This window comes from Coregonus clupeaformis, unplaced genomic scaffold (assembly GCF_020615455.1).
Source record: "Coregonus clupeaformis isolate EN_2021a unplaced genomic scaffold, ASM2061545v1 scaf1416, whole genome shotgun sequence".
Lineage (NCBI taxonomy): Eukaryota > Metazoa > Chordata > Actinopteri > Salmoniformes > Salmonidae > Coregonus > Coregonus clupeaformis.
The window spans coordinates 4,141-76,229 of NW_025534870.1; the positions used below are offsets into that span (position 1 = coordinate 4,141).

The 72,089-nt window shown below is 43.5% G+C and overlaps 1 protein-coding gene, 1 non-coding gene and 2 pseudogenes across 2 annotated transcripts; all 4 read left to right on the forward strand.

Annotated features, from left to right (window-relative positions):
• Positions 1–698: 698 nt before the first annotated feature.
• On the forward strand, positions 699–33,722 carry LOC123486993 (annotated as a pseudogene).
• A 2,478-nt stretch (positions 33,723–36,200) lies between these two features.
• LOC121572590 lies at positions 36,201–37,024 on the forward strand. Its single transcript, XM_045218174.1, has 2 exons — positions 36,201–36,516; positions 36,666–37,024. The coding sequence occupies exons 1-2, from the start codon at positions 36,201–36,203 to the stop codon at positions 37,022–37,024; spliced, it is 675 nt and encodes a 224-aa protein (XP_045074109.1).
• Positions 37,025–47,326: 10,302 nt separating this feature from the next.
• Positions 47,327–49,722, forward strand: LOC121572146. The gene is made up of 6 exons (XR_006659576.1): positions 47,327–47,384; positions 47,544–47,908; positions 48,062–48,412; positions 48,611–48,742; positions 48,950–48,984; positions 49,341–49,722. It is a non-coding gene; the product is annotated as an uncharacterized LOC121572146 (transcript).
• Positions 49,723–66,249: 16,527 nt separating this feature from the next.
• LOC121572148 overlaps positions 66,250–72,089 on the forward strand; it is a 5,864-nt pseudogene continuing 24 nt past the window's right edge.

Genomic DNA, 72,089 nt, shown 5'->3' on the forward strand with positions numbered 1-72,089 from the left:
TTATAATAATTTCATGTTATTGTCCACTTTCCACTCTGTTCTGACAGCATGCCTGTTGCGTTGCCTGTTTACTACCAATGGTAAAAAGTTCACTTTAAATGCAAATGAAAGGCTTGGGTTTGTGTAATATGTTTTTGTGTAAGAATGCCTCAACTTTTTAATATTGGCATTAAATAATTACTGAATGTTTCACTGAGCACTGCTGTCCTGCAGTTTGTGTTAAAATATATCGCGATGGTTACAGGAAAAAAAAAGTATGGCACAGCCCCACCGAGAATATTTTTCACCAGCCGCCACTGCTTTCAACCCACTTTAATGAAGGACATTCACATATTCTCTTTACACACTGCCTCAGTATTGGACATATTTGATTCAGCTGGTGCCTAAATATCAAACTATACAATGTTAACACAAATTAATTATCATCTAGACACCACAAAGTGTGTATGCTTCACCCACCTTCTACAACATATCCTATACAGTAAGCATTGGGTCACTTTTCATGGATTATATGAGTGATTTTCAGTTACGAAGACCATGGTGGGCTGAATAAGGTGTTAACAAAAATGAAGCGTCCAGGAGCCAAATAGTTGAAGTGTTGTCTACATGGAGGACTGTTTCCACTCAAGACACAGGTTGTGAAGAGGACATCTTCAAAGATGATCACACAGAGTCTGTTACTGGCACTTCTTGTAGAGATGGGTATGTCCAACTTCTATATTTCTCTGCTTAAGGGATGTACTCTAACTTACTATATTGATGCAATTCATAGATTTATATTTTTTGTATATCAAGGACCTGTGTAAGTAATGGATGATGTCTCTGTCTGTATTCTAGCTGCTGCACAATCCTCTGAAATTCATCTTGTTACAGCCAATTTTAGAGATACAGTGACTTTGCACTGCTTCTATAAAGGCAACCTGGCACGGTACTTTATGTGGTACAAGCAAACATTGGGTGACAATCCCCAAATCTTATCAGTATTTTACAAGTATAACAAGAATGCAACATTTTACCATTAATTTAAGAGTAACCCTCGCTTCTCAGTGCAAAGCGGTGAAGGAATGAATCACCTAAAGATCTCAGACGTTCAGCTCTCTGATTCAGCCACATATTACTGTGGGAACTCTTATGCCAACCAGGTGATGTTTGAAGAAGGAGCCATTCTGATTGTGAAAGGTACAACATCTGAATTTAGAATGAAAGGAAATAGTAACTAATGTTCTGCAACTATAATGTTGAGGGCTTTTTCCACATTACGTTTTGGATACAATGGCTTAATTATGCTGTATTTGCATAATCAGAAATGAGAATGATTTCAAAAATGTTAAGTTGGGACACAACATACGGAATAGATTTACTGACTTATAAACCTTCTTGTCAGGATCAGGGTCCAGAAACATGTCTGTGCTCCAGCAGCCTGTATCTGAGTCAGTCCAGCCAGGAGACTCTGTGACTCTGAACTGTACAATACACACTGAGACCTGTGCAGGAGAACACAGTGTCTATTGGTTCAGACATGGCTCAGGAGAATCCCGTCCAGGAATCATTTACACCCATGGAGACAGGCATGATCAGTGTGAGAAGAGCTCTGATGCTGGGTCTCTTATGGCAAGAAGGTGGAGTTTGGAGAAGGAGCCAATATAAACTCTCGTTTGCAACTGTTGGACTAATGATTACACCCTTGATCAGCTAGATGCAGGCAAGAGTGTGCAAGGCGGTATTGAATGTGTCACTGTCTGGCACCTTGATTACTCAAAGTTCTCTTGACCTGTGCACCTACGTTGCAAACTTTCATTCATAGGCTAGGTTGTAGCAACCTCATGATGGGTACAGGGAACATTTTAGTATCATGTATTAACCTAAACCTATCATTGAGCTGGGTGAATGGAATATGAATGACAGTCATCCAATAGAAATAAGGCCATGTTCATTAAAAAACAGCCCCGACTGCCACTGGTGTATACTAGTCGTTCTGTCTGTCAGACCAGGCACTAAATCAGACTGGGGGAAAAATAACATAATCAATGATGATGATCTTTTCTACACAGAATATCGTACACAATTATTGCCCGGTGATCATCTGAAATTCCCAATACCTTTCTGATGCATTTCAGTCACTTCAAACCATACTTCCTTCAGATTGAAAAACAGTCAAAAGTACTGTTAGACTGATTTGTAATAGACTGTCATAGCTCCAATTTATAAATGTAAACATTGGTCTTTGATTACATAACTTTTTGTACATGGTTGGGTCGCAAAAGATGTTTGATATCAAAATATGGTCACGGGCAAAAAAATTTGGGAACCCCTTGGTTAGTATCTCTGACACCCAGACAGATCTGCATGCTATGATCATGAGCTAAAAACAAGTATGGGTAGCTGCAGCCCAATATGGTGACCGGAGTATGGGAGAGTGGGTGTGTCGAAAGGAGTGGGTGTATGGAAAGCGAATCAGCTAATTGGGCAGATTTGTTCCCACTCAAGACCGTTTTGCATGGCTGATTTGGCTGAATGACAAGACGATAAGCCGGTGACCAGTGCACCGCTGTTGTATCGACGTGCCTGCTGACCTGAGGTGCTTCTTACTGGGCAGCTATATCACTGTCGTGTCGCCAGCGGTAGCTAACGTGGCCATGTTTTACCATCACATTGTTTTATTTCAAGTAGGATAGCAGCATACACAATAACTCATATTGATAACCATCTAGATGTCACCTTGATACATACAATCTACTACTCAATGGGGAGACCATGAACAGCAACAACACCGGGACACACTGCCCTTTGCTTTCGTTTGCCAAGCACTAATGTCCGGCAACGGCGTGGGAAGTAGCTACCTACTGTAGTAGCCAATATCAGGGTGACAGTCACAGTAAGCACACACATACAACACATTAAGCAACAGTACACCCATAATCAGTATTTATAATAACAAATAAACAATCGTCAGTTTTATAACTCAAAATGTACAATTATTTGTGTAAAACTAACAGTGAAATACGACTCAGAGTCATGCTCTGGCTTCAAAACAGACGTCCAAACTCTCATGGTATGGAGCTCAATGTATGGTAGTTGCGTGGTAAGAAACTGAAGAAAAAAAAACACAGCTCAATCAAAACACTCTAACCTATAGCAGAGAGATTTCGACACACCAACTCCTTTCCACACACCCACTACTTTCCTTTCGACACACCCACTCGGCCATTTTCCAGATACCATATTGGACTGCAGCTACCCCCCTTCTCGCAAAAACGCCTGTCTCTGAAAAGACTTGTCTACCTTTTGTCAGGGTTTACTAAGCCAGAACCCAGAAGCAGACCAGGACAAGGTGAGTTGAAACGAAGGTGAATATTTATTTAACAGATTCAAAAAAACGATGCAGAATTCTCCAGGGGACAGAGCGGGCGGCGGAGATTAGTTGGTGGAGGTGCAGTGGCAGATCCAATAATGGCTCGGCAGCCGCCGACAACCAGGCAGGGGTTGGGTGAAGGTTCCGGGAGATTGACTGCAGATAGAAACAAACGGAGGTAAGTACACCGGCAAGCCAACAAGGTGCAAAACAACAAAACTAACGCTAGAAACTCCAAGGCTGATACACTGACAAACATACTGTTCATGGCTAACGATCCGGCGGGGAATGGATGTCAGGTCAGAGCTTATGAAGGGTGATGATCAGGACCAGGTGTGCAGATCGCTGATGAGATGCAGGTGCGGTTAATCGGGAGATCTCCCGCCTAGCAACGTCGCCCGGCAACCAGGCAGGGAGCGTTCAAGAACCCTCAGGAAACTGGAGATTTCCGAGCAGAAAAATGGCAACACAGGCAGGAATCGACTCAGGATGCAGGGTTCATGACAGTACCCCCCCTCCGTCGAACGCCACCGGGCGGACTACACGGAGCACCAGGATGGAGGCGGTAGAAGTCACGAAGGAGGTCAGCATCAAGGATCTGATGCCGAGGAATCCAACTCTTCTCTTCAGGACCATACCCCTCCCAGTCCACGAGATACTGGAAACCCCGGCCCCGCCGTCTGGAATCCATAATGCGGCACACCGTGTAGGCAGGACCACCTCCGATCAACCGAGGGGGAGGAGGAGGAGGCGGAGGGGGCAACAGAGGACTGAGGAGAACAGGCTTGAGGCAGGAGACATGAAAGGTGGGATGGACTCTGAGCGTTCTAGGTAACTTGAGTCGAACCGCAACAGGATTGATCACTTTCTCCACCACAAACGGACCAATGAACTTCGGTGACAGTTTCTTAGACTCAGTCCCCAGAGGAAGATCCCGTGTGGCCAACCAGACCCTATCTCCGATGGTATAGGTGGGGGCGGGAATCCGGCGACGAATCGCCTGGAGCTGATACCGGTCAGACACTCTAAGGAGGGCCTTTCTGGCCCGATGCCAGGTCCGGTGGCAACGACGAATGTGGGCCTGAACAGAGGGCACTGAGAGATCCTTCTCCTGAGAAGGAAACAAGGGAGGTTGGTAGCCATACAGGCACTGGAAGGGAGACATCCCAGTGGCAGATGTAGGGAGAGTATTGTGGGCATACTCAACCCAAAGCAACTGAGAGACCCAGGAGGTGGGGTTGGAGGAGACAAGGCAGCGTAGCGTGGATTCCATCTTCTGGTTGGCTCTCTCCGCCTGACCATTAGATTGGGGGGGTGAAAACCAGAGTGAGACTGACTCTAGCTCCAATGGCCAAACAGAAGGACTTCCAGACAGCAGAGGTAAACTGAGGACCACGGTCGGAAACTATGTCACTGGGCAACCCGTGGACCCTGAAAACCTCCCTAACCAGGATCTCGGACGTCTCAGAGGCAGAGGGAAGCTTGGAAATGGGCACAAAGTGGGCGAACTTGCTGAATTTATCCACGATAGTCAGAATGACCGTGTTCCCCTCAGAAGAGGGCAACCCAGTGACAAAGTCCAGGGCCAGATGCGACCATGGTCGCCGGGGAATAGGGAGGGGGTGAAGTAGTCCAACGCTGGGCCGATTGGCACTCTTATTCTGCGCACACACTGGACAGGCAGCAACAAACCTCCGAGTATCTTCTCCCATGGCAGGCCACCAAAATCGTCTGCGTAATGCCATCGTCCGAGCCACGCCAGGGTGACAAGCCATCTTGCTGGCATGGGACCATTGGAGGACAGCAGAACGAACCGACTCAGGCACAAACAACCGACCGGGTGGACGTTACCGGGACCGGGCTGCGTCCGAAGGGCCGCCATAACCTCCTCCTCAATCCTCCACATAACTGCTCCCACGACACAGTTCCGGGGAAGAATCGTCTCGGTCTTGGCCCCACTCTCCTCCGTCTTGGAGAACATCCGGGACAAGGCGTCCGCCTTGCCGTTCTTAGACCCAGGTCGGAACGTCAGGGAAAAATTAAAGCGTCCGAAAAACAAAGTCCACCTGGCCTGACGGGAGTTGAGACGTCTAGCCGATTGCACGTAAGCAAGATTATTATGGTCAGTCCAGACAATAAACGGTTGCTCCGCCCCCTCCAACCAGTGGCGCCACTCCTCCAAGGCAAGCTTCACCGCGAGAAGCTCCCGGTTACCCACATCGTAGTTCCTCTCCGCAGACGAAAGACGACGAGAGTAGTAGGCGCAGGGATGGAGTTTACTGTCAGTGGAGCATCGCTGGGACAGGATGGCGCCAACCCCCACATCAGACGCATCCACTTCAACGACGAACTGACGGGCCGTGTCAGGTTGAGAGAGAATCGGTGCTTTGGTGAATCGTCTCTTCAAATCCAGGAACGCTCGGTCCGCCTCAGGATTCCAACTGAAGGTCCTGGTACTGGAAGTCAGGGCAGTCAAAGGAGCGGCCACACGGCTGTAATCCCGGATGAATCTGCGATAGAAATTCGCAAACCCCAGAAACCTCTGGAGCTGCAATCTCGTACCGGGCTGGGCCCAATCCAGAACCGCCCTAACCTTCTCCTGGTCCATCCTAATCTCTCCCCTGGAGATGATGTACCCGAGGAAGGATGTAGTGTGGGCATGAAATTCGCACTTCTCGGCCTTCACGAACAGGCGATTCTCCAACAATCGCTGCAGAACCTGCCTGACATGCTGGACGTGGCTGGAAGGTTCCTTCGAGAAGATAAGAATGTCATCCAGGTAAACAAACACAAAGAGACCGATCATATCTCTTAGGACGTCATTCACCATACTCTGGAACACTGCTGGAGCATTGGTCAGTCCAAACGGCATCACCTGATACTCGAAGTGACCCATCTGTGTATTGAAACCCGTCAACCACTCGTCCCCCTCTCTGATCCGGACCAGGTGATACGCATTGCGTAGGTCTAGCTTGGTGAACACAGTAGCACCCTGTAAGGAGTCGAAAGCAGAGCTCATTTTTTTTTTGTTGACATTTTTAGTCATTTAGCAGACGCTCTTATCCAGAGCGACTTACAGGAGCAATTAGGGTTAAGTGCCTTGCTCAAGGGCACATCGACAGATTTTTCACCTAGACGGCTCGGGGATTAGAACCAGCGACCTTTCGGTTACTGGCACAACGCTCTTACCCACTAAGCTACCTGCCGCCCTCATCAAGGGCAGGGGATACTTGTTCTTGACCGTGATATCATTCAACCCCCGATAATCAATACACGGTCGAAGAGAGCCATCCTTCTTACCCACAAAGAAGAATCCTGCCCCCAGGGGTGATGACGAGGGACGAATGAGACCAGCAGCTAGGGACTCCTTGATGTAGGTCTCCAAAGCCTCACGTTCAGGTCGGGAGATGCTGTATAACCGTCCCTTGGGATAGACAGCTCCAGGGAACAGGTTTATGGCACAATCATATGGTCGGTGGGGAGGGAGTGACAGAGCCCTCTGCTTACTGAACACTTCTCCCAAATCTCGTGATATGTCTCGGGAACCAGGGACAAATCTGGGGGGTTTAGCCTCAATCACCTGACTGGGGAACAGAATGGGAACAGGCAGTCTTGAGGCAGTTAGCATGACAATCAAGGCTCCAACTAGTTACCTTGCCAGTCACCCAATCGAACGTGGGGATTGTGTTCTTTCAGCCAGGGGTATCCAAGGACCAGAGGAACATAGGAAGAAGGCAGAATGAAGAATGAGATAACCTCAGAATGATTCCCTGACAACAGCATCTTAACCCGGTTCAGTCCTCATCGTGATACGTGCCAGACTACTGCCGTTCAGAGTGGTAGCTTCAATGGCTTCCGGTAATCGCTCCTTGGAAAGCCCCAGCTGTTCCACCATGTCGGCATCAATAAAGCTTCCATCGGCACCTGAATCGACGAAGCTGTTAATCGCTAAACTCTGATTCCTGTTCATGAGGGTAGCCGGGAAACGGGTCTGACAGAGGTACTGAGAGAGTTGAAACTGGCTCGCTAAAAGTCCTCCCAACTTTAGCGAGCCGAGCAGTTTGACGACCGCCGGGAACAAGTGGAGATGTAATGTCCCGAACTACCACAGCAGAGGCAGCAGTTGGTCTTACGTCTATGTTGGCGCTTCTCCTTGGTTAACCCGTGCCGCCCCACTTGCATGGGTTCAGAATCTGGAGGCAGGACCTCTCCACTAATCCTGTGTGGTGGACAATGATCGACGCATTCTGGTCCATCCCCTGACCCGACTGGAAACTGAGAAATTGATTGATTGGACGGGCCCCATTGCTTCTCCCTCCTTCTCTCTCGAACTCTGTTATCCACCCGAATAGACAAGGCTACCAAGCTGTCCAGGTCACTAGGCTCCGGATAGGAGATCAACTCATCCTTGAGTTGCTCCGACAGCCCCTGGTAAAAGGCCGCTTGCAGTGACTCCTCATTCCACCCACTCTCCACAGCCAATGTCCTGAATTCGATAACGAAGTCGGCAACGCTCAAGAGTTCCTTGGCGAAGAGAAAACAGGCGCTTGGCTGCGTCCATACCTCGGACGGGATGGTCAAATAGCCTCCTCTCATCTCGGCCGTGAACTCCTGGTATGAAGCCATGCAGGTGTCCTGCTCGTTCCCATACGGCTGAAGCCCACTCCAGAGCTCTACCACGCAGCAATTCAATGACAAAGGCTATCCTAGCCTTGTCTGTGGCATAAGAGTGGGGCTGTAGATCGAACACTAATCCACACTGCATAAGAAAAGAACGGCATCTTCCCAAATCCCCCTCATATTTATCAGGCGTCGGAACCTTGGGCTCACGGAAGGGCACAGCTCCAGAAGCGGCAGGCGGATGGGTGAAACCCGGTAGTGGATTCTCCACCGGCAAACTGAGCTGAGCCTGGATCCTCGTCAGACTGGTAGAAAAGTTCCGAACTGACAACGCTATCTCCTGTAGTGCCGTGCTATGTTGTCCCAACATCTTCTCCTGATGGGTAATGGCATGGCGAACAGAGTCCAGGTCCGCTGGGTTCATTTCTGGCCGGATCGTTCTGTCAGGGTTTACTAAGCCAGAACCCAGAAGCAGACCAGGACAAGGTGAGTTGAAACGAAGGTGAGTATTTATTTAACAGATTCAAAAAAACGATGCAGAATACTCCAGGGGACAGAGCGGGCGGCGGAGATGAGTTGGTGGAGGTGCAGTGGCAGATCCAATAATGACTCGGCAGCCGCCGACAACCAGGCAGGGGTTGGGTGAAGGTTCCGGGAGATTGACTGCAGATAGAAACAAAACGGAGGTAAGTACACGGCAAGCCAACAAGGTGCAAAACAACAAAACTAACGCTAGAAACTCCAAGGCTGATACACTGACAAACATACTGTTCATGGCTAACGATCCGGCGGGGAATGGATGTCAGGTCAGAGCTTATGAAGGGTGATGATCAGGACCAGGTGTGCAGATCGCTGATGAGATGCAGGTGCGGTTAATCGGGAGATCTCCCGCCTAGCAACGTCGCCCGGCAACCAGGCAGGGAGCGTTCAAGAACCCTCAGGAAACTGGAGATTCCGAGCAGAAAAATGGCAACACAGGCAGGAACCGACTCAGGATGCAGGGTTCATGACACCTTTGAAGCTGTATCTAGTCAGGCTAGAGTTTGGGTTAGGCTAGGGTTACTGTTAGGTTTAGGGCTGAGGTTAGGGATAGGGTTAGAGTTAGGCTAGGGCTGGGGTTAAGGGTTAGGGCTGGGGTTGGGGTTAAGGGTTAGGGTTAAGGCTAGTGGACAGTTATTTTGAACATGTATAATCCATCTGTAGGGGATTATACAAATAAAGCCTTACCAACACTAACCCTGATAGGGTGAAGCCTTGTGGTCACCTATTAACCCCACCTAACCCAAACACCTATATGAACCCCACCAAACCCAAACACCTATATCAGTTGTTCCCAAAATTCTTTGGCCTGCGACCCAATTTTGATATCCAACATTTTTCGAGACCCCACCATATAAAAAGAGTGACGTAATCAATGGCCAATGTTTACTTTCTAATTGGTCTAGTACAAATCAGTCTAACAGTACTTTTGACAGTATTTAAATCTGAAGGAAGTATGGTTTAAAGTGACTGAAAGGCACCAGAAAGGTATTGGGAAGTTCAGAAGATCACCAGGCAATAAAGTTGTATGATCTTCTGTGTAGAAAAGAATATCATAATTGATTACAGTATGTGTTTTTCCTTCCCAATAGTATTTAGTGCCTGGTCTTGTCCACGCTGTTCTAATGAGTCCTGAGTGCTTGTGGGCAGTGTAGAGGGAAACAGAAGACACATAAGTGTTCCTAAGAGTCTTATCTTTCAGGGATGGGGTCAGAATATGCTGTAACTTAAACCGTTCAAAAGATAGAGACACATTTGTAGGAAGAAAACAGAAACAGCTCTGTTTATTACAACCGCAACTCGCGGCTACCGGAGGTTACTAACGTAACCCCGGTTCTATGAACCAAGAGCGATTTTGTACATTTTATTTCAGATTTATTCTTGTGACACCATTTTTTTATCAGAGGACAGACACCACATGGGGTCGCAACCTTTAGTTTGAGAAACACTGACCTATATTTACCCAACCGAACTCAAACACCTATCGCAATTTTGATTGAACACAAATATGCTAAATTTCTGTTTTTACACTCCATATAAAACGTCTGTGTCAATTTTGCTTTCTGTAAATAGACATTGCTGTCCAATACCAACTACCACGCCCACTACCAATCAAATCCCCTTTGATCTCACTGTGATCTCAGAGTGAATAAAGAGGTCTGCTCTGATTCACAACCAGACAGAGCAGAATAGATCTACAAACAGAATGTCCAGAACCTTCCTACCAGCTCTACTGCTCTATGGATTGAGTAAGTAAGCCACTGTTAAATCTAGATTGACTGCATCCGTCAAGTATAACAAGAATGTTCAGTGCAGCACTTTTTCCTGATTTCTAACATGTACATGTGATATCAATGACGATAGTTATTAACTTAGGACTTTGTTCTCTGTGTTTCAGGTTTGGTCTCTATTTTGGTTTCTCAGTCTCAGACTGTGGAGGTCCGTACTGGGGATACCATCTTCTTGCAGTGCTCCAATGTTACAACGGTTGTGGGACACACAGCATGGTTCAAGCAAGTCAACGGATCAGAGCCTGTCTGTATCTCATCTATGTACGGCTTTAATTCAACACCTCATCTCCACAATGGTTTTCAAAGGAGCCATTTGGAAATGTTCAGCAACAACACCACTATCTTTCTCAAAATCACAAATGTGGAAATAGCTGACTGTGGCCTGTATTTCTGTGGATTGTATCCACATAGCCACATGTACTTTGTCAACGCAACAGTTCTAAAAATTCAAGGTACGTTATCAACTATTTATCTGGCTTTTGATACATTTGAAAATGTTTATCAACCTAATCAGGAGTTATCATGAAAGAAAGGCAAACCATTGATGGACATATTTATTTTATTTATTATTATCATTCTAATTTTGAGAAGAAAAAAAAACGTATCTATTCTTACTAATCTCAATGTTATAGGTCACAACGGAGGTGAGGAAATACAGGAGTCATCTATAGAGCGTGAGTTTCTTTTTTCATTGTCATGTAGATTATTATTTTTTAAATTAAGAAACAAAAACGCATTATGTTGAGGTCTGTCAATAAAGGGCGACCAAATGATTTAATAAAATCTAATCTAATAGGACATTGTAATGGAACTATCATTCTAGTAGGAGAGGATGATGATGGAACCATGTACCTCCTTCCCCTGGTTGTGATCCTGGGTGTTGTGACTGCTGTTCTACTGATAGTCATCCTCATCCTGGTCCTCAAGATCATACGAGAGGCAAAAACACACAACACAGGTAGGAGCCCATTTCACGATAATATGGGTCCTGTGAACTACACTTCAAATGTGGATGTTTTTCCCGTGACATACTGTACAATGATGATCAGAAGAGTCAGTGTGTACGCTAGAATGGAATGATCCATTAATCTGTTCTCTCATCTCTCTTTTATATCATATTCAGGACCTAATTCTCAAAGACAACCACAAAATGATCAGGTAAATACTGCATGGTTAAATACTTAATTATAAGCAATTCAGAAACGCTGAAAATTACAACTGTAGTCTATGTCATGATGTTTGCAAATCTACAGAATCAAGATCCAGATGCATTGAATTATTCCGCCCTGAATTTCACCTCCAAGAAGAGGAAGATGGAGAGAAGGGAGAAGGAGCTGGAAACCCATGTAGTGTATGCTGCTACAAGATGACAAAGAGGAGGAGGATGGAAGATGAGGAAGATTGGTTTGACATATCTTTGAATACACGTTTAAATATTTCTAAATTGAATGTGTAGTTAAATAAAATGTTTTGAAATCTCTGTAGCTCTCTCCAACTCAGTTAGGCCACACAGCTCAGTGGTGCAGGGTGAGGTTAGAGAGGAGGATTTAGAAGTCAAAACACAACTGTTTAATGGCTGCAGAGGAGTAGTTGCCTCTTTTGGCCTCTCTTAACTTAGATCTCTGTTGTGTGTTTTAGTGATTTTTTTATAGGGTGACCCTGAGGGGCAAAGTACCCAGCAGTAGACAATTGTATTGATCACTTATAAAGACAAATAAAGAGTTAAAAACAAAATTGCAATTGTCATGATTGTGTTTGTCAATTAGTATTTCCTGTCTTGGCTTTGCACTGATCATAGCCCCCTATTCTGAAAATCACCTTATAAGGAGAATAGGACTGGGGTCTGAGGTAGAGGAGGGGCCAGTGAGGGTATTGCTCACTTCCTGTGGTGTGAGTGACAGGAAGGATCATCTCAGTGTAGAGTGAGACCTGCTGAGGTGAACATCACTGGGTCTCTCATAGACTAACACTGGGGGATGAAATGTACCTTATGCTCTCTCTCTCTCTCGCCCGATTTTCAGTCCACCTGCTGTCAGATAGACTGGGGAAAATATTTGTGTGTAAGAGTAAATGCCTGGGTGATTTGAGGGCGTGGGGGGTGGGGTGGGGGGGCTCTTTACACACGTCTCTTCATTTGTTCATCTGGACGGTAAACACCAGACCCCTGCCGCTCAGTTAGATGTGCAAAGTATGTCAAGAATACAAACAAGCTAAAAGCATTTTCCAAACCCTAAACTGTGCAGGGTTTCTTAAACTATGTGTCCTGAGTTATGAGAATACATCTATAATCACAAACTATTTCTTCTTACTTCGGGTCGTTGGAGGTCGATTTGGGTCACGGGAGGACAGTTAATTTCTCATTTGGGTCTCGAGTTGAAAACATTTAAGAACTCAAATGTCACGATCGTTAGACGGAGTAGACCAATGCGCAGCGTTAGTTGCAAACATACTTAAACTTTATTATCTTTAGTGATAATATGAACAACAAAACAACAAACGAAACGTGCAGTCCTACGGTTAACACAACCAACACGGAAACAAACCAAATGGAAACAAGATCCCACAACAACTGTGGGTAAACTGCCTGTTTAAATGTGGTTCCCAATCAGAGACAACCAGCCACAGCTGACACTCGTTGCCTCTGATTGAGAACCACACTGGCCAACATAGAAATAGAACACATAGAAACTACACACCCTGGATCAACATATAGAGTCCCCAGAGCCAGGGTGTGACAGTACCCCAAAGGCGCGGACTGAGACCGCGCCTCAACATAGACAAACCAGGGGGAGGGCTGGGGGGCCTTTCTCCCTCGGAGGCGGTTCCGGCTCGGGCTTGACCACCACCCTCCAATAATCCCCGTAGCGCCCCCTGGTCCGGTCTGGCCCCGCTGGCTGGAGCTGGACTGGACATCGTAGGAGCGGATTGCTTCAGCTCCGTGTGGAGGCAGCTGACCGGTACCTGACCAGGAACCGGTGACCCAGGCACGGGTTGTGCCAGACTGACGACGCACACCCCTGGCTTGCGGTGCGTGGAGCAGGAACGGGCCGGACCGGACTGACGCATGTGCACCCCTGGCTTGGTGCGTGGAGCAGCAACGGCCGGACCGGGTTGACGATCGCGCACCCCTGGCTTGGGCGGCGTGGAGCCGAACGGGCCGCACCGGCTGACGGGCGCACCCTGGCCTGGTGCGTGGAGCAGGAACGGGCCGGACCGGAGCTGGACGATGCGCACTCTGGCTTGGTGCGTGGAGCAGCAACGGCCGGACCGGGCTGACGATGCGCACCCCTGGCTTGGTGCGTGGAGCCGGAACAGGCCATACCGGGCTGACAAAGCGCACCCCTGGCTTGGTGCGTGGAGCAGGAACGGGCCGGACCGGGCTGACGATGCGCACCCTGGCTTGGTGCGTGGAGCAGGAACGGGCCGGACCGGGCTGACGACGCGCACCCCTGGCTTGGTGCGAAGTGGCAGGAACAGGCCGGGCCGGGCTGGCGACGCGCACCGTAGGCTTGATGCAGTGGCAGGAACAGGCCGGGCCGGGCTGGCGACGCGCACCGTAGGCTTGGTGCGAGTGGCAGGAACAGGCCGGGCCGGGCTGGCGACGCGCACCGTAGACTTGGTGCGAGTGGCAGGAACAGGCTGGGCCGGGCTGGCGACACGCACCGTAGACTTGGTGCGAGGGGCAGGAACAGGCCGGGCCAGGCTGGCGACGCGCACCGTAGGCTTGGTGCGTGGAGCAGGAACAGGCCGGGCCGGGCTGGCGATGCGCACCGTAGCTTTGGTGCGAGTGGCAGGAACAGGCCGGGCCGGGCTGGCGACGCGCACCGTAGGTTTGGTGCGAGGTGCAGGAACAGGCCGGGCCGGGCTGGCGACGCGCACCGTAGGCTTGGTGCGAGGAGCAGGAACAGGCCCGGCCGGGCTGGCGACGCACACCGTAGGCTTGGTGCGAGGAGCAGGAACAGGCCGGGCTGGGCTGGCGACGCGCACCTTAGGCTTGGTGCGAGGAGCAGGAACAGGCCGGGCTGGGCTGGCGACGCGCACCGTAGGCTTGGTGCGAGGAGCAGGAACAGGCCGAGCCGGGCTGGCGACGCACACCATAGGCTTGGTGCGAGGAGCAGGAACAGGCCGGGCCGGGCTGGCGACGCACACCTTAGGCTTGGTGAGAGGAACAGGAACAGGCCGGGCCGGGCTGGCGACGCGCACCATCCACTTAGTGCGGGGAGCAGGAACGGGCCGGACCGGACTGGTGACGCACACCACTTGCTTGGAGTGAGGAGCGGGACTGGGTTTCGTCATAACCCTCCGCTCCCTCAGCTGCCTACCGAGTTCCTCTCGCCGTGCCTCAATTCTCACCTTCTCCCTTATCGCCTCCAATAGCTCCACCCTCTGCACCACTAACTCCTGCTCCCTCCGCACCAATAGCCCCCTTAACATGGTGGCCTCCTCACCTAACCTCCTACTACGCCCTGTAGCTGTCTCCTGCTGCCCCGTCGCTCAAGCCGTATGCCCCCCCTAAAATTTTTTTGGGGTTGCCTCTCGTCCGTCCGACGACGACACTGTTGACGCCGTTGCTCCTCTCTCCGTCGCGCCTCTACCGTCTCACTCCATGGACGGCGATCCATCCCGGCCTGGATTTCCTCCCAGGTCCAGGACCCCTGCCCGTCCATTATCTGCTTCCACGTCCAGGCTGCCTGCTCCTGGACACGCTGCTTGGTCCTGGTATGGTGGGATCTTCTGTCACGATCGTTAGACGGAGTAGACCAAAGCGCAGCGTTAGTTGCAAACATACTTAAACTTTATTATCTTTAGTGATAATATGAACAACAAAACAACAAACGAAATGTGCAGTCCTACGGTTAACACAACCAACACGGAAACAAACCAAACGGAAACAAGATCCCACAACAACTGTGGGTAAACTGCCTGTTTAAATGTGGTTCCCAATCAGAGACAACCAGCCACAGCTGACACTCGTTGCCTCTGATTGAGAACCACACTGGCCAACATAGAAATAGAACACATAGACTAAACAACACAGAACAAGAACACATAGAAACTACACACCCTGGCTCAACATATAGAGTCCCCAGAGCCAGGGTGTGACATCAAAGCATTCAGGAAGAGGAAAAAGTGCAGATAAAGATGGTGTCATCTCAATAGTTTTTTTTCAACTTCCTTCAACAAAAAGAAGGTATTGGAAACAAATAAAGGTTTTAAATTAGGCCAACAAAAACATATATTATTCAATGCTATTGCGGTTACAACTAATATAAGTGTTTAATGATGGAGGCTTATGATGAAAGCCAAGAGCCAGAAATGCAGCTTTTATGCAGTGGTGTATAAATTTACATTATGGATGTCACGTTGTATAATGATTAGAAGACAGGCGCAGGAATACGTATTAGGGATTTTACTACTCCACCCAACACAAATATATATATATACACTGCTCAAAAAAATAAAGGGAACACTTAAACAACACAATGTAACTCCAAGTCAATCACACTTCTGTGAAATCAAACTGTCCACTTAGGAAGCAACACTGATTGACAATAAATTTCACATGCTGTTGTGCAAATGGAATAGACAACAGGTGGAAATTATAGGCAATTAGCAAGACACCCCCAATAAAGGACTGGTTTTGTAGGTGGTGACCACAGACCACTTCTCAGTTCCTATGCTTCCTGGCTGATGTTTTGGTCACTTTTGAATGCTGGCGGTGCTTTCACTCTAGTGGTAGCATGAGATGGAGTCTACAACCCACACAAGTGGCTCAGGTAGTGCAGCTCATCCAGGATGGCACATCAATGCAAGCTGTGGCAAGAAGGTTTGCTGTGTCTGTCAGCGTAGTGTCCAGAGCATGGAGGCACTACCAGGAGACAGGCCAGTACATCAGGAGACGTGGAGGAGGCCGTAGGAGGGCAACAACCCAGCAGCAGGACTGCTACCTCCGCCTTTGTGCAAGGAGGAGCAGGAGGAGCACTGCCAGAGCCCTGCAAAATGTGTCTGCTCAAACGGTCAGAAACAGACTCCATGAGGGTGGTATGAGGGCCCGACGTCCACAGGTGGGGGTTGTGCTTACAGCCCAACACCGTGCAGGACGTTTGACATTTGCCAGAGAACACAAAGATTGGCAAATTCGCCACTGGTGCCCTGTGCTCTTCACAGATGAAAGCAGGTTCACACTGAGCACATGTGACAGACGTGACAGAGTCTGGAGATGCCGTGGAGAACGTTCTGCTGCCTGCAACATCCTCCAGCATGACCGGTTTGGCGGTGGGTCAGTCATGGTGTGGGGTGGCATTTCTTTGGGGGACTGCACAGCCCTCCATGTGCTCGCCAGAGGTAGCCTGACTGCCATTAGGTACCGAGATGAGATCCTCAGACCCCTTGTGAGACCATATGCTGGTGCGGTTGGCCCTGGGTTCCTCCTAATGCAAGACAATGCTAGACCTCATGTGGCTGGAGTGTGTCATCAGTTCCTGCAAGAGGAAGGCATTGATGCTATGGACTGGCCCGCCTCGTTCCCAGACCTGAATCCAATTGAGCACATCTGGGACATCATGTCTCGCTCCATCCACCAACGCCACGTTGCACCAAAGACTGTCCAGGAGTTGGCGGATGCTTTAGTCCAGGTCTGGGAGGAGATCCCTCAGAGACCATCCGCCACCTCATCAGGAGCATGCCCAGGCGTTGTAGGGAGGTCATACAGGCACGTGGAGGCCACACACACTACTGAGCCTCATTTTGACTTGTTTTAAGGACATTACATCAAAGTTGGATCAGCCTGTAGTGTGGTTTTCCACTTTAATTTTGAGGGTGACTCCAAATCCAGACCTCCATGGGTTGATACATTTGATTTCCATTGATAATTATTGTGTGATTTTGTTGTCAGCACATTCAACTATGTAAAGAAAAAAGTATTTAATAACATTATTTCATTCATTCAGATCTAGGATGTGTTATTTTAGTGTTCCCTTGATTTTTTTGCAGTGTATATATATACACACACATACATACATATATATATACATATACATTTAAATATACATATACAGTAGGGGAAAAAAGTATTTAGTCAGCCACCAATTGTGCAAGTTCTCCCACTTAAAAAGATGAGAGTGGCCTGTAATTTTCATCATAGGTACACGTCAACTATGACAGACAAAAAGAGAAAAAAAAATCCAGAAAATCACATTGTAGGATTTTTAATGAATTTATTTGCAAATTATGGTGGAAAATATGTATTTGGTCACCTACAAACAAGCAAGATTTCTGGCTCTCACAGACCTGTAACTTCTTCTTTAAGAGGCTCCTCTGTCCTCCACTCGTTACCTGTATGAATGGCACCTGTTTGAACTTGTTATCAGTATAAAAGACACCTGTCCACAACCTCAAACAGTCACACTCCAAACTCCACTATGGCCAAGACCAAAGAGCTGTCAAAGGACACCAGAAACTAAATTGTAGACCTGCACCAGGCTGGGAAGACTGAATCTGCAATAGGTAAGCAGCTTGTTTTGAAGAAATCAACTGTGTGAGCAATTATTAGGAAATGGAAGACATACAAGACCACTGATAATCTCCCTTGATCTGGGGCTCCACGCAAGATCTCACCCCGTGGGGTCAAAATGATCACAAGAACGGTGAGCAAAAATCCCAGAACCACACGGAGGGACCTAGTGAATGACCTGCAGAGAGCAGGGACCAAAGTAACAAAGCCTACCATCAGTAACACACTGCGCCGCCAGGGACTCAAATCCTGCAGTGCCAGACGTGTCCCCCTGCTTAAGCCAGTACATGTCCAGGCCCGTCTGAAGTTTGCTAGAGTGCATTTGGATGATCCAGAAGAGGATTGGGAGAATGTCATATGGTCAGATGAATCCAAAATAGAACTTTTTTGGTAAAAACTCAACTCGTCGTAGTGTTTGGAGGACAAAGAATGCTGAGTTGCATCCAAAGAACACCATACCTACTGTGAAGCATGGGGGTGGAAACATCATGCTTTGGGGCTGTTTTTCTGCAAAGGGACCAGGACGACTGATCCGTGTAAAGGAAAGAATGAATGGGGCCATGTATCGTGAGATTTTGAGTGAAAACCTCCTTCCATCAGCAAGGGCATTGAAGATTAAACGTGTCTGGGTCTTTCATCATGACAATGATCCCAAACACACCGCCCGGGCAACGAAGGAGTGGCTTCGTAAGAAGCATTTCAAGGTCCTGGAGTGGCCTAGCCAGTCTCCAGATCTCAACCCCATAGAAAATCTTTGGAGGGAGTTGAAAGTCTGTGTTGCCCAGCGACAGCCCCAAAACATCACTGCTCTAGAGGAGATCTGCATGGAGGAATGGGCCAAAATACCAGCAACAGTGTGTGAAAACCTTGTGAAGACTTACAGAAAACGTTTGACCTGTGTCATTGCCAACAAAGGGTATATAACAAAGTATTGAGAAACTTTTGTTATTGACCAAATACTTATTTTCCACCATAATTTGCAAATAAATTCATTAAAAATCCTACAATGTGATTTTCTGGATATTTTTTTCTCATTTTGTCTGTCATAGTTGACGTGTACCTATGATGAAAATTACAGGCCTCTCTCATATTTTTAAGCTGGAGAACTTGCACAATTGGTGGCTTACTAAATGCTTTTTTCCCCACTGCACATGTACTAATCAGGGGGAATGTGAAGCAGGTGTGCGTAATGAGACAAGACAGTCCGGGGTTGGTGGTAATGATCCATGTCAGTTTCGCCTAGAAAGCCGGTGACTAGACATCCGGAACTGGTGAACGGAATGAGCAGCAGTACCGGGGGGATCCATGACAATGGATTACTTTAACCCTTGGGCTGGGATGGGTTGGGGTTGGTAGTATTAGAAGCAATAGAGATCCTTCACTGTTTCCTGACCAAAAATCAAAAGATAATTAATTTCAGTAAATGTTTCATTTCTCTCAAAAAATAAGCAGCCGTATAAAGCCAATATTTGATTGCCTAGATCAAGTAACTCAGAACTTCTTTATGTTGTCTTTTTAAAAGGTCATTCCTGGGAAGCTCAAACTATGGTAAGCTAGAGTAGTCATCCAGTAAAATCTCTAGTTTCAGTGTTCCCTCCTACTGTATGATGGGTACATGTTAAGTGCCATAATATATAAGATGCATATCAAGAGTCCCACTGTCAGACACACACACTACACAGTGCAGAAATAACTAACGTTACAATGATGAAAAGATAAGTATTTTTGTTTTACATCAACTTGGGTAAGTGTACGATTTTTTAATTTAGTTACTTTTAAATAATTTGTAGTATGTAGTTTGAATATGATAAATGAAGTGGATGTTCTGTCTGTTATGGGTAGAAATGGTTGGAGATGGAGAGGAGACTACAGCTGTAACTTGACCATATCCAAGACAGAGCCAGGGGACTCAGCTACATACTATTGTTCCATTACAGCCATCTATGAGCAAACATTTGGAGAGGGAACTGTTTTAATTGTCAAAGGTAACACAATGTCTTTCTTCAATTTCAAATTGTGTGGCCCTGTACGTTGATATGTTCATACAACCGCTTCATCAAATGCTAGTGATGAATACATGGCTTGACATATTTTTCAACCACTTAGTCTTACTTTAGTTACTCACTCTCGTCAGACTCACAGTCCTACAGCATGTCTGTGCTCCAGCAGCCTCTATCTGAGTCAGTCCAGCCAGGAGACTCTGGGACTCTAAACTGAGACCTGTGTAGGAGAACACAGCATCTATTGGTTCAGACATGGCTCAGGAGAATCCTGTCCAGGAATCATTTTCACCCATGGAGACAGGACTGATCAGTCTGAGAAGAGCTCTGAGACTGGGTCTCCTACACAGAGCTGTGTCTACAACCTCCCTGTCACGGTCGTCTATGTCGTCTAAGTATGACCAAAGCGCAGCGCGTTGAACGAACATGACTTTATTTAGATAAAGTGCACGAACCAAAACAATAAACACTGACGAAACGTGAAGTCCAACAGTACACAGACTGAAAACGGAACAAAAACCCACAACACCCACAGGAAAACATACAGAATAAATATGGCTCCCAATCAGAGATAACGAGCCGACAGCTGACACTCGTTACCTCCGATTGGGAGTCATATGACTAATCACGAACAACAAACCCAACCATAGAAATGAACAACTAGAATCCCCAACATAGAAATACACCCAAAATGAAATGAACAACCCTGGCTCAAATATAAGAGTCCCGGAGCCAGAGTGTCACAGTACCCCCCCCTAAAGGTGCGAACTCCGGGCGCACCAGCATACAGTCTAGGGGAGGGTCTGGGTGGGCGTCTGTCCACGGTGGCGGTTCTGGCCCTGGTCGTGGTCCCCACCCCACCTTAGTCACCACCCGCTTCCCTAGCCTCCTCCACATGACCACCCCCCAACTAAACCCCACTGGATTAAGGGGCGGCACCGGACTAAGGGGCAGCACCGGACTAAGGGGCAGCACCGGACTAAGGGGCAGCACCGGACTAAGGGACAGCACCAGGATCAATGGCGGATCCTGGCTGGCTGGCTCTGGCGGATCCTGGCTGGACGGCTCTGGCGGATCCTGGCTGGACGGCTCATGGCTGGCTGAAGGATCTGGCTGCTCATGGCTGGCTGACGAATCTGGCTGCTCATGGCTGGCTGACGGATCTGGCTGCTCATGGCTGGCTGACGGATCTGGCTGATCCTGTCTGGCGGAAGGCTCTGGCTGATCCTGTCTGGCGGAAGGCTCTGGCTGATCCTGTCTGGCGGAAGGCTCTGGCTGATCCTGTCTGGCGGAAGGCTCTGGCTCCTGGCAGACGGGCGGCTCATGCAGCGCTTGGCAGACGGACAGTTCAGACGGCGTTGGGCAGACGGGCAGTTCAGGCGCCGTTGGGCAGACGGCAGACTCTGGCCGTCTGAGGCGCACCGTAGGCCTGGTGCGTGGTGCCGGAACTGGAGGTACCGGGCTGAGGACACGCATCTCAGGGCTAGTGCGGGGAGAAGCAACAGGGCATGCTGGACCCTGGGAACGCACATAAGGCCTAGTGCGTGGTGCCGGAACTGGTGGTCCCAGGCTGAGGACACGCATCTCAGGGCTAGTGCGGGGAGAAGGAACAGGCCGGGCTGGGCTGGCGACGCACACCGTAGGTTCTGTGCGTGGAGCAGGAACAGGCCGGGCTGGGCTGGCGACGCACACCGTAGGTTCTGTGCGTGGAGCAGGAAGAGGCCGGGCTGGGCTGGCGACGCACACCGTAGGTTCTGTGCGTGGAGCAGGAACAGGCCGGGTCGGGCTGTCGACGCACACCATAGCCTTGGTGCGTTGAGCAGGAACAGGCCGGGCAGGGCTGTCGACGCACACCGTAGCCTTGGTGCGTTGAGCAGGAACAGGCCGGGCAGGGCTGTCGACGCACACCGTAGGCTTGGTTCGTGGAGCAGGAACAGGCCGCATCCCGGGCTGTGGAGACGGATAGGAGGCCTGGAGTGAATAGCGGCCACCACCCGTCCTGGCTGGATGCCTACCACACACTCTGTGTGAGGCATCCGCACAGGACGTACAGGGCGGTGTACCCCTGGCCTAGTGGGCCTCCTGGATGCGCCCCCTTCTCTCCTCCGTCAGCCCCGTCGTCCATGCCGTGTGCTTGATGCGTGGAGCAGGAACAGGCCGGGCTGGGCTGGCGACGCACACCGTGGGCTTGATGCGTGGAGTAGGAACAGGCCGGTCCGTACTGGGAACACACACCACTGGCTTTAACTGGGGATCAGAACGGGCCGGACCCGACTGGTAACACACATCAGTCTCTCACGCGCCCGTGCACAACAACTTCCCTTCCTCTACTCGCCAATGGCTCCCGTAATCCGATAGCCTTCTCTCACGTCTCCCTGTGGCAGCCTCCTGCTGCCCAGCCGCTGCCATGTGCCCCCAAAAACTTTTTGGGGTTGCCTCTCGTCCTTCCAACGATGACCCTGCTGACGCCTTGTTCTCCTCGCTCCAGGGCCTTGATCTTCCCCCCAAGGTCCCTTGCCCCCGAGCATGTCCTCCCAGGACCACGATTTGCCCACCTGGGCCATCGCCAGCCTCTCCATCTCCTTACCAGGCGCCTCCTCCCATGTCCAGTCTCTTTGCTCCTGGACACGCTGCTTGGTCCTTTTATGGTGGGGTTTTTCTGTCACGGTCGTCTATGTCGTCTAAAGTATGACCAAGCGCAGCGCGTTGAACGAACATGACTTTATTTAGATAAAGTGCACGAACCAAAACAATAAACACTGACGAAAGCGTGAAGTCCAACAGTACACAGACTGAAAACGGAACAAAAACCCACAACACCCACAGGAAAACATACAGAATAATATGGCTCCCCAATCAGAGATAACGAGCCGACAGCTGACACTCGTTACCTCCGATTGGGAGTCATATGACTAATCACGAACAACAAACCCAACCATAGAAATGAACAACTAGAATCCCCAACATAGAAATACACCCAAAATGAAATGAACAACCCTGGCTCAAATATAAGAGTCCCGGAGCCAGAGTGTCACACTCCCCAAGAGGAACCTCAGCCTCTCTGATGCTGGGACTTACTACTGTGCTGTGGCCTCATGTGAGGAGATTCTGTTTATATTCATTTAATATTGCATTGATAGATAATGAGCATTGTAAATCATGTAATCCTTTGGGTTCAGAATATGTTTTCCCCCTGACTCACACTGCTCTTGCACTGGTCACATCAAACATTGTGTTTGTGATTGTCATCATTCTACTGACATGTGGGATATGCAATGAAAGGACCAGAGGGCCTAAAGGTAGAGTCAGGCTTGCTGTTGTTCTGCATGTTTCATGCATATTACTAGTTACACTAATATACTTGCTGTTGTGGAATTTTTCATTGACTATATTTTTTGAAAATGTCTAAACCATATTGATTGTTTTAGCGAGATTGCTTGTATATGTAACATGTTATATTCTTCTTGTTTTTAATTTGAAGATGCAACTGAGAGATCACTAACCCAACCAGTTGATCAGGTTAACTCTTTGTTGTATCACTCCACCTTGTTATGGCTCCACCTCTCTCACACAGAACCAAGACAGTGACATGGTAAACTATGCAGCTGTGAGTTTCACTGCCAAGAAAAGCTCCTCCTCCAGAAGAGAGAGAGCCAAGACCAGCAGAGAGGATGCAGAGCACTCTGAGGTCAGGTTCTTTCAGCAGGAGTGAGACATGTGAAGAACCACATCCATATCCATTAGAAATAACTTTGAAGGCCTTGTGATGACTGGTAAAACAACTGCTTTTAGTGCATAAATAACATCTAAGTAAACTAGGAAATAGCTCTACTTGTAACCTAGAAAAGCGACTTGTACAGAATGCACTAAACAAATCACCCCTGCTCCAGAAAAGTCACAAAAAAAAGCTAGGGTGCGAGGACAAGATGGTTGAGCTCTTGGTCTTTCTTCTTCTCTGCAACTCTTGTAAGTGACACATTTCCTAAGAAAGTCTACTTTCAAGCTAGGTTCAATAATATGTGTTTGGTATACTGTCTTTTTGTCAATGGAAATACCTGATTTTGTTGTGACTAAATCATCTGAGATTTCTCAGCCTGCTCCATTCCTAGCAGCAAAGTTGCGGGACAACGTGACAGTTGAATGCCATATAACCAGTAATGTTGATCACATGGTATGGTACAAGATGACCACTGGCAAGAAAATCCAGTGTGTGGTGTCGTATCGGGTGAATGGTGGCAATTATTGCTGATAAACAAAGGAGTCCTCTCATACTGAACTTTGATCATAAGGTTTATTCAGATCACAAGCTTTAGCATAAGTGACAGGTGACATGCCCACCCGGAGAGCGACGCCTGAATGGCCGCTCTGCCTTCTCCTTCGCGTTTTCCCCCTACTTATAAACAATGCAAAAAGATGCTCCCTCTTCTGGCCAATCACCAGTCTCCCCTGTCTACAACACACTTCCTGTCTGTTGTATGTGGCGTTACACTAAAACATTCCCCTCTTGATACTAAAATCAACATTCTTTCAGTTCCACTTAAAACATTAACAACGTCATAATCTCAATACACGACATATCCCCCCTTCGAGACGAACAGTCTCGAAAACAAACAGAATAGGATTATGACAAGTAACAATTTATCTTATTGAGTATCTTTAACATTAAACCAAAAACATTATTCTCTAGAGTGTAAATACCTTTCTATTAAATAACTGTTTATGAAGTGTGAATACATTACTATGAAATATGAACAGATCTCTATGGAGTGTAAGAGCGAAAAACTGTCTGGCAACCTTCGTTCCAAATCCATCCATCAATCAAGACAGTAAAATTCTCTCACGGTCCCTCTGCCCCAGGCAACCACCTCGGTACTCCAGATAACCTCATAAACAATGTAAATGCATTTGAAACTATGATGCAATTAAATACACATGTAAGCCCCTGCAAACAAAATCCTATCCAAAAAATATCCACTCTAAGGCTGGTCAACCCATTGGACCCTATAGTGGACCTCTCCCTGCCTAGACTCCCTGTCCCTAAGCATTCACGAAATAAACAAAAACATCTAAGATCCTCACATGTATTCAATAACATCAAATATCCTTCTACAAAAATTAATACGTAAGAGTATGACACAATTATGTATTACACATGCAAATATGTCTATATTTCATTGCAGACACTGGAATGTAGTCCACTACACTTCATCTCCCCATAGTCTCCTCTTCCAATGGACTGTTGATGATGGAATCAGAATCTTTCCTTGTTTCATCTCCTCCAGTCATATTGTCCCTTCATATTGTCCCCCAAATGCTTCTGGAAGAAAAGAAAAAACCAAACAGTATCTTTTGCAAAACAACACTTTCAAATTGAACATCAATATCAACTAAGAATATAGAAATGATATATAAATGATGTATGAATCACATTAACCCATTCCCCCCTTTGATTCATAAATCATACAACAAATCACACTAATATTGAAAAAAAAAAAAAAAAATGATCAAATCATAAAAAATGATATTTATCCATTCAGTTCCACTTGTCCATCTTCATCCAGATCAGGAACAGTCAACAACGGCATCTGAGTGTTGTCTCCAGGCATCACTCTCCAACCTATCTCAATATCATAGCTTTCTCAAAGGTCAGTAACAAATTACAAACATCACACAGTGTTATCAAAGCTGCAATTAAATGTAACCCATCACTGCCCCTACTGGCCTACCTGATCTTGCAACCAATACTTCGCTGACTTCCCCTCCTTCAGATCTCCCAAATGCATCCCTTATATTCTTCAATGCATATATAACCCTAGTGATAATATCTGAACTATCTGGACTCAAAGTATACCTAATATTATCAATATGATCTTCCCAAATGTTACACCATACCATGGAAAAAGTCCCCCCTTCTCCCTTAGATGTATCCTTCAATGATAGGCTTGAAGACTATGACATGTAGCCATGTCTCTTTTCATCCAATTTCAAACCTAGCTTCAGATTTCTGTGTCCAGTGCTACCCCTCTTATAATGGTAGAAACCTCATATGGAAGCTTCAACGTTGACATGTAACAACATCCTGTCTATCCATAGGGTAAGAATGTATATGCTTTATCACCACAAAACCTCCAAATAGCTCTAAAATTCCCCATAGTCACATTGTCAGGCAAAAGCTAATCTTTTAACCATCAAAGTCCTGCTCTTCTTACTACCTGGTACATAAAAAGTAACATATTTCTCATTACTACCCTTAAGGTCATGCATACCCAAAGTTATCATATAACATCACAATCTAATATTCCCATAAACATACCCCTTACCTCGTATGTTTTATTAGAACAAAAACAACTTTTAGCCCTCAATGGTTACACCTCAAATGCTTCAGGGTTTGCTGTTACCTGATTTTACTTTCCATCTAACAAATGCACACAAGTTAATTCACTTAACCAAATAACACCTAAACCTAGGCTTAAACAAATGTTTTGACAACGACATTATTTTATCGGTTACTGATTGTTGCTGATACCACAGTCATGACAAAGCATAAAATTGACACATACTTGATAGAGGTCGAGCAACCGTCTCTAACATGTTTGGTGCTGGAATTCTCACCAGACATGGACCCTCAAGATTCCTCACTGATCTTACAGAATGAGCTGCTGGAACCTGCCCATCTATCTCTAATTTTCACAACAGAAGAATCAAACCACTCCCTTTAGTTTCTCTCTCCCCTAACGAGCGGTACTGATCAGATACCTCTCCTTGTCTGTCATTAAAATCAAAGACCTCATCCTGTACCTCCATGATGAATCTATATTCTCACTATCATTGACAGCACTCTCCATCCGTAACATAAACCCGAGTCCTTCTTGCTACCCCCTTTAATTTCAGAAAAGTTGTTGTCGGTGTCATACTTCCTACATTTGCTATTGCCATCGTATCATTAATCCCTTCCAAGTTACCATTAAAGGTAGTTGATTTAGTTGATGTATTAACACTCTTAACTACTTCTAGTGCGAAAGCTACCGATATCCTATGTGTATTATTTACTGTTGGAGTGACTACTGTAACATATTCTTCCTGAACTCCTTTGGTGACTGTGGAAACTTCAACAGACTTCAAATCTTCCATTATAAGTGTTACTTTACGAATTACATAGCCCTTTAACCAATAATTCTTAACCGGAACAAATTTTAATGCTTGCACTAGATAAGTATACTTCTTCTCCATAATTATCTCTCCATGTGGGAGGAACGTCCCCATCCTAACCTCTAAAATTGGTGCTGGAGCTATTGGTTCCCTTATAACCAAATGCGATATATTTATGGCTTTAATAACTATCAATGTTGAAAGAGTTAAATTGCTTCTCACTGTTGTTATAATAGACTGAAGTGTTGATGTCTTGGCTGGTACAATTGCGTTTGATATTGTTCAGTTGAAGCTGTAACAGTGATTGTTGATTTGGTTCACTCTGATTCTTCATAACCAAAGCTTCTCTTCTCCACCAGTTGTATGATTGAGTTTGAGAGTTTCTTCGTCCTGTTCTTTGTTGTTGACATATCAGTATTCTTCAAAAGCTTATATTCTAAGTTCTGTCCTCGAAATATCATCTTCCATCATCTTCTTACTTTTGGCCTTAATGTATTCTTCTCCTCCAATTCTTGGGATCCTTTTCTCAGCAGATTTTCTCCTTCTGTATCTTCATCCTCATCTTTCCGAACCTCATTCTTCTCTTAGTTTCCAGACATCTCGGTTTTTCTTCCTTCTGGAGTTTTGGATTCATCTTCATTGTCGTTTCTGCTTGTCCTCTATCTATTATTCATCTTCATCTCTGATGCAACAATCACCCTCCTGGATGATCCCTGGAAGCTGAGGATAAACATCCCTAAGCTCTACTTCCCTTCTCGTAAGGTGGGTGTCTTTTTGCTGAATCCGTATGTGAGAAAGGTGTACTAACTTCTGCCATTAGATTCTCCTGTCACCTTCTCTATACCTCTGTTTATCTTATCGCTGGAATCTTTTATCAGTTTTTGTTTGAGAATGAAGGGCAACTTTTGTTTCACTTGCCGGATAACCTCGCAATACTTTAGTTAAAGGGTTACTATTTTGTACTATATCAATCGGTGTACTGACTTTTATAGCCTTGCTGTCCTTTCTCCTTAGACTCCTTAGAATTAGACTTCCTTAGACTATATAGCCTATGGCTTCCCCCCTTCAATTATTAATATAACCAAACAACTCAAAAAAATAAAAAATAAAAAAAATCAAATCAATTAAAATATGAATATTAAAAAATTCAATTAAATGTTTTATTCAAAAACCATTTCTAATTAAAATAAAAAATCAATTAAAAAATCAATTAAAAATTATGAATAATTTAAAACCAATTTTTTATTTCTATATCCTATGTCACCAATTTATCAATTAGTGGTGGCTATCTTACCACAACCCATCAAATGCAAGTAGTCAACTTCAGACTATAATCCTAAAAACAAAGCCTCTAACCTTACCATTACTACAATTCCCATAATCCCTTGCTCTATAAGCACCTAATTATCTTAAATTTACAGAATAATGTCAGTCCTTGATTCCCAACACAACTCCAATCAACCCCAGTGATGCACATAGCCTCCAAAATTCAATTTTTAATGAATCAGTTTGCCAAGCCTATGTGAAATTGTCATAACATCAAATATTTTGTAACCAGACCAGTCTCAAAATCTTTTTGACTTGATCCTCTGCCGCATCACGTGATGTCACGTCAGCACTTCCTGTATCTCCTCTCTCCTCTTGCTTATCGTTCCTCTCATATGACAGAAGAACAAAGACACAGAATAACATTTTAGTAGTTAATGCAATCACTGAGTTATCTCAACCATATTCAACATTCCTTCGTTCACCCATTATTCACTCTAAGACTAAACTCAGAACTAAATAGATCGCTCAAAAACATTTTTATTTTATTTTAATCCGTCATTTAATTTAATTCATTATACTCCGTCAACATATATTTAATGTATAAATTCACTACATCTCAACAAATAGTTTCATGTTCAAACACCAGCCGCTTTAAACTATAAGATTCTTGTTAAAATCTCTCTCCTCTTTGTTCCCTCGTCTGTGTCTATTCCTGCAGCACGCAGCCCCCAGAAATATGACCCATTAGCAAAAACGTGTTGTAGTTTAGTACCGTAAACCAAAACGTGTCCTAATCTCGTGCCATAAACTACAACTCCCACGTTTTGTAGTGTAGTGTCATAAAATTAAACGCATGCGCAAATGCATCCAATGATACGATTCCCAAACAATATAACGATAGCATTACGCTACAGCTTCACTATTTTATACCTTATACTCACACAATTACACATAACAGAGCTCACATTTGCGTAGAACTTTGAATTCTACACACACATACATATTTTAAGAGGCTTATCCTATCGCAAAGGACCTCTAAGGACACGTTAGCATGTAGCATGCAACACAATTAGCCTTAGCCGCTATGTACCATGTAGCATGAAACACACTCCCATTTAGCATTAACATTAGCCTTAGCCTTTAGCTAACTGTGGCCTACCACGCCCTAAGTAACCTTGCATTGTGCCCAAATCATTGTCCATTTATCACCTGCTAACTTTATGCTGCCGTAAGTTCTGGATAATCATATGAGCGGTTACCCCAAACGAATAATCCGTCGACTATAAGATGAGCATAACATACAATATCATCGTCCACCTCATGGTTCCCAGAACCAACCTGACCCCACACTAGCGCGTTGCCAGGATTTCATGGCCCACTCCTAAAGAGTCGCCTCGTTTCGAGCTCTTTCCAGATTCACAATGCTCTAATTGCATATACGTATCTACCTTACTTTATTCTGCCAATATCTGCCGTTAATATCTGCCTTCAATTGCTGTACAATTTTAGAATAATTATTACCAGACTCCTAGTCAACAGCAACAACGCCACACGAGGCACGGTCGTATGGTACATCCCTCCAGTGTACAATCACACAGCATCCAACCTAACAAGCTCCAAAGCGGTAAGAAAAACTCACCCTTGTCTGGCCATGGCTTCAAAGCGAGCTAGCCTGGTGGCTGAATGAAACAAAGGAGAGATGCAGACCAGCCCCACGTTGGGCGCCATTTGTCGTATCGGGTGAATGGTGGCAATTATTGCTGATAAACAAAGGAGTCCGCTCATACTGAACTTTGATCATAAGGTTTATTCAGATCACAAGCTTTAGCATAAGTGACAGGTGACATGCCCACCCGGAGAGCGACGCCTCAGAATGGCCGCTCTGCCTTCTCCTTCGTTTTTTCCCCTACTTATAAACAATGCAAAAAGATGCTCCCTCTTCTGGCCAATCACCAGTCTCCCCTGTCTACAACACACTTCCTGTCTGTTGTATGTGGCGTTACACTAAAACATTCCCTCTTGATACTAAAATCAACATTCTTTCAGTTCCACTTAAAACATTAACAACGTCATAATCTCAATACACGACAGTGGCAAAGGCAGATATTTATTACAAATATCTCAAATATTTTGATGAATTCAAGGATGGGTGTTTTGCTGTATTGATAGATACAAGAAAATGTCACCTAACTATATCTGCTATGAAGCCAGAGGACATTGGAATATACTACTGTGGAGTTTGCGCTTACACTTTGTAGAGTTTGGACCTGGAACTGCCTTGATGGTTAAAGGTAACGATAACACAGTATTTACAATGAGTATGGTTACATGCACACTAATAATTTGATATTAACTGATTATGGCAGAAGGCTGAGTATGGTATTAGTCTTGTAAACACCTTACTCTGCTTATCGTAATCGGCTTACGGTCATTATCGTAGCAAGCATACGCCGATTAAAACACCTGGTTTTCTGAGCAATCTTTAGAATTATTAGGACATGTAATCACTTTAATCTACGTTCTAGCTGTGTATTTGATCTGTGCATGTGTTAGCACCAGCCGAGCGAGCCTACCCCTTTAGGGCGAGTGAAGTGAGTTCGGAACAACTGAATGTATGCGTCTTAAAGTAGTTTTCACATAGCTACAAACTTTGTATGTCCTAACTCAGAATCAAATATGCTTCCCAAAAAGAACATGTTCGCTGTGAGACAGGAGTGATCAGTGTGAGAAGAGCCCTAAGGCTGGGTCTCCTACACAGAGCTGTGTCTACAACCTCCCCAAGAGGAACCTCAGCCTCTCTGATGCTGGGACTTACTACTGTGCTGTGGCCTCATGTGGGGAGATACTGTTTGGAGACGGGACCAAAATGGATATTGAAGGTACAGTGAGGGAAAAAATATTTGATCCCCTGCTGATTTTGTACGTTTGCCCACTGACAAAGAAATTATCAGTCTATAATTTTAATGGTAGGTTTATTTGAAACAGTGAGAGACAGAATAACAACAAAAAAATCCAGAAAATGCATGTCAAAAAATGTTATAAATTGATTTGCATTTTAATTAGGGAAATAAGTATTTGACCACCTCTCAATCAGAAAGATTTCTGGCTCCCAGGTGTCTTTTATACAGGTAACGAGCTGAGATTAGGAGCACACTCTTAAAGGGAGTACTCCTAATCTCAGCTTGTTACCTGTATAAAAGACAGCTGTTCTCAGAAGCAATCAATCAATCAGATTCCAAACTCTCCACCATGGCCAAGACCAAAGAGCTCTCCAAGGATGTCAGGGACAAGATTGTAGACCTACACAAGGCTGGAATGGGCTACAAGACCATCGCCAAGCAGCTTGGTGAGAAGGTGACAACAGTTGGTGCGATTATTCGCAAATGGAAGAAACACAAAAAGACCTGTCAATCTCCCTCAGCCTGGGGGCTCCATGCAAGATCTCACCTCGTGGAGTTGCAATGATCATGAGAACAGTGAGGAATTGGGCCCAGAACTACGGGAGGATCTTGTCAATGATCTCAAGGCAGCTGGGACCATAGTCACCAAGAAAACAATTGGCAACACACTACGCCGTGAAGGACTGAAATCCTGCAGCGCCCGCAAAGGTCCCCCTGCTCAAGAAAGCACATATACAGGCCCGTCTGAAGTTTGCAATGAAAGGCAGCTGAATGATATCACGAGGAGAACTGGGTGGTGTTGTGGTCAGATGAGACCAAAATCGAGCTCTTTGGCATCAACTCAACTCGCCGTGTTTGGAGGAGGAGGAATGCTGCCTATGTCCCCAAGAACACCATCCCCACCATCAAAATGGAGGTGGAAACATTATGCTTTGGGGGTGTTTTTCTGCCTAAGGGGACAGGACAAACTTCACCGCGATCAAAGGGACGATGGACGGGGCCATGTACCGTCAAATCTTGGGTGAGAACCTCCTTCCCTCAGCAGGCATTGAAAAATGGGTCGTGGATGGTATTCCAGCATGAAAATGACCCAAAACATACGGCCAAGCAAAGGAAGAAGCACATTAAGGTCCTGGAGTGGCCTAGCCAGTCTCCAGACCTTAATCCCATAGAAAATCTGTGGAGGGAGCTGAAGGTTCGAGTTGCCAAACGTCAGGCTCGAAAACCTTAATGACTTGGAGAAGATGTGCAAGAGAGTGGGACAAAATCCCTCCTGAGATGTGTGCAAACCTGGTGGCCAACTACAAGAAACGTCTGACCTCTGTGATTGCCAACAAGGGTTTTGTCACCAAGTACTAAGTCATGTTTTGCTGAGGGGTCAAATACGTATTTCCCTCATTAAAATGCAAATCAATTTATAACATTTTTGACATGCATTTTTCTGGATTTTTGTGTTATTCTGTCTCTCACTGTTCAAATAAACCTACCATTAAAATTATAGACTGATCATGTCTTTGTCAGTGGGCAAATGTACAAAATCAGCAGGGGATCAAATACTTTTTTCCCTCACTGTAATTCCCATTTAATCTGTAAATTGCCGCAACGATATATTCATGTGAATTAACAAAAAATATTACATAAATCTATACCACCATTAGTTTATTGGTGCAATTTTTTTACTGTTTGATGATCTTACTACTAAGAGTTAATTAATACAATATGAATTTACCAATACCTTCTCCACAGTTCCAGAGCATGCTTCCCCATTTGATCTGAGTCCTACTGTTCTGTCGTTGGTGGTGTCCAACATCATTCTGGGGATGGTGACCCTTCTGCTGGTCTGGGCGCTGTGCAAGAACAGAGATAGCAGAGGTAATACCTTATATCATGTCTAATGTTTAATGTCAATAAAATGTGCATTATGCAAATATCAATTCAATATCCAACATATAAACATAGTTAATTAACTACATGAGGTTAAAAAGATAAATGGATTGTCTTCAAATTAATAGCTGGCATTTTTCTATTTCAATCTCTTTGATGGGAGGACAGATGTCCCGAAGTCTGATGGCAAACAGGTAATTTTGTCAATATGTATAAATACAGTATATCTTCAGTTTTTACAAGAAAATGTTTATTTCAAACTGCTATTTAACTTTCCTTACAGCTAGTATTCAGCTTATGTGTGCTTTTAATGTTATTCATCTTTTTTGGAAGAAAAATATCACTGTACTAGAAGAAGCCTTCTGATCTTTGTGATCGTTGTTAATTTTCCCATGGAACTTCTGTCTGTCACTGTTCCACTGACTGTCAGGTCATTGTAGTGGGTGTACAGTCTGAACAGTCCTGTCTTTTGTGGAGTGTTTTCTTAGACGGGAGGATTGAAACATTGTATAGTAGATCATTCTATCATCATAATGTATTTTCTCATGGCTCCACCCCCCTCAGAATCAAGACAGTGATGTGTTGAACTATGCAGCTGTGAGTTTCACCCCCAAGAAGAACTCCTCCTCCTCTAGAAGAGCAAGAGAGAAGACCAGCAGAGAGGATGCAGTGTACTCTGAGGTCAGATACCTTCAGCAGCAGTGAAAGGTATCACCACTGTCACAAAGACAACAAGAAGAACCATTTTACTATTTTGTAGCCTAATAAAACTAACTGACATTAGTATGGAATTTATAATGCAACAAAGAAACTGTAATTTTAACATTGTCTTTATGTTAGATATATAATGATCCTGTCATGGCTTAAATAGCAATAACTTTTTACATGTTGTAAGAAATCATCTGTAAGTTTTTCTATATGACTGTGTGTTTTTAACATAATAAAGCATTAATTTATACACACCGTATATATCTATTCTCTGTCTACAGAACATCTCTGCGACCACATATACAAATATACAGTGCCTTCGAAAAGTTTTCAGACCCCTTCACTTTTTCCACATTTTGTTGCGTTACAGCTTTATTCTAAAATGGTTTAAATAAATGTTTTTCCTCATCAATCTACACACAATTCCCCATAATGACGAAGTGAAAACAGGTTTTTAGAAATGTTTGCAAATGTATTACAAATAAAAACAGAAACCTTTGCTATGAGACTCGAAATTGAGCTTAGGTGCATCCTGTTTCCATTGATCATCCTTGAGATATTTCTACAACTTGATTGGAGTCCACCTGTGGTAAATTCAATTGATTGGACATGATTTGGGAAAGGCACACACCTATATTAAGGTCCCAAGGTTGACAGTGAATGTCAGAGAAAAAACCAAGCCATGAGGTCAAAGGAATTGTCCGTAGAGCTCCGAGACAGGATTGTGTCAAGGCACAGATCTGGGGAAGGGTACCAACACATTTCTGCAGCATTAAGGTCCCCAAGAACACATTGGCCTCCATCATTCTTAAATGGAAGAAGTTTAGAACCACCAAGACTCTTCCTAGAGCTGGCCGCCCACGACCAAACAGAGCAATTTGGGAGAAGGTCATGGGAGGTGACCAAGAACCTGATGGTCACTCTGGTAGAGCTATCCAGAGTTCCTCTGTGTAGATGGGAGAGCCTTCCAGAAGGACAACCATCTCTGCAGCATTCCACCAATCAGGTCTTTATGGTAGAGTGGCCAGACGGAAGCCACTCAGTAAAAGGCACATGACATGGCAGGCATCTAAAGACTCTTAGACCATGAGAAACAATATCCTCTGGTCTGATGAAGCCTATATTGAACTCTTTGGCCTGAATGCCAAGCGTCACGTCTGGAGGAAACCCTTGCACCATCCCTATGGTGAAGCATTGGGGTGACAGCATCATGCTGTGGGGATGTTTTTCAGCGGCAGGGACTGGGACACTAGTCAGGATCGAGTGAAAGATGAATGGAGCAAAGTACAGAGAGATCCTTGATGAAAACCTGCTTCAGAGCACTCAGGACCTCAGACTGGGGCGGAGGTTCACCTTCCACCTTCCAATAAGACAATGACCCTAAGCACACAGCCAAGACAATGCAGGAGTGGCTTCGGGACAAGTCTCTGAATATCCTTGAGTTGCCCAGCCAGAGCCCGGACTTGAACCCGATCAAACATCTCTGGAGACACCTGTAAGTAGCTATGCAGTGACGCTCCCCCTCCAACCTGACAGAGCTTGAGAGGATCTGCAGAGAAGAATGGGAGAAACTCCCCAAATACAGGTGTGCCAAGCTTGTAGCCTCATACCCAAGAAGACTCCAAGGCTGTAATCACTGCCAAAGGTGCTTCAACAAAGTACTAAATAAAGGGTCTGAATACTTATGTAAATGTTATATTTCCGTTATTTATTTGCAATAGACTTGCAAAAATGTCCAAAAACCTGTTTTTGCTTTGTCATTATGGGGTGTTGTGTGTAAATTCAAGAATATTCCCACTTAATAACCGCCGAAAGAGCTTTTATGCAGTGGTGGGTAAATTTACATTATGGATTACTTTAACCCTTGGGCTGGGATGGGTTGGGGTTGGTAGTATTAGCAGCACTGGAGATCATTCACTGTTTCCTGTCCAAACATCAAAAGAGAAATAATTTCAGTAAATGTTTAATTTCTCTCAAAAAATATCAACCTTGATCCAGTAACTCTGACTTGCTTTACAATGTCTTCTTAAAAAAGTAATTCCTGGGAAGCTAAAACTATGGTAAGCCAGAGAACACACTTCTAAGATTGTAGTCAGCCAATAAAATATATTGTTTCAGTGTTCCCTCCTACTGTATGACGGCTACATGTAAAGTGCCTTCATATATAAAGGTGCATATAAAGTGTTCCACTGTCAGACCCACACACTACACAGTGCAGAAGGGACTAATGTTACAATGATGAATAGAGAGGTATTTTTTGTTTTACATCAACTTGGGTAAGTGTAAGACATTTTAATTGAGTTCCTTTTCTAATCGTTTGTAGTATGTAGTTTGAATATGATATGTGAAGTAGGATGTTCTGTCTCTAATGGGTAGAAATGGTTTATCAATGTCTTTGTCTTTGATCCATTTTGTTTGTTTGCTTTGACAGTTTGTGCTTTTACCAAACCAAACGTAATCCAACCAGACCATGTGATGGTTACTGAGCTGGGAGGCACTGTGACACTGACTTGCTTTTGTCCCAAAGTGTCGGTGACCAGGTTTGATTGGTTCAAGCAGAGTTTTGGACAGAAACCCCTCCTCATGGCGTCATCTCTTTATGTTGGCCAAGACAGTTACAACTTTATCAAGGACTTTACTGAGACCAAACATTTGGGTGTGAGGAGAGGAGTCTACAGCTGTAACTTGACCATATCCAAGACAGAGCCAGGGGACTCAGCTAAATACTATTGTTCCATTACAGCCATCTATGAGGTTACATTTGGAGAGGGAACTGTTTTAATTGTCAAAGGTAACACAATGTCTTTCTTCAATTTCAAATTGTGTGGCCCTGTACGTTGATATGTTCGTACAACTGCTTCATCAAATGCTAGTGATGATTACATGGCTTTTCATGTTTTTCACCCACTTAGTCTTACTTTAGTTACTCACTCTCTTCAGACTCAGAGTCCAACAGCATGTCTGTACTCCAGCAGCCTGTGTCTGAGTCAGTCCAGCCAGGAGACTCTGTGACTCTGAACTGTACAATACACACTGAGACCTGTGTAGGAGAACACAGTGTCTATTGGTTCAGACATGGCTCAGGAGAATCCCTTCCAGGAATCATTTACACCCATGGATACAGGAGTGATCAGTGTGAGAAAAGCCCTGAGACTGGGTCTCCTACACAGAGCTGTGTCTACAACCTCCCCAAGAGGAACCTCAGCCTCTCTGATGCTGGGACTTACTACTGTGCTGTGGCCTCATGTGGGGAGATACTGTTTGGGAACGGGACCAAGCTGGACATTGACCCTAAGTGATACTGTGGTGGAAATTCAACACCAGGGACACCTGAAGTCAATCTTAAATGAATCACTCTTTTTTTGTCAGCTAGCTGGATAGGTTCCAACAAACTTAATGCATGATAGTGAATGTCTGTCAGAAGCTCAGCTGGGGCAGTCTCAGCAGTTGCCTTATATACGGCTATACATTTTTACATTTTTAGTAATTTAGCAGACGCTCTTATCCAGAGCGACTTACAGTTAGTGAGTGCATACATTTTCATACTGGCCCCCCGTGGGAAACGAACATACAACCCTGGCGTTGCAAGCGCCATGCTCTACCAACTGAGCTACAGGGGAACACAGACAAGTTATATTTGCATGATTTAGCATAATTAATTAATCATTACCGGTGGCTCGTACATGTGACTGACCAATTCCTCATGAAGCTCTCTCTCTCTCCAAGTTGAGACCTTGAAACTGAGATACCTTGGTTGTTCCCATAGCAATATTCTGGGAAACTGCCAAATTGAGGATCAGTGATAGTGAGGATTCTTCCATACACGATCTGTCAGTCACCTGCATGAACCCATCTAGTTGGTTACAAGAAGTAGCATTGATTTTGATACACAAACGTACAATTTCCCTTACATTCCCTCCTCTTTTCACTCTGTGATAATTATCGTAACATTTTAATGTAAGCATTAGATTATAGTCTATCAATGGAGGGTTCTATCAAAATATTTATATTAAAGTAAGCCCGAAATCAACACGTAAACCAGACAATTCATCCTTTCAAACCCTTCACTCTGGGTTTTACAATCTAAAATACACACACGTACACAAGGGGTCTACAGGCTCAGAGGTGACTAAATCTCTCAATGTTTACATAGTTCTTACCACAATAGGGTTGCAGTGATATCTGTTCTGCACCAACTGTCCCGAGACTAGTCAAAACATAAAACTGTTGTTTAACAAATCCGCTAGAGCCTTCTAAACTTGTACACTAAAAACAACCTTCAATTCTCACTCATCGTCCTTTCACAGGGGGAAAGGAAGCTCATCCAGTGTCGGCAGCTCATCAGTCTCACCATCCTCTTGAGGAGCATTAAACATAATGGCTGCCAAAACTTTCCCAGCTAGGGAGGAACAAATAGCCGTACAACATTTTAGTAAGACAATTAGACAGACTAAGCAAGAAACACATGCTGCAGCCCTTTGGGCAATCTGGGATCCCCAACTTCCAAACAGATTTCAACCAAGTTGCAAGCGTCCACTCGGGCTGTGGGGAATTGTTCTTAGCCATAGTGGCAATGCATTCGGCAAGATCGGTAACATTAGAGTACCTATCTGGGACAAAAGTGCCCCCTTGAGCTAATTTACGCAATTCTTTCAGTTCGTCATTTAACTGTTCCAGGGCATTTTGAGTAGCATTGCCAATTTCCTCTACGTGTTTAGAGGCATCACAAATTTGATCTAGGGCACATGCAACTCCATACCCCGGAAAAAACACACCAAAGAACCTGGAGGCAGGTGCCTGAGTGTGAGTGATGTCAGCTAGAGACCTCTTATCTCTCCTCATTCCAGCCAGAAGGTTTGTCATTTCTAAACAGAGCCTCAGGACTCTTATCATTGTTTGGAACGGTTCTCATACCTGTCACCACAAAGCCACAACTACCTCCCCAGTTCAGGGGCAGGCTATAGTAAGCCATTTTTCCACACAACCAATAGGTGCCATTTGGGGCTCCTCTCAAAGGGATAAGAACATTATAGACTGAAATTCCATCAGTAACATTACCAGGTTCCCCAGTGTCGGCATTGTTAACAATTAACTTACAGGTACTGGACCCGTTGTAATACATTGCACAATTACATTCTAGTTCACCCAAATGATTACCTCCTTCTCCTCTAATACACCAAGGGGCTGTCATCACTCCTGCTACTGAGATGGGTGGGAGTAAAGTATTATCTGGCCTAGCAAACGACGGTGGGCCTATGTGGTTGTATAATGCAGAAAACGTCATGGGGTCAGGGTTACGTGGCATCTCTACTAGGAATGGTAAGTCCATTTGTATACAGTTTTTCTCAGTCGCTTTGGTGCATTTCTTAGATCAAAAGTGCAATTCTTGATACTACTTGTACAAATTCCAAATCATCTAGTCACTTGTGCACATCATTAAAGCAATTTCTTATTCCTTTGAACAAATTGCAATTGCTTTTGTACATATTGCAATTGATAATGTACAAGTGTCAGCTTTTTTCCACATTTTCAATTGCTCATGTCATGTTGATCAAAATATAGTAGATGGTTCTCTGTTGAATAGTCTTACCCCTCAAAACATCTAGGCATTAGTTCCTTGCATAAGCCATTACATGCAAAATTGTGAACTATTTGTCATAAACTGTCAAGCATAGTTTTACACATTTCTATTAGACCTTTTGTACAAAAACGTAAATTGCTGAATCGTGCAGGTGAAATTAACCCTCACTCATGAAGGAATGTAAAGTGTTAGTTCAACCAACAATCAACCAGTTGTCTAAATTGCTCAAAGGTGCATCTCATGAAGAATCAATTGGCAAGCATATATAGACAGACCACAACACAGAGTTGCAATTTTCCAATAATGGATGGACCAGGAAACGAACAGGGTCAACAGCCAAGAGGAGGAAGAAGAGGAGCAAGGATGCGTGGTGGAAGGCAAAACAGAGGAAGAGGCAGAAGAGGACATAGGCGCATATCTGATGACATATAGCACTATTGTAGACCATGTTGTCAATCATGGCCTTACAATGGCTGAGGCGGGTCGAAGGGTGCAGCCGAATATTGGGAGATCAACCGTGTCCTCAATAGTACAACGTTTGAAGAGAGAACAGGTATGTCCACCAATGTACAGTGCACTGTTACTGTATATAAGCAGTATACTGTATACTTCCTACAATGCTTCATATTACAGTAGTCCACTTGTATTTCACAGCATACAGAAATATACTCTATACAGATACATACTGCACCTTACATGCACCCACCTGTATGTTTTACAGTAAAATGTGTGTTCGCATAGTTTTTGTCTATGTGAAAGTGTGCGATGCATCACTGCATTTTTCCACACATAGGACTGCAAGATTACCTCAAACCGGTGGCAGAGGACGCCTTTTCACACCTCAACAGGAGGAGGCTATTTGCACCATGGTCCGAGCAAACAATGCCATGAGACTCAGGGAAATACAAAGGACCATTATAGAAGACAACGATGTCTTTGAAAACATCCATACGGTTAGCATCTCAACCATCGACAGGGTGCTGCATAGAAACCAGATGAGTATGAAACAGCTGTGCACGTGTACCATTCCAAAGGAATGAGGACAGAGTTAAGGAGCTACGGTACCAGTATGTACAGGTAAAACATATATCTATGTAACTACTTTACAGCAACATTTTATAGTGTTACATAGTACAGTAAGCATAAACTGCACACATTTCCATTGCTGTGGAAGGAACATGCAATATATGTACATTTTATGTCACTCTTCCTTACCAAAACAAATTCAACTGTGTGTTCTGGGATATAGCGTATAATGGAGTTGGAATCAAGTGAACCCTCTCACAACTTTGTATACGTGGATGAGGCTGGCTTCAACCTGACCAAATGCAGAAGGCGGGGTCGGAATATCATCGGTCACAGAGCTCTGTGGATTTGCCAGGCCAACGGGGAGGAAATATCACCATGTGTGCTGCTATTTCGAGCATGGTGTCCTAACCCATATCCCCCTTTTAGGGCCATACAACACCCAGCATCTACTCAACTTTTTTAGAGACTCTCTACAGGGCTCTCATCCCTGATGATGAGAGGGTCTGTTTAGAGAGGATTTGCCAAAGTATGTGGTCATTTGTGATAATGTGAGTTTCCATCGATCAAACATCATAAGGCAATGGTTTGTGACCCACCCGAGGATGCTCATAGAATTCCTCCCACCTTATTCACCATTCCTTAACCCAATTGAGGAGTTCTTTTCAGCATGGAGGTGGAAGGTGTACGATCGTCAGCCACACACACAGATGACCCTGCTGGCTGCAATGGATGCAGCATGTGAGGACACCACAGTAGACGCCTGCAGAGGATGGATAAGGCATTCCAAAAGATTCTTTCCACGTTGCATTGGAAGGGAAAATATCCGGTGTGATGTGGATGAGAATATGTGGGCTGACAGACAGGAACGTCTGGATGTGTAGAGACAGCACTAGAACAGTGCTGTGGGCAAAGTTGTGCCTTAGGGGTGGTTTCCTGTGTTTCTTTCTAATTTAGTTTTTTTTTCCTTTGTGCCCCTTGGGTTGTCCAGTCTCTTTCAATCAATAACCCACATACAGTAATATGTAAATAGTACTGTTGAAATTGATATATGCTATAGAAGTGCAGCCTTGTGCATTTTCAATACAGTAACTGTCATCCAAACTGTAGCCTAAGTTTACATCAGGTAATACTGTCAAAGTACACAGTTCCATTGACAACATGCCTAAACATTTTGACAACCTTGTTCGTGAACAATGACTCAATGACTTATCATTCTGATGACACTGACATGATCATTGGCATGAATATTTACTTTTGAGAGATGTACTAAGGATTTTTAGTGACTGACTAGCTTTAGAAACATATCTATTGTATATTGCAGTTTGTACAAATTGTTCTGAGAAATGCACTTATTATTTTGTACATGTTAGGGATGATGTGAAAAATGCACCAAAGCGACTGAGAAAAACTGTAATCAGATTTACCCTTATGGGAACTCTTACAAGTGGTAAACCTGCTCCTACCTTAACTGGCCCCAATCCACACACCCAACACTATTTTTGTCTAGATAGATAGATAGATAGATAGATAGATTAGGGGCAGTAATGAGGCCTTCTGTATAGATGCCACACACACACCTCCCCTCAAACGAACTACAGACAGCTGAGCTGAAGACATGATTACCCTACATTCACATTCGAATTTAGGATGTGGCTCAAATGTACTAAGTAGCCTAGGCCTAAATAAATAAAAAATGTTCCACGTACTTCTCCTATTGGTATATCTTGTAATTGGCCCCTTTGGCTCGGGACTTATCTCACCCTCTGTCAGGTTTACAAGAAGAGGACAACCTACTGTTCTTATTAGCACTCCTGTCCTAATGCAGAGGAGGGCCACACTGCAACACCGGAACTGGCGAGGCCTCATCTTCTCCTGAATCAGGAATTCGTCTGCAGTGCGACACGTGGATCCAGGTATCTCTCTCAGCTCAGAAGGTATAACCTTCACCGCAGTGGGGGTGGTCAGAAGAACTTGGTACGGCCCTCTCCAACGGGGGTCCTTCCAACTCTTTCTCCTGAAGTCTTTGACCACCACGAAATCACCTGGGCTCAAACAGTGCTCAGCTCCACCTGCCAAGTTCGGCAATGACACCTTCACTCGAGGAAAGAGAGTCTTAAGAACACTGTTAAGGGTGACACAATACTCAACCATGTCTTCCTCCATTCCTTGCAGGGACAACCTATTCTGGGCGAAGGGTGTATTCGTCATTCGCATGGGACGGCCAGTAAGCACCTCGTGTGGAGAGAGACCAGTGACTGTATGGGAATTGTACATAGTTTCAGAGTAACATGAGACATCCTCAATAGAATGTTCTGATAATCTAGCAGTCTCGCAGGCGTCAAATGAGCCATTCTTGCCTGTGTAATAATTGTGTGCACAGCATGGGGCACATGGACTGTTAGGGGAGACATAGCCACAATATCAGAACATGCCAAAACAGCTTCAGTAGCAGCCGTTACCAATCTCAAACAGGAAACCATTACCCTGATCACACTATCTAATCGTTTAGAATAATAACCAACAGGTCTACATCCCACACCATGATACTGTGTCAAAACTGCTAACATAAACCCACTCGTCTCCGAAACAAAGAGATGGAAGGGTTTATTATGGTCTGGCAAACCCAAGCAAGAGGTAGACATTAATGTTTGTTTCAATTTTACCAATGACATCTCTGCCTCATACGACCAGACCACAACTTCCCTCGCATCCATCTTTCTCCCATAAATACAATCCTGCAGCGGTTGAACTATCTCTGCATAGTCTTTCAACCATGGTCGACAGTAACCAGCTACACCCAATAAAGACATAATGTGCTGCTTGGTAACAGGTTTAGGCAAAGCCTTAATTGCCTCTAATCTGTCTTTGGAGAGTGCTCGACCCTCCGAAGTAATGTCATGACCCAAATATTTAACGGTGCTCCGGCATAATTCCTTTTTACTCCGGGAAACTTTATGACCATTTTCTGCCCAAAAAATCAACAATGCCCTAGTGTCCTAGTGACATATCTCCTCTGATTGTGAGCAAACCAACAAATCGTCAACATACTGAACCAAAGTACTCCCTCCCGGAGCAACAAAACCCTCTAGGTTTCGAGATATTTCTTGGGCAAAGATCGCCAGTGATTCCATGTAGCCTTGTGGCATCACCGTCCATTTCCATTTAGCCCCAAGAAATGTAAACGGGAACCAGTCCTGTGACTCTTCAGCCACAGGGATGCTAAAGAAAGCATTAGCTAAATCAATTACTGAAAAACAACAACTACCTGGAGGCACCTGGGATAAAATGGTAACAGTGTTAGGCACCAGGGGCGCTCTAGCATGTACAGCATTGTTTACTAGTCTAAGGTCTTGCACAAAACGATAATCACCAGATGGTTTCCTAACAGGTAAAATTGGTTTGTTACATGGCGAAATCAGGGAGGGAACCAGAGCGCCTCTTTCAACTAACGACTACTGAACGGGAATTATACCCTTTTTCGGCTTCTTTGCTAAGAGGGTACTGAGCTTGGAAAAGGTCTGTGGTTGCTTTTTGGAATTACCAGAACTGGTGCAGCTCCTTTCAGGCGTCCAATGTCGGTCTTTGATTTAGCCCACAGTTCTTCAGGTATATCTTCTAGCCAATCAATCTATGAATTATCTTGTAATACCACAGGCATGGTTTCAACGGGAATTGGTTATTTTATTGGTGTTGTCATTGCAGTAGCCGGTATGGGGAATAGAAAGTTGCTGTTGAAGCTGACCACTTTCTTTCCCCTTCCCAGGCCACCCAATCAGTTGCTTCCATCACTTTCTTCATCCAAATACCCACATATTTCCATTGCTTTCCAGGTGCTTTTGATAAGCTACAATGGGGAACAGAGCCAGTGACTTCATACAAACTCATCTTAGTATCCGTCAACAACTCCAGCTCCTACGATGTCTTCTCCTCTGTATATCCCATTCATGGTTATCTCAACTTTCTCATTTTTTTTTACCATCTCTGTTGGTATTCAGGGTCCTCTTCGCATGAGGGAACAGCAGCAGTACAATGTAGGTATTCAGACACTTCCCAGTTACCATGCAACGGGGAAGAGAGTGATTGCTCTCTCAGCTGTTCCTCAACATGCTGATCATTCAGGTGCCAAGCATTGTAACAGTTCATCAGGCAAGGGAAGATTCCATTTTCTCTCGATCCCAATGACTATCATTCTTCAGTGCAGGCAACAGATAAATTCATTTTACACATCAAATCTCTTCCTAATAGATTTACTGGGCAGGCGGAGGAGTACAGGAATCGGTGTCTCCATTTGCCCTCTCCCCACTCCACATTCAGTGGAAAAGTCAAACATTCTTCCGATGGAATTCCAGACGCTCCAACTGTGTGCATTGTTTTTTGAGGGGGTGACAGACAGGGCAGACATTTTCAACAGTGAGACCGCGGCCCCAGTGTCCACCAAAAATTGAATTTTATGTTTATTAACTAAAATATCAATAAGGGGGTTTTTGGGTTGACAAGGTGGTCAATTTTTGCATTTGACAGGTTTCTTCTGGTTCTTCATCATTGTCTTCTTCATTAGTTTCTTCTTCTGTTTCCGCCTCATCCTATGGTTGGCAGCCCCATCGTCCACCTCCTCTTCCAAATGGGTTGTTCACCTGCACGCCCACAGCTGGGTACGGCCACTCTCCTTGGCCTTACTGGGCAGTGTGTTGAAAAATGCCCTTGCTTCCCATAGTTGTAGCAACTCCAGTCTCGCCCTCCGTCAGCTCCAGCAGGAGCAGCTCGACCTCTACCTCTTCCTCTACCTCTTTGGTTTCCATGGTTGCCACCATTTTCTCGATGTCTTCTTCCTCCTCCAGAGTAGTACATCAGCTGTCTTTCTGTCCTTTGTTTAATTTTCCTTCAACTGAGTCTTGGTCAGGCGTCAGGCCTGAGTGTTGGAGGAAGACAGTCTCCATTCTTTCCATGTAGTCACTAAATTTTTAATCAGTTCCCTGTATGGTTCTTCTGGCTCTTCTGCCAGTCTGTGCGTTTGGGGAAAGCAGCCTTTATAGCGGTAAAAACTGCATCCAGCTGGTCAACTTCAACTGTATCTGTAGCAGATGAAGGGGTTGTATCTGTATCTTTGGTGTGTTTCTTTTCAGGACCCGTCTCTATGACAACATGTCCAGCAGTCTCTTGTACGGATGCAGGGGTAAGTAGAATTCCTTACATTTTGGATTACCAAAAAAATATGTATGAAAATGTTTATAGTGAATAATAACATATAGTAATTGTTTCTCACAGGCCCAAGATGCAGACAATCTCCATTACGTAGCTCTGAATCTGAGAAAGAAGAAGAACAGGTCTGGAAGACAGAGAAGCCAAATGGAGGAAGAGACAGTGTATGCTGGGATCAGACAGTAGAACTGGATGAATGAAACAGTCCAATGAATTCGCTTTTTATTAATTCTCATTTTATTAACATTATTAGCTGAATTACTGTAACTAATAATTACTGTAGCTACTTGAATTAAGTACATTGCATCTCTGCCAAACTCATTTTAAATGGACTTGCTTGTGATTAGATGAATAAAGCATTTAACAACAGTCAAGACAAAGGAAGTTGAATGTATTTATTTAGGCCATACACAGGCATCTTTAAAAGTGAAATATGCAGAAATCGCTACACCTGGTTGCTAAAATTCTAATAGTTTGCCTAATTTCTGTTTATGGGATAAAACAAGCAATGCATAGTGTAGAGAATCATTGTACCATCTAAACCGCTGTGAAATACATTTTTAATAACTCAAAATATTGTATTTTCAGCTGTTTAAACCTGGTGTACAAAACCGAAAGTAAATGATGCAAAAAACTAAACTTAAGAACGGAAAGCTTAGAAATAGAGCACTTAGAACAGATCTACCGATTCTTAGACTTGCTTTCAATGAGAATGAAAGATCTATAACTCACATTTCTATGTGAATTTGGTCAGGTCGGCCAACAGTTACACATTGTTGTTTTAAGAACAGGAAGCATAGAAATAGTGCACTTAGAACAGATCTACCGCTTCTTAGACTTGCTGTCAATGAGAATGACAGATTTACAGTTAGTCTGCGGTCTGTGATGAACACAAGATGAGGATGTATCTGCGCTTTGTTAGGGCCTGCTGGCTTTGTACACAGGACCCTCGCTCTCTTTCTTTCTCTCTGTTGTTCTCTCTCTCTTTCTCTCTCTCTCTCTCTCTCTCTCTCTCTCTCTCTCTCTCTCTCTCTCTCTCTATCTCTCTCTCTCTCTGTCGCTCTCTCTTTCTCTGTTTCTCTGTTTCTGTGGTTTTCAGACGGATGTCTCAGAACTCTTAGCTCTCTCATACCGTAGGCTATACTACTTGCTCTTCAAGTTGACCATTTTAAACAACAGTAAACCAACTCTTTTGATGAGGCAGCTTATCTATACATAGTCTACTGAAATCTGTGAAAAAACACAATGAGCTATTCATGAGGTCATTTGACCTAGATCTGTAGTTCTTAGTCAAACACAACACAGTTTTAACTGTGAAGTATTATCATCACCTATAGGCCTAGAGGAATCTGCCTCCTCAATAACAAAATCATGGGAAGGTGTTCTATCCATCCAGCCAATTGAGTAAAAGTCCAGAATTAGAGATCACTAAAAGAGTATTACTGTATTGTGTTCGTTAAAAAAAAAATCAATTTATGTTTTTTTGTGTGTCTTGACGTAAACAACAGTAGCTGTAGAGATAAAGAATAAGGGATTTCAAACTTGAATGATCATTACTAAATTTGTACTAAATATATAAGGATAAGAATATACCTATATTAAAATATTTGTGTGTCTGATTCAGTCCAGCCACGAGACTCTGTGACTCTGTACAATGTGAAGAAGATTGTCTTAACGGAATAAGGCGTCAACAAAAATGATGCGTCCAGTTCGACCAATCATCTGTAACTCCATTGTTGAAGTGTTGTCTACATAGGTGGACTTTTTCCACTCAAGACAGGTTGTGAAGAGGATGTCAACTTCAAAGAGGATCACACTGTGTATAATATTTCCACTTCTTGTAGAGATGGGTAAGTCCAACTTTTATATTTCTCTGCTTATGTGATGTCCGCCCTTGATTTTAATGCATGAGATATCATATTTAATACTTTACAGCAACTTTGAATATTATAAGTTGTATTTGGGGTATGTAACAGCAAATGTACTGTATTGTTCATGCTCTTTAATACATGTGGTAGCTGGTACTGAGTCCTCATCCATACGTCAGGACAGTGTTCTCATATCAGCCAACGTTGGAGATGCAGTGATTGTGCACTGCTTCTATGAAGGCCACATGGCCATGCATTTCTCCTGGTACAAGCAACCCTTGGGAGATAAGCTTCAACTCTTATCAACCGTCTATAAGTTTGACATGAACGCAACATTCTACCATGAGTTTAAGGATAACCCTCGCTTCTCAGTGGAAAATGGCCAAGAAAAGAATCACCTAAGGATCTCAGACATGCAGCTCTCTGATTCAGGCACATACTACTGTGGAAGTGCTTATGGCAACAAGGTGGAGTTGGGAGAAGGGGAGCCATTCTCATAATAAAAGGTACGTTTTTGTCAAACTGAATTTACAGATATGCGGTGTAAATATGGAGTATTATCTTAATCAGATTAGATGTTAATTTAACAAATGTTGAGGTTGAAAACTTTCTACAGAAATATTCTAGCGATTCAATGGGTTTATTGAACTTCTTGTCAGGATCAGAGTCCAGAAACATGTATGTGCTCCAGCAGCCTGTGTCTGAGTCAGTCCAGCCAGGAGACTCTGTGACTCTGAACTGTACAATACACACTGAGACCTGTACAGGAGAACACAGTGTCTATTGGTTCAGACATGGCTCAGGAGAATCCCGTCCAGGAATCCTTTACTCCCATGGAGACAGGAGTGATCAGTGTGAGAAGAGCCCTGAGGCTGTGTCTCCCACACAGAGCTGTGTCTACAACCTCCCCAAGAGGAACCTCAGCCTCTCTGATGCTGGGACTTACTACTGTGCTGTGGCCTCATGTGGGGAAATACTTTTTGGGAACGGGACCAAGCTGTACATTCAAGGTAATTCCAATTTAATTTGTAAATATCCCCAACAATACTGTATATTCATGCAAACGGCCTACCTCAAAACGATCCCATACATATGTCTCAACAAGCTATACAATATCACCATTAGCTTTTGATGCCATATTTTATTGTTTGATGATCTTCCTAAGCGCTCATAAATACAATATGAATTCCCTGATACCCTTTCCACAGTTCCAGAGCATGATTCTCCATTTGATCTGAGTCCTACTGTTCTGGCCTTGGTCGTCTCCAACATCGTTCTGGGGATAGTGACCCTTCTACTTGTCTGGGTGCTGTGCAAGACTCAGAACAGAGATAGCAGAGGTAGTACTTTATATCTAATGTATCCAATGTATCTAACGTTATAGCTGATGTATCTAATGTTTCATGCATCTCTATGCAATGTACCTTCTGTAAATATCAGTTAAATAACCAAAGTATAAGCATTGTTAATTAACTACATGTGGATAAAAAGAGATAGATTGTCATAAAAATAATAGCTGGCCTTCCTCTATTTCAATCTCTTTGAAGGGAGGACAGATGTCCCAACGTCCCAGGGCAATCAGGTACATTTGTCAACATTTATAAATACAGTATATTTTCAGTTTTTACAAGAAACTGCTATTTAACTTTCCTTGCAGCTAGTAATCTGCTTATATGTGCTATTTATGTTATTAAGGTTTCTTGGAAGCAATAGGTCACTGTACTAGATGAAGCCTTCTGATCTTTGTGATCGTTGTTAATTTTTCCATGAAACTTCTGTCTGTCACTGTTCCACTGACTGTCAGGTCATTGTAGTGGGTGTACAGTCTGAACAGTCCTGTCTTTTGTAGAGTCTTTTCTTCCACAGGAGAATATAAACATTATATAGTAGATCATGATATCATCATAATGTATTTTCACACGGCTCCACCCCCCTCAGAATCAAGACAGTGACGTGTTGAACTATGCAGCTGTGAGTTTCACCCCCAAGAAGAACTCCTCCTCCTTTAGAAGAGCAAGAGAGAAGACCAGCGGAGAGGATGCAGTGTACTCTGAGGTCAAATACCTGCAGCAGCAGTGAGAGGTATCACCACTGTCAAAAAGACTCCAAGAAAAACCATTTAACTATTTGTAGCCTAATGAAACTTTTAGTATCTGAAATTGGTATGGAATTTACAATGCAACAAAGAAACTGTAATTTTAACATTGTCTGTAAGTTAGATGTATATAATGATCCTGTAATGCGTTAAATAGCCATATGTTATGCCCTGACCTATAGAACTCTTGTTTGTTGAGTCAGGGTGTGGAAATCTATGTTAAATTTTCTATGTTTATGTTCTAGGTAGTCTATTTCTATGTCTGGCCGGGTATGATTCCCAATCAGAGGCAGCTGTCGCTCATTGTCTCTGATTGGGGATCATACTTAGGTAGCCTATTGCCTACTTTGTATGGTGGGATCTTGTTCCTGTTTAGGCTGGTATTTGTATAGCCTTTTGGACTTCACGTTACGTTGTTTCTTGTTTTGTTTGTATGTTTATTTGGGTGAATAAACATGTACGCTTTTCACGCTGCACCTTGGTCCGACCCGTCTCTCAACGATCGTGACACCATAACTTTTTACAGCTTTTTATTGTAACAAATAATCTGACAGACAATCCCATTTTTGCTCTATGACTGTGTGTTTTTAACATAATAAACCATTAATTGATAAACTCCGTACATCTCTATTCTCTGTCTACAGTACATCTCTGCTATCACATATACAAATATACAATATGATCAAAGGAATAGCAGTTTAGGTGAATATGTGTCAGGCGAACACCAACCATTATATAACAATGTTTAGTCTAGTTGAGATAAAAATATTTTTTTCAGGAGAGAACATGAGAATCTCTCTGACTCCACATACTGCATAGCTAAACATTTATATGATTTACAATAAATGCTCTCTTTGTAAGAAGTGCAGTGTTGGTTCACACACCTACCAGGCAGGGTGTGATTTGATGTATCTCCCACCAATCAGAGAAAAAAGTTTCCTTTCTGCCTTTCTCTGTAACTGTCACGCAAGAAGCCTACTGATCACAGTACTACACCAGTCCATTTGGTTCAGGGCGAGAGTAACCACTCAGGATGGATTACAAGATGACCCCACTATTCATCTATATGGCGATTCTGCTTCTCACTTGTAAGCACTGTATGTGCAGTCAATTTCTCCTGTGTTTCAGTAGCTATTTACTGTAAGATATCTGACAATATCCTCCACCTTGGCTCAACATATTGACATGGCTTTACTGTAACTCTTATGCAAATTGGGTTGTGAATTGATTACATCAATTAGCCAAACATGAACCCTTTACCTCTGGATGATTTACACCATTAGCAAATATTTCCATCTCCAACTATGTCCTCTGTCCTGTGTGTTCCAGATGGTACCATGCATCCCATTGTATCTCAGCCTGTGCTGACAGAATTGTTGCCCATAGGGGGATCTGTGACTCTGGAGTGCTTCTCCACTGTAGACTCAGTGTTATCCTGGATAGGGCTGAAACACACACCAGGACATGGATTTGTTCTCACACAACCTACTATGAAAAAGTGCAATTCCAGGGAGATTTTGCAAATATGTCTCATTTTGAGCTGCAAATTATGATTTTTGTTTCAATTTGACACTTTGGAATGTTGCCCATACTGATGTTGGATCGTATCATTGTGGAATATTCTGGTATAAATTAATACTATTTTGGAGATCGTGCATATCTCATGATTCAAGATCAGTGAAGAAAGAGAAAGTTTAGTAGGAATCTATGTTTCCAATTTCAATTTCTGATTTTCTTCCATCAGAATGTCAAGATGATGTGTGGTTCTCTTTAGCCAATCAATCAACTCAAGTGATTCGGAACCAGGCTGGACATTGAAGGAAAGACATTCTAAGAGCTGATTATAAAAAATAAAAAAATGTTTTACACATTATGTATTCTCCTCACACGGGGCACCAAATGTAGGTACAGCTATCATACTTGTAAATGAATGTGCAGGGTTTTCTGATCAGCAAACTTCTCTTTTCTTTATTTTTGAATCTGAACATGGACACACAAAAATGCTGCTGCACTGAGCTTCTCAATGAACAGATCAGTGTGGAAGAGGGAGAGGGCAGGATGGACACATTTCTGAGACACGTTGTGTAAACTCCCATGAAGCAACGGCCGTGAAATAATCCCAGTCTTGTTTGAGTATGTTAAAATATCATACTGTATCTAATTATGTTATGTGAATTATTTAACAAACTATTTTAGTGTCTCTGTGCGTCTCCCAAAAGGTTGTAAGTCTTTTGGGATTTAAGTAACGGCCAGAGTCCCGGTCTGCATAGTCAGAGATATTTAATCATTGAGAATTCTGCCATCACAATTTCAGAGTCCATCTTTTTTATACTCTACGTCATCACAAAAAGAAATCCCTCCCCCTCTGTAGGCGGGCTGTAGTTTTCCACTCTAAAACTGCTCTACTGACCTTCAGTTCACACACACACACATATACACACATGCATACACACACACACACACACACACATATCCTACTCCCTGCATTACTCAGTTATTGCCGTTCTCACAATATTCTGCACCATGTTTTCATAACAGTTTCCCCCTCCCTAAATTGGGAGGCCTCTTTATCTTAGTTTCTCAGTTGTCTTTGTTGTCTGGCCTAACTCTTTACTCACATTGCTAAATAGTGGCTCAATGCCATAGCCTTTACTGGTCCTACACTCACACATTTCTAACACATTATACACAGTTTCAGGGTGTAATAATTAGTCATTAATAATTAATCTATCAATTCCACCCTTTGACTAAATATTACACACATACAAAATATATGTTGTTATAGAAATGAATCACACTCATTGAAGTATATAAGTTGGTTTGCATATTAAAACATTACAGGTTCATCAGGGTTACCCCATGATTAAAAAAGCATAACGCGTTACTTTTTTAGCAATGGTAACTAGTACATCATACTTAAAATGAGACTTTAATACGCGAAAGATCATTACAATAACTTTTAAACTAGAGATTTATAGTTCTAGGAAAACATCCAGTCTCAAATTATCTGGATCGTGCGGCTGCCCTCCACCAAGCCTGGTAGGTCATATCCTTCAGTCGGAGTCCGGGATTGGGCCGTATCTCACCATCTGTTGGGAAACCGCCTTGCTCACCAACCCTCAGACACAGGGAATAAGACAACATCCACAAAGAACAAGTATACCATAGAAGCTATAACTTCACCCAGAATAGTTACAACAATAGTTTTCAATTTACCAAATATGTTATCAAACTAACTGTTTAGGAGCTATCAATACCAGAGTTCTCAGCCAGTTCGTTTCGCCAGCGTGGTGAGTCCCTGAAGCGCTTTGGTCACGGACCCGTCCGTGCTGTATTGTTGGGGATGAAAGTACAGCACATAGATCCAAACAGAACACAAACTCCGTCCCGCTCAGCCAAAAGCATATCTAAAGCTATTCTATTCTGCCATGTCATTAAGCTAGTTGCCGCTGTCTGCTCAGCTAATCCCTTTATTGCATCACGAGTGTGGTTTATAAATCTTTGCTGGTTATAGTAAACATAATTCATCCAATCTACGTTTTTATTATTGTTGACCACCAGAAAATACTTGATTCAAACCCAGCTGCGATCTGATTCCTAGCTTTAAATTGTTCTGGAACCCCTCGAGGTACTGCTATCCCATCAATATATATCCTTTCATCAAAGGATCCCAGGAGGAGGTCCTACTTTCTACGTGACAACTCACCAGTCTCTGACACGTTTGATTTTTTGCATATGTAGGTGAGTTCACAATCTGTTATCACCACACAACCATCAGATGTCAGCACGGGCCTGGTTTTGGTTCCTAAAATCCTCTGGCTGCAACAAAGAGGAGAGATTAGTCATGGTCTCTTTAGTTGTGACATTCTCTGTGTGGGAGCAGGAGCTAGATGCCCTACCCTGTATCCTATCCTTACCTAGTCCTAGAAAACAATAATAAGAATCCCCTGAGACTTCAAACGGAGGCAACCTAGGTCGGGGTGACTTTGTGTATCAGGGGATACAGAAAGTGCAAGTTACTACAAGACTCTTTCACCACATTCCCAGGTGGCTTGCATGGAGGATAAACCTGACACAGAGTTAAAGCCTGTCAAGGGAATGGGAGTAGTTGTTAACCTTGGTTTGGCTGTCCTACAGGCATAACAGTCCTCTTTAGACCGTATACTGAATCCATTCCAACCACAGGTTAAAATCTATTTACTCCGTCTCCATCTGTACTACTTCCTTCAGGTCTATAGTTTACACTGTCTCACTACCTCCCCTCAGAGAGGTTTACTCTATAGGTGCCCCAGTTGAAGAAGATATCTCACTTGTCAGGTCTGTAATCTGTTTTAGCATAATTCAGACTTTCAGACAGTACCTACCCTCATATGGGGTCGCACTGCCATTTCTGATAATTCCCTACTTTCACAATACTACACCTGTCCCTAAACTGTGTATGGAGATTGACATATCCCCCGCTTGGTAGAAGCAACTACATAGTCCCAGGATGTACATGGTGACATACATATGGTGATGTCCTTCCCTAAAGTCCCTAGTATTTCCCCTTTCCCTCGACGTCTAGCTGTCTCCTATGCCTTTTCAACTATGTTAGGTTAACTACCACTTCTGGCTGAAACAGGAGGGTCCGTGTGTGTTAGGAATATGGCCCCCACAATCAGACAGCTACCTACCGTCAGGAGACCTGTGAATCCCCACCCTCGCCCTGAGAACATGTCAGACGCCAGAGGCCAACCCATTGCTTTACCTTCTATCGAACTCACAGGGATGATCAGACAGGGTAAGGGAATCTTCGTTAAGGAGCCAACCCCCGAGCCCTAGTGGTGATCGGGTTCTTTCTCCTAACTCTGTGTTTGTTCGTCAGGTGTAACTGGGTTTACCTTTTTGCAGTGAGTGACATGCACCAAGGTGGATCTTTAGGCGATTCTTACAGCGAAGGCCGTCACCAACAGGACCTGATATAGACCTTCCCCAACGGGGGCTGCTTCCAGTTTTTTCTTCTTTAGGGACTGGATCCACACCCAGTCTCCTGGTTAGATAGAGTGGGTCACCTTCTCCTTTAGTTCACCTGTAGGGCACAAAACCTCTGACATACAGGTGTGGTTAATAAACTACCTTCTCACGTGTTCTGCTAGGGTGCTCTTCTAGTTCTATGTCTGCCTGTCTGGTCCTGCCAACTGTGGCATTCTGTAAGGTCTTCCAAACACTTTCTCAAAGGGGGATAACCAATCTTTATCTGGGGTTACTCTAAATTTCTTCCCTTCACTCCGTGATAACTCTATAAAATCCATTTCCAATTGCTGGAAAGGGTACTTAGCCGGAGGATACTCACCCTGAGGTGCCCTTTGTCTGCCCTGGTGATTATTTTGAGCACAGATAACACATCTTGAACAAAAGTTTGTTTTTCTTATTATTATAGTTTTTTATAATTAGTAATCCCATGTGCAACAAAGTGTTGTCTAATCTGTTCTACCATCCATCCCTCCTTTTGACACATGTCACTGCCCATGTGTCAATATTATAACCTACCTAACAATCACTTAGGTAATATTGGTAATTTATCCAATTGCCATCCCTTATTTTTATTTATTGGTAAAATAAACTATCTTAAAGTCCTCCCTCTCATGCCTTTAGAATTTACCAGTGTGGATGATTAATTAACACCAGAAAGTTAAAACAGAGTTCAGAGGCAATTGAAATTCCATCCCATAGTATACCAAAAATTACCATTATTCTAAATATTTGCATAAATGTTACTTATCCCAAGTGTTCATTGATCCTCATGACATTCATTCTCATAAGAAATCATATATACCCCAAACTCAGCCAAACCTAAAAAACTCCATAAAATTCACTGTGTGCTCCTCTAAGACCAATCACCCTTGACCTGCTGAAAACCCCCAAAATTGAAACAACAAGGCTTTATAAACATCATACTAGGTGTGTTGTTTTTTATTTGAAAACCCCAATTAAAAACAACAACCAAACAGCCAGGTCCTGAGGACTCTGATTTCTCTCTTCCCCTTCTGCCTACAGTTTCTGGTGCCCTTTCCTTGCACAGTAACTACACGGTTCCTCACATTCTCTAGCAAAATGTCCCGTTTTGTCACAATCTGTAACACTTCCACTCACTCCTGTCTCCACTATTACCATTTCCTTCTTGTCTGTCTTTGCTACCGTAACCTCTCTTCTCTCCTAGGTATTGACTAATAGTCTCACTGTCTCTAATTCAATACAAAACCCCATCATCCAATGTACTCCCAGCAGAACTGAAAACAAACAAAAAAACAGACTGTGATTTCCAGGACACTGCACCTTTGTTTCTGGCCTCACTATCTCCCCGGGAATTGGTCCTCCCTCAAGGTCCCTCCCAATCTGCTCTTGGTAAACTGCAAACCTTTTATTGCTTCTGGTTTCATAGGGTATTGCTTCTGATATGGCCTATGATTAGATTTGGGTATCACCTGTACTGGAATTACCCCTTTTATTAATTCTACGTCTGCTGGACCCCGGGACCACAAATGCTCTGGAACTTCTTTTAAATCTGACTCCTGTTGTTCTGTCAACAGGTATTCCTCTCCTCAGCATCTGCTATTCTCATCTAAATGTACTATCTGTGGATGGGCTGTGTTGATCGCCACTCACAATATTGACCCAATCAGTGATCCTCTCCTACCCTTGGATACCCACTGGCCCATGTCTTTCCAGTCCTCTGCTGGCTCCTTTGCTAGGGACACATGTGGGCTCCATATTTCCCTGAACAGTCTCTGACTTTGGGGCCCTATTTCCACCTCCACTACTGCGTGGGTGTTGTCATAGTGAAACCATTTCAAGGCTATAGTCCTTTCTGTGGTTTTAAATAATGCTTTCTCATAGATTGCATCTGGACCTGGGTGTTTGTTATACCAGAGTACAGTGTAGGTCATCGGGGACATTTTAGTGGGGCCTGGTACTACATCATCAGCAAGTTCCATCAGGTTCGGGAATATCAGTTATTCCCCCTAAACAAATCTTGCCTATCCCAATAACATGGCTCCCCTTCCCCACAGACCACCATATTGTCTCTGACTATGTGTACTTTCATTCCCCTCTCAGCGGAAATGACAGCCACATTCAATTTAGTCATTACATCACGTCCTAGTAAATTTACCCGACACAGCTTAGATATCAGGATGGGTATGGTTGCCTCTCATCCTGATTGGTCATGTTTTAGGGTTATTGGGGCTGATAACCTTTCAATAAATTGATGACCAGAGGCAGATCGCACTATGATTTTCTCCCCATCAATCCTGACTCCATCTGGCTTGTCTGTTGCACAGGTTGCTGTCCTGCAGGCTCCCGTATCACAAAGGAATTTAATGTGTATACCCATTACTGTCAATGTCAAATAAGGTTTCTGTTCCTGTTGAAGTGCTAAGTCAATAGTAGCCAATTCAAACACCTCACAATTTGGATCAAAGGGTTCCTTAGTCTTCCCCCCACTAGAGTCTACTATTTCTCCCTCAAGGACTAGTCACGCCTTATCTTCCTCTTCCTCACGCTCAAAGCTGGGGGATGGACTTCTCTCTCTCTCTCTTCTATCTTTTCTCTCTTTTCTCTCCTGTCTGACTTTCTCTGCCCTTGTCCTGTACTCCTCTACCTCTGGCTCTTCCTCACCTTCATCTTCCCTTCCTCCTCCAGCCCCTTCTTCCTCATAGGGAGGTGGGGCCGGTGGGGGCAACATTATTCCCCTGCACTCTCCTTCTCCTCCTACGTATTCATCATCTGGATTTTCTCTCCATGCCTGGTCTGCCAAGTTTGGATATAACCTTTCTGCCCTCTGCTCTGGGGGGAGGCACGGAGACCTCAACCTTCACTTCTCTTTCCTCTCACTCACTTCTCTTTTCTTTCTGCCTTCTTTCTTGGCTCTGTCCTGTCTGTTATTCTGCTCATGATGGATTGCATGTCTCTCTGAGGCTATTACACAATTCAGTTATTTTCCCAACATACTCTCCGTGATCGGCCCATGGCAAAGTGTCCTCTGGGCATCCCCTGAAACCCACTGCCCTCTAACGGCAGCCCAAACATTACTATTCCTGTTTCGGGGTGGGTCATTCCTTCTACCACTCTGGCCACGTCCTCTGTGTTCATGGCCTGTCTGCTAAATGGCATATTATTATTATTACTGTATACATCTAAGGTTGCTGGGGCCCCTTTCATTCCCCGCCAATAGATTAGGTAAGGCTATCAGTGGGTACTGGCCCCCTCCTACTCTCTCTCTCTCTCACTGCTTATTTCTCCTTTACACACCTTATGTATCTGTTTAAGCATGGATTCGAGTTTATCTGCGTCTAGACGTCCTCAAAACCATACCTCTCCCTCCACCTGGTTACATAATGGAGATTTCTTCTATCCCTGGATTCCATTTTAATTACATCAAGCATTTCTCGTCCCCAGTAAATTCTGGGACCTCTTGTAGGATTTGCCCCCCCATGGTTGGTACTGTTAAAAATCCCTTAGCCACCTCTTCTATATAACAAGTCAATTTAACAAGTAATTCAAAATAGCTTCACACAACAACACCTTGAATCACCCCTTCCTGTATAGTGTAATCTTGACTAGTCCCCCAGAATTATCTCAGACTTTTACAGAGGGATTGATCCCCACAATGTAATCTTGATAATTCCTGACAGTCTCATACAACAGGAATGGGTTCTCCCTCCCTCTATACAACCACCTCTCCCTGTATATGTAGTCTTGACTAGTCCCCCAGAATTATCTCATACTTTTACAGATGGATTGATCCCCACAATGTAATCTTGATAATTCCTGACAGTCTCATACAACAGGAATGGGTTCTCCCTCCTCTATACAACCACCTGGAATTATTCATGTGACTTTTGAGCAAACATTAGGTCTCACACGTATACAACCTTACATGATTATTGGTGTTTGTATCGGGAACCCTGGAGTTTATAAGGCTCCAGAACGGATAGAGTTACAGCAAAATCTACAGTTGTTTGTGACTTTTGACTTTACTAATATTATATTTCTCACACATGCTACTTTATTTCCTTCTGGTGTACTTTTTTGTATTTGTTTCAACCCGGATTATTTGTTGACTGTTCAATAATCTCTTACAGGTTACATCCCATAGGTGTACTTTTAATAGTTCCTTCTATTTAAACACCGGTAGTTTCTTTTGGTAATGGCCTATTACCGTGAATCATTACGACCCACCACCAGGTTGACTAGTCCCCCAGAATGATCTCTCCTACTCTACGGAGGAGTCTATCCTCACAATGTAATCTTGATAATTCCTGACAGTCAACCCCATATTTCACTAAAATGGCTACGCATTGATCAATTTGCTACTTTTCAATATTTTAGCAAGTCCTCAAATCAATTCACCAAGTTAATGAATAAAGACTACTGACCTTATCCTTGCAGCCGAGATTCAATGTAGGTTTGGATTCCGTCACCGTCTCTGTCATTAATCAGGTGTCCTCTGGCCTGTTTTAACCCTTAATGTCAAAGGGTAGGACTTTCTATTTACGAATGTATCATTCGCCCGTTGACGGTTTTCAGAGTTACCTGGAATGACAGAAACAGGGTATTGGAGTCCGGCTCAGAAGGACCAAGCTATTTTAGTGTCTCTGTGCGTCTCCCAAAAGGTTGTAAGTCTTTTGGGATTTAAGTAACGGCCAGAGTCCCGGTCTGCATAGTCAGAGATATATATATTCATTGAGAATTCTGCCATCACAATTTCAGAGTCCATCTTTTATACTCATACGTCATACAAAAAGAAATCCCTACCCTCTGTAGGCGGGCTGTAGTTTTCCACTCTAAAACTGCTCTACTGACCTTCAGTTCACACACACACATATACACACATGCATACACACATACATACACACACACACACATATCCTACTCCCTGCATTACTCAGTTATTGCCGTTCTCACAATATTCTGCACCATGTTTTCATAACAGTTTCTCCCCTCCCTAAATTGGGAGGCCTCTTTATCTTAGTTTCTCAGTTGTCTTTGTTGTCTGGCCTAACTCTTACTCACATTGCTAAATAGTGGCTCAATGCCATAGCCTTTACTGGTCCTACACTCACACATTTCTAACACATTATACACAGTTTCAGGGTGTAATAATTAGTCATTAATAATTAATCTATCAAATTCTTAATTGTATCAGTATTGAATTGAGTTTTACATTTTCAATAAAGATTAATGATTTATTGAAAATCTGAACAGAAATATAAAAAAAAGTATTACAAGCTAATCTGCATCATCAACATGTGGGCATTTTACCTGACATTATGCATTTAAACTGATGAGCACTGAAACATTTGAACAGACAGTAAACCACATTTGTGTTTGGGAAACTGCTGAAGGATTGAGAAACTGAATCATTGAATTGATCTATTTCCTGATGAGGTAGATGATGAAGATGATGGTTAGACAGCAGAGGAGGGCTCCAGTTCTTATGATAGAGAGGAGGACAAGGATCCTCATATCTGCTTCAGTCGCCGCTTGAATGTCACTACCTAAAATAATTAAACCTTTTATATTTCCCATTTTATAGTATTTACAAAAGTAAGGAGAAGCAAGAGAGAGAGAGCGAGAGAGATAGCTATATTTCGTGGTATATCTTTTTTCACTTTTACTTACTTAGCTAGAATCAAAGGCACTTAGCTAGTTTAGCCACACTCAAACACCCGGCCCAACCCCGAGAGGGGATGCTATTTGAAAAGAGGAGAGTGCGTAGATAGATGAGAGAAGGAATGATATATACAACGAGCTGTTTGTATGTGGCTGCTATGAAAGTGAACTGTGTTTGCGTGCAATCAGGGGTGTATTCAATGCACCTATTCTGTTGAAAAAACTTTCTGAAACGGAAGCAAACGCAACGAAATGGGGACAAACACACACTACCGGTCAAAAGAACACCTACTCATTCAAGGGTTTTTCTTTTATTTTTACTATTTTCTACATTGTAGAATAATAGTGAAGACATCAACACTATGCAATAACACATAGGGAATCATCTAGCAACCAATTTATTTTTAAACAAATCAAAATATATGTTATGTTTGAGATACTTCAAATAGCCACCCTTTGCCTTGATGACAGCTTTGCACACTCTTGGCATTCGCTCAACCAGCTTCATGAGGTAGTCACCTGGAATGCATTTAAATTAACAGGTGTGCCTCTTAAAAGTTAATTTGTGGAATTTCTTTCCTTCTTAATGTGTTTGAGACAATCAGTTGTGTTGTGACAAGGTGGGGGGTATACAGAAGATAGCCCTATTTGATAAAAGACCAAGTCCATATTATGGCAAGAACAGCTCAAATAAGCAAAGAGAAACAACAGTCCATCATTACTTTCAGACATGAAGGTCAGTCAATACAGAACATTTCAAGAACTTCAAAAGTTTCTTCAAGTGCAGTCACAAAAACCATCAAGCGCTATAATGAAACTGGCTCTCATGAGGACCCGCCACAGGAAAGGAAGACCCAGAGGTATCTGCTGCAGAGGATAAGTTCATTAGAGTTACAAGCCTCAGAAATTGCAGCCCAAATAAATGCTTCACAGAGTTCAAGTAACAGACATATCTCAACATCAACTGTTCAGAGGAGACTGTGTGAATTAGACCTTCATGGTCGAATTGCTGCAAAGAAACCACTACTAAAGGACACCAATAAGAAGAACAGACTTGATTGGGCCAAGAAACACGAGCAATGGACATTAGACCGGTGGATATGTGTCCTTTGGTTTGGAGTCCAAATTTAAGATTTTTGGTTCCTACCGCCGTGTCTTTGTGAGATGTGGTGTGGTTGAACGGATTATCTCTGCATGTGTATTTCCCACCGTAAAGCATGCAGGAGGAGGTGTTATGGTGTGGGGATGCTTTGCTGGTGACACTGTCTATGATTTATTTAGAATTCAATGCACACTTAACCAGCATGGCTACCACAGCATTCTGAAGCGATACGCCATCCGATCTGGTTTGCGTTTAGTGGGACTATAATTTGTTTTTCAACAGGACAATGACCCAACACATCTCCAGTCTGTTTAAGGGCTAATTTACCAGGAAGGAGAGTGATGGAGTGCTGCATCAGATGACCTGGCCTCCCAATCCCCCGACCTCAACCAAATTGAGATGGTTTGGGATGAGTCGGACCGCAGAGTGAAGGAAAAGCAGCCAACAAGTGCTCAGCATATGTGGGAACTCCTTCAAGACTGTTGGAAAAGCATTCCAGGTGAAGCTGGTTGAGAGAATGCCAAGAGTGTGCAAAGCTGTCATCAAGGCAAATTGTGGCTATTTGAAGAATCTTTAATATAAAATATATTTTGATTTGTTTAACATTTGTTTGGTTACTACATGATTCCATATTTGTTATTTCATAGTTTTGATGTCTTCACTATTATTCTACAATGTAGAAAATAGTAAAAATAAAGAAAAACCCTTGAATGAGTAGGTGTTCTAAAACTGTTGACTGGTTGTGTCCCTGAATTGGTCCATTAGAAACTCTCGTTTGCAACTGTTGGACTAATGATTACACCCTAGATCAGCTAGATGCAGGCAAGAGTGTGCAAGGCGGTATTGAATGTGTCACTGTCTGTCACCTTGATTACTCAAAGTTCTCTCGACCTGTATACCTACGTTGCAAACTTTCATTCATAGGCTAGGTTGTAGCAACCTCATGATGGGTATAGGGGAAATTAGAGTATCATGTAGTAGCCTAAACCTATCGATGTTACATTGAGCTGGGTGAATGGAATATGAATGACAGTCATCCAATATGCTGTAATAGAAATAAGTAAAAAAACTTAAACGGCACTGACCGCCACTTGTGTATACTAGTCGTTCTGTCTGTCAGATTAGAGTGAGAGGCAGGGGGTTTGCTGTCTTACATGGCTGGAATGATGGTCCCTATGCCTGATTGACTATTCTGAGACCAGCAGAGAGAAGGAAGAGGACAGCCTACTCTATCATCAGTTCTGCTTCTAACAGTGAACTCTGAAGTTAATAAAGTAATTAATAATCAGATGATGATTAACATTCTTATATGTTTCAGATTTTTACACTGTATCTAAACTTATATGTACATCAATGAACAATCTTTTCAAGTGAAATTAAATAGAACAGTGGCCACTAGATGTGGTTGTAATGAATAGAGTGGTTTCAGTTTTCTTCTTACAAATGTGGCTCTATCCTTTGTAAGCTACAAAATATTAAGACCCCATCACTGACAGATAATACTCTCAGGAACACATATGTGTCTTCTTTTTCCTTCTACATGCCCAGAAGCCAGAACAGAGTGGATACAAGACCAGGCACTAACTCAGACTGGGGGAAAAATAACATAATCAATATCATACAACATTATTGCCTGGGGATCATTTGAACTTCCCAAATACCTTTCTGATGCATTTCAGTCACTTCAAACCATACTTCATTCAGATTGAAAAAACTGTCAAAAGTACTGATTTGTAATAGACGGTCATAGCTCCAATTCTAAAAGTAAACATTGGCCTTTGATTACATAACTTTTTTTACATGGTGGGGTCGCGAAAAATGTTTGATATCAAAATGGGGTGGCGGGCAAAAAAGTTTGGGAACCCCTGGGTTAGTATCTCTGACACCCAGACAGATATGCATGCTATGATCATGAGCTAAAAACAAGTATGTGTAGCTGCAGCCCAATATGGCGACAGGAGTATGGGCGAGTGGGTGTGTCGAAACGAGTGGGTGTATGGAAAGCGAATCAGTGCACCGGTGTTGTATCGACCTGACTGCTGACCTGAGGTGCTGGGCAAAGGATATCACGGTTGTGTTGCCAAGCGGTAGCTAACATGGTCATGTTTTACCATCACATTATTTTATTTCAAGTAGGATAGCAGCATACACAATAACTATTATTGATAACCATCTAGATGTCACCTTGATACATACATACAGTCTACTACTCAATGGGGGAGACCATGAACAGCAACAACACCGGGACACACTGCCCTTTTGCTCCCGCCAGCACTAATGTCCGCAACGGCGTGGGAAGTAGCTACCTACTGTAGTAGCCAATATGAGGGTGACAGTCACAGTAAGACACACATACAACACATTAAGCAACAGTACACCCATCATCAGTACTTTTAATAAAAATAAACAATCGTCAGTTTTATAACTCAAAAAAACTACAATTATTGTTTAAAACTAACAGTGAAACACGACTCAGAGTCATGCTCTGGCTTCAAAACAGACGTCCAAACTTCCGCGGTATGGTAGCTCAACGTATGGTAGTTGTGTGGTAAGAAACTGAAGAAAATAAACACAACGTTCAATCAAAACAGTCTAACCTATAGCAGAGAGCTTTGATACACCAACTAGATTCCACATTCCTACTACTTTCCTTTCAACACACCCACTCTGCCATTCTCCAGTCACCATATTGGACTGCAGCTACCCCCTTCTCGCAAAAACGCCTGTCTCTGAAAAGACTTGTCTACCTTTGTAGCTGTATCTACAGTCAGGCAAGGGTTAGGGTTTGGGTTAGGCTAGGGTTACGGCTAGGACTAGGGTTAGGGCTGAGGTTAGGGTTAGAGTTAGGGTAGGGCTGGGGTTAAGGGTTAGGGCTGGTAGATAGTTAGTTTGACCACAAGGGTGAAGCCTTGTGGTCATCTATGAACCCCACCAAACCCAAACACCTATATCAGTTGATGGGTTCTGAATTATAAACTAGAAATATCCTTAATCATGTCACAGAGGGAGAGAGAGGAATGCAGGACGTGTAAGTACTGGCAGAACATCTTATTGTTAATTATCAAGTATCCTATGGAAATGAGGAGTGCCATAGTCTGGTTTCTAAACCAGAATGTAAGGGTTATCTGTAGGAGGAATGTATATGGTGGAGGCAATTAAGTACTGAGTAAAAGAAAGACAATCACATGATTACAGTCACTGATGAGTGTGGAGAGCTGTGGATTAGTGAGGAATGGGGTCAAGGTCAGGTCAGGTCACGTTAAGGGAGAAGGAGCAGTTTATCGCCCGCATTACTTCACTTCCTGCCTATCAATAAACATGTCATGTTTAGAGGGAAGGGAGGATACTTCACCCAAATCGGGGTATATACTTGTGCTGGTGGAAACATGTATTTGTCTTATAGAGCTGTGTGACCCAGTGGGTGAATAAACTTGGTTGAGCTTTACTAATCGTCCGTGAGTTTTACTCGGTTTGTTTAGAACCTAACACAGTTGTTCCCAAAAATGTTTGGCCTGCGACCCGATTTTGATATCCAACATTTTTCGAGACCCCCACCATGTAAAAAGAGTGATGTATGAAAAATGTATGCACTCCCCTAACTGTAAGTCGCGCGGATAAGAGCGTCTGCTAAATGACTAAAATATAATGTAAATGTAATCAACGGCCAATGTTTACTTTTTAATTGGTGATATGACAGTCTGTAAATAGACATTGTGGTCCAAAACCAACTACCACGCCCCCTACCAATGAAATCCCTTTTGATCTCAGAGTGAATAACATTTACATTTTAGTCATTTAGCAGGCGCTCTTATCCAGAGCCACTTACAGGTAGGGAGTGCATAAATAATTTTTTTACAAACTGGCCCCCCGTGGGAACCGAACCCACAACCCTGCCGTTGCAAACACCATGCTCTACCAACTGAGCTACATCCATGCCGGCCATTCCCTCCCCTACCCTGGACCAATTGTGCGCCGGGATTCGAACCAGGATCTCTAGTGGCAGTGCCTTAGACCACTGCGCCACTCGGGAGGTTAATAAAGCAGTGTTCTCTAATTCACAACCAGACAGATCAGAAAATATCTAAAACATAATGGCCAGAACCTTCCTACCAGCACTACTGCTCTATGGATTGAGTAAGTAAGCTACTGTTAATTCTAACATGGAGACAGAGTAAGACTGACTGCATCAGTCAAGTATAAAAAGAATGTTCAGTGCAGCATTTCTTCCTGATTTCTAACATGTACATGTGATATCAACAATTATATTCATTAACATAGGACTTTGTTCTTTGTATTTCAGGTTTGGTCTCTGTTTCGGTTTCTCAGTCTCAGACTATGGAGGTCCGTACTGGGGATACCATCACCTTGCAGTGCTCCAATGTTACAACGGCTGTGGGACACATAGCATGGTCAACGGATCAGAGCCTGTCTGTATCTCATCTATGTACGGCTTTAATTCAACAGCTGATCTCCACAATGGTTTTCAAAGGAGCAATTTGGAAATGTTCAGCACCAACACCACTATCTTTCTCAAAATCACAAAAGTGTAAATAGCTGACTGTGGCCTGTATTTCTGTGGATTGTATCCACATAGCCACGTGGTCTTTGTCAATGCAACAGTTCTAAAAATTCAAGGTACGTTATCAACTATTTATCTGGCTTTTGATACATTTGAAAATGCGTATCAACCTAATCAGGAGTTATCATGAAACACAGGCAAACCATTGATGGACATGTTTTTTTATCATTACAATTTGGAGACAAAATAAGTATTTATTCTTACTAATCTCGATGTTATAGGGCACAACGGAGGTGAGGAAATACCATCCAAAAATATTGAGTTTGTCTTTCTTTCTCATGTAGATAAAACATAATAATAATTAAGCAAAATGTTTAGGTTTGTCATTAAAGGACCACCTAGTGATTTAATAAAATGTAATCTAATAGGACATTGTTATGGAACTATCAGTCTAGCAGGAGAGGACGATGATGGAACCATGTACCTCCTTCCCCTGGTTGTGATCCTGGATGTTGTGACTGCTGTTCTACTGATAGTCATCCTCATCCTGGTCCTCAAGATCAGACGAGACACGAACAGACACAACACAGGTAGGAGCCCATTTCATGATAATGTGGGACCTGTGAACTACACCTTTAATGTGGATGTTTTTCCCATGACATACTGTAAACTGACGATCAGAAGAGTCAGTGTGTACACTAGAATGGAATGATCCGTTAATCCGTTCTCTCGTCTCTCTTTTATATCATATTCAGGACCTGATTCTCAAAGACAACCACAAATGATCAGGTAAGTACTGCATGATGATTAAATACTGAATTATATGCAATTCAGAAACAGTGAAAATTACAACTGTAGTCTATGTCATTGTGTTTGCAAATCCAGATGCATTGAATTATTCCGCCCTGAATTTCACCTCCAAGAAGAGGAAGATGGAGAGGAGAACAGAGAAGGAGCTGGACCCCCATGTAGTGTATGCTGCTACAAGATGACAAAGTGCCATATCTTTGAATGCAAGTTTAAATCCTTCTATATTGTATGTGTAGTTAAAATAAATGTTTAGAAATGTAAATCAGTAAATATCTCTGTAGTGTTTGTGAGTTGTACCTCAGGGCCACTGTAGCTCTCTCCAACTTGGTTAGGCAACAAAGCTCAGTGGTACAGGGTGTGGGTAGTCCCCTGTAGCTCAGTTGGTAGAGCATGGCGCTTGCAACACCAGGGTTGTGGGTTCGTTTCCCACGGGGGGCCAGTATGAAAAATGTATGCACGCACTAACTGTAAGTTGCTCTGGATAAGAGCATCTAGTAAAATGTTAGAGAGGAAGGGTTAGAAGTCAAAACACAACTGTTTAATGGTTGCAGAGGAGCAGTTGCCTCTTTTGGCCTCACTTAACTTAGATGTCTGTTGTGTGTGTTAGTGATTTATTTTTTATATTTTTATAGGGTGACCCTGAGGGGCAAAGTACCCAGCAGTAGACAATTGCATTATACTGATAACTTATAAAGACAAATAAAGAGATAAATAAAAATGACCTTTGTCATGATGTTATTTGCCCCTTAGCATTTCCTGTCTTGGCTTTGCACTGATCACAGCCCCCTATTCTGAGAAGCACCTTATAAGGAGAATAGGACTGGGGTTTGAGGTAGAGGAGGGGCCAGTGAGGGTATGCATCACTTCCTGTGGTGTGAGTGACAGGAAGGATCATCTCAGTGTAGAGTGAGACCTGCTGAGGTGAACATCACTGGGTCTCTCATAGACTAACACTGAGGTGATGAAATGTCGCTTATGCTCTCTCTCTCTCTCTCTCTCTCTCTCTCTCTCTCTCTCTCTCTCTCTCTCTCTCTCTCTCTCTCTCTCTCTCACTCAGTATGTTTCTCCAGATTTCTAGTCCACCTGCCAACAGATAGACTGGAGAAAATATTTGTGTGTAAGAGTAAATGCCTGGGTGATTTGAGGGCGTGGGGGGGGGCTCTTTCCACACCCATCTTCATCTGGACAGTAAAAACCAGACCCCTGCCGCTCAGTTAGATGTGCAAAGTATGTCAAGAATACAAACAAAAAGCTAAAAGCATTTTCCAAACTGTGCAGTGCAGGGTTTATTTAACTAAGGGTCCTGAGTTATGAGATTCATCTATAATCACACACTATTTCTTCTTACTTTGGGTTGTTGGAGGTCGATTTTGGTCACGGGAGGACAGTCAATTTCTCATTTGGGTCTCGAGTTGAAAACGTTTAAGGACCCTACAGCATTCAACAACAGGACAAAGTGCAGATAAAGATTGAGTGTCATCTCAATAGTTTTGTCAACTCTTCCTTCATGGAAAAAAAGAAGGTATTGGTATCAAACAAAGGTTTGAAACTAGGCCAACAAAAACATATATTATTCAATGCTATTGCGGTTAAAACTAGTATTACTATTTAATGTTGGAGGGTTATGATGCAGCTTTTATGCAGTGGTGGGTCAATTTACATTTTGGATAACTTTAACCCTTGGGCTGGGCTGTGTTGGGGTCGGTAGTATAAGCAGCACTAGAGATCCTTCACTGTTTCCTGTCCAAACATCAAAAGAGAAATCATTTCAGTAAATGTTTCATTTCTCTCAAAAAAGAAGCAACCATATCAAGCCAATATTTGATTGCCTTGATCCAGTAACTCTGACTTGATTTATAATGTCTTCTTAAAAATGCAATTCCCGGGAAGCTCAAACTATGGTAAGCTAGAGGACACACTTCTAAGATTGCAGTCAGCCAATAAAATCTCTTGTTTCAGTGTTCCCTCCTACTGTATGACGGATACATGTAAAGTGCCTTCATATATAAGGTGCCGATAAGGTATCACACGTTCAGACCCACACACTATACAGTACAGAAGGGACTAATGTTACAATGATGAATAGAGAAGTACTTTTGTTTTACATCAACTTGTGTAAGTGTAAGATATTTTAATTGAGTTCCTTTTTAAATCATTTGTAGTATGTAGTTTGAATATGATAAGTGAAGCAAGATGGTTTATCCATGTCTATGTCTTTGATCCATTTTGTTTGTTTGCTTTGACAGTTTTTGCTTTTACCAAACCAAACGTAATCCAACCAACGCCTGTGATGGTTACTGAGCTGGGAGGCACCGTGACTCTCACTTGCTTTTGTCCCAACGTGTCTGTGACCAGATTTCATTGGTTCAAGCAGAGTTTTGGACAGAAACCCCTCCTCATGGCGTCATCTTTTTATGGTGGCCAAGGCAGTTATTATTCCAACAACTTTATCAAGGACTTTACTGAGACCAAACATTTGGTTGTGAGGAGAGGAGACTACAGCTGTAACTTGACCATATCCAAGACAGAGCCAGGGGACTCAGCTACATACTATTGTTCCATTACAGCCATCTATGAGCATTACATTTGGAGAGGGAACTGTTTTAATTGTCAAAGGTAACACAATGTCTTTCTTCAATTTCAAATTGTGTGGCCCTGTATGTTGATATGTTCGTTCAACTGCTTCATCAAATGTAGTTTCATGCTCTTCACCAAAACACCTTAGATTTACTTTAGTTACTCACTTTCTTCAGGTTCAGAGTCCAACAGCATGTCTGTGCTACAGCAGCCTGTGTCTGAGTCAGTCCAGCCAGGAGACTCTGTGACTCTGAACTGTACAATACACACTGAGACCTGTGTAGGAGAACACAGTGTCTATTGGTTCAGACATGGCTCAGGAGAATCCCGTCCAGGAATCATTTACACCCATGGAGACAGGAGTGATCAGTGTGAGAAGAGCCCTGATGCTGGGTCTTCTACACAGAGCTGTGTCTACAATCTCCCCAAGAGGAACCTCAGCCTCTCTGATGCTGGGACTTACTACTGTGCTGTGGCCTCATGTGGGGAAATACTGTTTGGGAACGGGACCAAGCTGGACATTGACTGTAAGTGAAACTTCTGACATACTGTTAAAGCATAACCTACAGTGCATTCGGAAAGTATTCAGATCCCTTCCGTTTTAACACAGTTTGATATGTTACAGCCTTATTCTAAAATGGATGAAATGAAAAAATATCCTCATCAATCTACACACAATACCCCATAATTTATAAAAAATTAACAAACACAAATACCTTATTTACATAAGCATTCAGACCCTTTGCTATGAGACTCGAAGTTGAGCTCAGGTGCATCCTGTTTCCATTGATCATCCTTGAGATGTTTCTTCAACTTTATTGGAGTCAACCTGTGGTAAATTCAATTGATTGGACATGATTTGGAAAGGCACACAACTGTCTATATAAGGTCCCACAGTTGTCAGTGCATGTCATAGCAGAAACCAAGCCACGAGGTCGAAGGAATTGTCCGTAGAGCTCTGAGACAGGATTGTGTCAAGGCACAGATCTGGGGAAGGGTACCAAGAACACAGTGGCCTCCATCATTCTTAAATTGAAAAAGTTTAGAAACACCAAGACTCTTCCTAGAGCTGCCGCCCGGCCAAAAGAAGGGCCTTGGTCATGGAGGTGACCAAGAACCCGAAGGTCACTCTGACAGAGCTCCAGAGTTCCTCTGTGGTGATGGGAAAACCTTCCAAAAGGACAACCATCTCTGCAGCACTCCACCAATCAGGCCTTTATGGGAGTGGTCAGTCGGAAGCCACTCCTCAGTAAAAGGCACATGACAGCCTGCTTGGAGTTTGCCAAAAGGCACCTAAAGGACTCTCAGACCATGAGAAACAAGATTCTCTGGTCTGATGAATCCAAGATTGAACTCTTTCTCCTGAATGCCAAGCGTCATGTCTGGAGGAAACCTGGCACCATCCCTACGATGAAGCATGGTGGTGGCAGTATCTTGCTCTGGGGATATTTTTCAGCGGCAGGGACTGGGAAACTAGTCAGGATCAAGGGAAAGATGAACAGAGCAAAGTACAGAGAGATCCTTGATGAAAACCTGCTCCAGAGCGCTCAGGACCTCAGACTGGGGCGAAGGTTCACCTTCCAATAGGACAACGACCCTAAGCACACAGCCAAGACAACGCAGGAGAGGATTCGGGACAAGTCTCTGAATGTCCTTGAGTGGCCCAGCCAGAGCCCGTACTTGAACCCGTACGAACATCTCTGGAGAGACCTGAAAATAGCTGTGCAGTGATGCTCCCCATCCAACCTTGAGCTTGAGAGGATCTGCAGAGAAGAATGGGAGAAACTCACCAAATACAGTTGTGCCAAGCTTGTAGCGTCATACCAAAGAAGACTCAAAGCTGTAATCGCTGCCAAAGGTGCTTCAACAGAGTACTGAGTAAAAGGTCTGAATACTTATGTTAATGTGATATTTCATTGTTGTATTTTTTATAAATTAGCACACACCCAAAAAAAATGTTGCTTTGTCATTATGGGGTATTATGTGTAGATTGATGAGGGGAAAAAAACAATTTAATCCATTTTAGAATAAGGCTGTAACATAACAAAATGTGGAAAAAGTCAAGGGGTCTGAATACTTTAAGAATGCAGTCTATATAACCAAAGTTCTTTCGATTGCAGGCAAGGTATCATTCAGATACTTTTATTTTTCTATATCCTTCAGATATCTTTGTATCTGAGAGAAGAAAGTATGACTCTCAGATCAGGCCGAGTCTTGTTGGTGTCATAAAACATTGTCATAGCTTTGTCCCTCAGTGTCTCAGTGTCCTATTTGATATTTCACAGATGGTTGTAAGGAGGACCTTCTTCTGTTCATGTACTTCCTGGGCGTAGCGTTGGGTCTGTGTGTCATCCTCATCATCGTCCTTACTTGCATTTTGTACAAGATTAGCAATTGCACAGGTAAGCAATATTATTGTGTAAGATACAGTATGCTTATCAATTGTTGGTAGAATTACATTATTTGACATGTTTTCGTCAAAATTGGTCATAAAGGCTCTTCATTGTTTGGTGATGATGATTATATTGATTAATGTGTTTGATTAAAAGGAACGCAACCTCAGCCAAGTGCTCCTGCAGTCCCCAGTCATGATAACCAGGTAACCTGACCTAACACTTGTTTAGCTGTTGCTGAATCAATGTATTTTTCCTTCAATCAAAATATGAAAATATGCGTTTTATTAGAAGGATTGTTTCACTATACCGCAATATTTAGTCTGATACCAAATATTTGGATAATAATGATTTGCTATTCCTCTCAGGATCAAGAGCCTGATACTCTCCATTACGCAGCTCTGAACGTAGTCCACAAGAAACCAAAGGCCGGGAGACAGAGGAACGCCATGGAGAGAGACACTGTGTACTCTGGGGTGAGACGCCAAAACATGGACTGAAATTACAACCTTTCCTCTTTAATAACTTGCATTGATTT

What these genes read in the sequence shown, in the direction of transcription:
- LOC121572590 (XM_045218174.1), top strand. Translation starts at nt 36,201, where the DNA reads ATGGTTACTGAGCTGGGAGGCACTGTGACACTGACTTGCTTTTGTCCC. An exon ending in AACTGTTTTAATTGTCAAAG is followed by an intron (nt 36,517 to 36,665) that starts GTAACACAATGT and finishes CACTCTCTTCAG; the next exon opens with ACTCAGAGTCCAACAGCATG.